The following is a 66,289-nucleotide window of genomic DNA, read 5'->3' as shown; positions in this document are numbered from 1 at the left end:
AGTGGAGGAGCGATAAACAAATAAGACTTTATGGCTTCAACTTCTCAAATTAACGCTCTTTCGAGAGCATGGACGCCCTCCATCTCAAGGGCGTTCGCGCTCTCACATAGGAATCAAACGGTGGCAGGGAGAGGGCGGAAGGATTGGCCGTCTGCATGGCTGGAGGGAGGCGATGAGCGAGGCCCGATCCGAAGGGAAGGAGGTTGGAGGGAGGCAATGAGCGAGGTGGGCGAGATCACCGAATACGTCCTCTCCGACGCCGATGATGAAAGATGTGTCTCTCTCTCTCTGTTGGCTTTTGCTTTTCTTTACACTGACGGGTCGGGCCGGACAAGTGGGAACCAGGTCAAGAGAGCACCGGAGAGCACGTCGAAGAGCGCATCATTTCTGTGCAGAAGACCCCATAGTGGCTGTGTGGTGCGATACAAGTCTGGCCTATTGTTGTCGGAATACCGTCCGACAGGAAACAATTTTTTTAAAAAAAAATTTGTGATGGATATTATCTATCGCTAAACTAGCAACTGATAATGTTTGTCGCATAACCAAATCAGTTTTTATTTAACGATGGATTAACGACGGACATGATCTGTCGCCAATCTATCGCTACTTAGCGATGAATTGATGACAGATAATTTTTACCGCAGTTTAGCGACTAGGGTTATGCGACAGATGTTATTCATCGTTAATCTGTCGCTAACGTATTTAGTGATGGATGAGCGACGGATATAATCTGTCGCTAATACACATTTTATTGTAGTGTCCGAGCTCGAACTCGCCTGGGTCCAAACCAGATCCTACTTATTAACACCCCTACTTTCTACTATATTCAGAGAAGAAGGCATCAAAATTCAAAATTTTATACGGAACATGCACCTCATACACATGATAGGACCCATCCTACATTCAATCCTAACCATCCAACCAATGGCGAGGATTAGTCCACGTTCTCATATGCATGTGGACTGATCGTAGCTGTCGAGGTGCATCCGTTGAACAGCTAGAATCAATGTTGGATCCTCTGCGTAGTTTGTCAGACCGCAAGATCCTGTTTGGTAAAACTCAGATATGCTTCTCTCTAAAAGCTGAAAGTACATAAGAATGCGATCTCACCATCTCCCAACGTTCATAATTCATAATTTTGGTAGTTCCGAGTTGGCACTTTTTTAGTAGCCAGTCAAGGAGCGGACGTGTGATATAGGGGGAAGGGCACGTGTCAGTGAACCCTAAGGTCACCGCCAATGTCATTGTTCGAGGGTCCAACAACCATAGTGATAAAAGTTAAAAACGGCAAAATCTCAGCAGTAAAAAACTCGGGAGATTTTGACATTTTCCCAAAATCTTGCATTTTTCGGCAAAATCTTGCCAATAAATTAAAAATTAAATAAAAAATTATAAGAAAATATAAATAAAATACATTTAAAAATAAAAACCTCAAGGGTTTTTAACATCTGTTCAAAATATAAATCTCGTATCGTTTTAGACTTTCAAGCAATTTCTCGTGGTATTATCTCAAGATTTTTATAAATCTCGTGATATTTGTTACAGAGCCGGCAACCAACAAATTTAGGACTGGTAAACGAGCCGAACAATGCTTATTCAGGTGCGAGACATCTCGGGTGTAAGGAGAGCAGATCAGGTGATCTGTTAAATCGCTTTAAGAAAGTGATTTGACATCTTCACCGTTCATTGATTCATTTCACAAGGACCCCATGGGTTTTGTGCATATTGTAGACTGTGAGGATGCCAAATCACTTTTCTTAAAGTGATTTGGCAGATCACCTGATCTGCTCTCCGGAAAAGTGATTTGGCAGATCACCTGATCTGCTCTCCGGTTTAGGCCCATCTGACTGGGGCAACCCAAGCAAAGCTTAAGCTCGTGTAAGCCTGAGCCTGAGCTGTGTTGCTAAAACAAAAAACCAAGACTTTATCAGCAGAATATCCAATTACTTGACCTATCATGCTATTTTCAATATAAACACCACATAAATAAGATATATGCTTATCCAAATAAGTCTGCACTCGCTTATGCTACACGAGCAGCTCGTGGCTAGGCTCGGCTCGCCAAGCTGATTTATGAGCTTGTAATGCAAGTTGAACCAAGCGAGTACCATGGGTAGCTCGTTCATTTATTTTTCTTTTTAAAGGCAAGCTGGGGTTAGGCAGACTCCTACCAGTTATTATTCAACGTACCACTGGGGTTTGAACCTGAAACATCCCACCACAAGGAGACATGCACTGACAGCTCCTACCAGCCACGCTCCATTGGTATATTTTGAATTTGTGACATCTCATCAACTTGGTGACATTCACAAGGTGCCCAGCCCTTGTGGGCAGCAAATACTACATTTTACACAATGTATTTTCATGGATCCCACCTCATAAATATTTTGTATCTAGTCAGATTAGCAGAACATGACTTTTGTATTATGAGATCATGATATGTGTAGGGCATTTTTTTATGATGAAAGAACCCTCACTAAGAACCAGGTCACTTAATGGGCCGGCCTCCCAGGGGATGTGTTAAGCATGGTCAATAACACTTGACCCTAATGATGTGATAGGCATTGTTTTCTTGCTAAGAATCATACTTAATTTGGATTGTGTTTTTTTTGGAAATAAGATCATGATTTTTTAAGTTGACAATTTTTGGCACATTGTGAGCCGTTGATTCTTTATCCCTTAAAAAATCCTTCTAATTACTCCAATGATATGATCCAAAATATGTTTTTTATTAAACAAACCATGCAGGTCACATCTGTAGGGTTTTTTTAGCCATATGGATCATTGGATTTAGGGGTGGCAAAAATGGGTGGGATGTGGCAAACACGAACACAACCCATTTATTAAACGGGTAACCCAACACGACATGGTTAACCTGTTTAATAAACAGGTCGGGTCGACATGACACGATTACACGACACGGTGACCCGTTTATTAAACGGGTCGACCCGATAACATAGACACGATAACCGACCCGAGTAACCCGAATAACTTGTCTAACCTGAATAACACAATTAGAAACACAAAAAAAAATTGGTTGACCCGCCCGCCTGTCAAACGGGTTGCGGGTTGACGGGTTCGTGTAAACGGGTTGACCCGCCCGCCTAACCCGTTTATTAAACGGGTCAAACGGGTTGGCGGATTGGCATACCCCTAACATGAACATGACCTGTTTAATAAACGGGTTAGGCGGGTCGACCCGTTTACGACACGAACCCATTTAAGCCAAACCCTAACCCGGCTAAGAAGCGGGTTGGCGGGTCGGGTCAGATTTTGCCACCCCTAATTAGATTGTGCAATTTAGGATTGGGGGCACACCATCCAATTCTCTCTCTCTCTCTCTCTCTCTATATATATATATATATATATATATATATATATATATATATATATATATATATATATATATATATATATATACAAAATTATTGGCTACACTTTACTCTTAGTGGGCACTCACAAATGCGAGATTCATATGATCGATCTAATTCCATAGATGCATTCAAGATGATTGTTTTTTAAAAATCATACTTTAGATAGAATGATTTTGGTGTGAAAATATGACTTTTGTTTTTAATATAAAGTTTTGGTTTATTGTAGACCTTTGCCTTTTAAAGCCCCGAAAATACCCATTTATAATTTGCAATCTGGCAGTCAAGTACACGTTCTTGATTAAGGAAACCACGTAAACCCTAGGTTTGCTAAAAAAAATGCAAAGGAAATATGGTGTATGGTGTTGCGGTCAGCTTCTAGTAGAAAGACCATTATGTATAGTAGTACAATTGCCGCTATTGAAATTAGTAAATCATAAGTGCGTCGTGTTGATTCAATCTTATCTTTTAGATGTGTTCAACATGATCTGTTTGCAAGAGATTACACCTTTGACCTTGTTTTTTTAATGTAAAAAAAAAGATCTTTATGAAATTCTGATACATTATAGGCCATACTAAACAAACCATATAATCTTTTTTTATGATGAGAAACCTCGCCCAAGCGAGAAAAACCCCGGGTGGGGCCCCACGACCACCCTGCCTTACGTAGTTACGTGGTCCACCTCTAAAATCTATGAACACAGCAGTGCACCAGCAGGGTTTAATCTGGTGCCTTCATCTGATCAGCACCGGCTCATTACCACCCTGCTCGCCATGAGGGCGACCCCCACGGTGGTAAAACCATATAATATCACATCTTTAGGGTCAGATAAAGCAACAAACTCAAAGGAAATGTGAAAAATATATTGGTTCAAAGTAGATTGTGTGTACCCACAGGGCATTAAAGGTGGGATTGACCTAATGCATTGAAGCACCATTTATGAGTATGGTCAAAAGTGAGAACCCTTTTGCTAAATTATTAAGGTTTTAATTCTCTATTAAAACTTATTTTGGGTCATAAATTCAAACCTTTCAGCAGGGTTATATACCATATTCATTGGTATATAACATGAAAATGCGCTGATGTAATTGAAGAAGAAAATCAAAGGCCATTCTCAACACACCGTGGAGAATCAGAGACGAAGCTATTCCTATGAAAAGCTCAAAGGAGGGAAACTTTAAATAATGGACCATGTAATCATCGAGGCTGGCTCATTTACAATCACATTGAACATTTTTTTTTTGTGCTGCTGCACCTGACCAACCTCCCTTTCCATGCAGCCTGCCAGGTCTGGGGCCCAACATCACATGGTGGATGCTTAAGTGCATCAGCACATTTGAAACGTGCAATGTGATTGCACCTAAATCATTTTCCATGAGCATCTAAATGTGGTAGAACAAGGGGAGTATATCACATTGAAAACGAGTTGAGATCAAATGTGCCGAGAAGTGCCATAGGCAATCACCTGACAACATTGTATGGGCCCTACAACTATAGGGTGCGGGCCCCACATGAAATTCTGTCTTGTGATTGGCTGTGTAGAATACTCATAGCACTTAGCCTCTCTCTCTCTCTCTCGATCCCTTCTCTATTGACAACAAGGGTTCCAGAATTCAAGCTGAAAGAGGCTGCAAGTTCGATTCCTGGGTGTATCTCTTGCCACATGACCAAAGCAGCAGGCTAGCTTTTTAGTGGGCAAATGAAGAGCAGGTCAGGTGATCTGTCAAATCACTTTGGGAAAGTGATCGGATTTCTCCAGCATTCGTTGTTTCAATCCTACGGTCTCCTGTGCAAGTTGCGGAGCCCATCAAAAGGTTTCTGATGACATCATCATTGACAGTCATAATTATGACCATTGATCACCACAATGGATGGTGAGGATGTCATATCACATTTCCCAAAGTAATTTGACAAATCACCTGATCTGCTCTCGGGCAAATGGCATAGCCTTAAGGTCCTTACACCGGGCATGACCGCAGGACTTTCCAGCAAGGCAGGTCTCCCAACCTGGCATCGGTTTCTCTGTATAATAAACAACAAAAAAAATCTTATTTAATTAACCTAATAATAGCTTTGTGTGCTTGGAAACATGCTTTCTTTTTTCTATGTTTGATTACCCAAATGATCCTCTCTTTTATTGGCTAAGCCCACGTGACTGCCGTTCACTAAACCTAGACACCATTGCTCAAGTTAAAAATTACAAAGCAAAACTTTCTCCTAGTGCTTCTAGTTAAGAGCAAGGACAAGTGTCAATCATCGCCAAACCATATTGCTGCACATAACAAGAACTAAGATGATGCCCTCTTATTTTATGCCAATTACAAACTTTTTGTGTTTTTTCATTGTTCGATCAACCTCGGGAAACCCTGGTCACCATCTTTGAGGTAATAAAAAAATAATACAGGAAGTAAATTTTGAGTAATTTATAAAAGGCTGACTAAGTTATCAGCTATTTTAAAAACAACCTACCATTTTTCTTATTAAGTGCAGCTACTTTTTACAAGTTGTGCTTCAAAGGCAATATTGGCTCTAAAAGCACTTAGTTGGACTTTGTTGGTCAAACAACATGACTAACATGGCTTCATTGTTGATTTTCTTAATAAATCACCACAAGATATATAAGATTAGTTGCTTAAAAAAAAAGCAAAATTGTCATTGTATGCCCTTAGGAGGTATTTAAAATGCATTCAGTAGCGGAGCTACCTTGAGACCAGGGTCTGCACGTGCCCACCATGACCCTAATTAAATGTTTTCCAATAGGGGTTCAGATCAGGGTGGGCACTGCCCACCCTGACCCATCTGGGTGGCTACCTAGTGCGCGCCCTAACTCTTTGTAAGGTCGGGTTAGGGTGGGCACAGCTATACCAGACCGACAGTCCTCCCATTCCCACATCCTTGACCATGTCTCTCTCTCTCTCTCTCTCTCTCCGCACCATCTGATTTTTCCTGATGTCGATCTTCCACTCCGGTGGCCCGTCCTTCATCCGACGGCACGAGCACCGGTGCAATAGGCTCTCTTTCTCTCTCTCTCTCTCTCTCTCTCCCTCTCTCTGCTTTGCCGGTTTGGGTTCAGGAGTCCGCCATCTGTTGGCCCTTCTGGTGCACGACCCTAGCCACACTGGCTGGGATGCTGAGTTTCTTCTACCTTTCCAAACTTTTTTTTCGTAAGACTTGATAGAGTTTTGATTTCAAGGTTTTTTTTTCAATTAGACTGTTTTATGATGTTTGTAAGAATAAGGATTTTTATTTTATTCTTTTAGAATGACATAAATGTTTTAGTTTGTGATTTTAGGTTTTTTTTATGTTTTTTTAATCACCATTAGTTATAAATCTATGAATATTGCTTAATTTGATTTTGGTTAGAATATCAAGGTTTTTTTATCAGTTAGCATAAATGCATAATTTATGAAGCTGGTAGAATTAGGGTTTTGATTTATTTTTAAAATTTGTGAATTAGTATTTATTTTATTTACTTTGCATTTGTGCCTACCCTAGGTTAAAATCCTGGTTCTGCCCCCCATTCAGGTAAAGTGGTTGAATGTAACAATGTGTTGGACAGCTTTGACGGGTGGCATCCTTTACAGCAAGGTTGAAGTTGGGTGTAAGTTTCAGTGGGGGGGACCTCAAGGGTTTTACCAACCAAAGGCCAGCTAATGTGCAGTCGGTGATGAGAAGGGTTTTTCTTTGAATTGTCCAATAAAAAAAGAGTGTTTGTGAGCTTTTTGTAAACAGTTGATAAGCAACGCTGTTTTCTATAAATTAATCTAGGCTTTTGTTTTTCTCATATAGCACCATTCTATAGTTATCCTTGTAACCTTTACACAAGATAAAGTATGGTAATACCGCGTGGTTGGTGGGGCTGTCAGTGCACATCTCCATGTGGTGGGACGTTGCAGGTTCAAAACCCAATGGTACGCTGAATTGTAATTGGTGGTGGTCTGCCTAACCCCAGCTTGCCTTTAAAAAAAAAATGTATGATAATGCTTTGTTGGTTTAGGCGAAAGCACCACTAGTTGTAGCCCCACAGCATGGGATAAGAAAGTTATCTCATTAGAGTCTTCATCTTCAAATGTTTTACTGTAAGAATGGATTGACATCTAAGGATTTTGTTCCATTCAAAAGGTAAAGTTTACTTCATCTTGAGGTTCTACTACTTATTCTTTCTCTTCCATTAGGATGACAGGGACCTACACCAGTTTTGACATGGTTCGGGTGCTCATTTCATTTTCGTAGCCTTTATCCATTCAAGATGAGACATCACTTCAGGATCGAAAGAGGGAGGTAGTTGGTTAGGTCATACTGTCAAAGTCGATGGGTCTCGGGTTCAAATCGCATTGGCGTATCTCTCAGTTATCCAAAAAAAGTGATCTGCCACAAGACAGTTTATGCACTTTGAACATCCAAGATAAAGATGAGTTAACTTGGCTTTTTGTTGCATTTTGGGCTCAGTTTCTCACCCCATGCTTTGAAAAGCCTTGTTTTTCATCTCTGTCTTCTTTCCTAAGTTTGTCTCGAGAGAAAGCCCATGGAATCAATTTCCCATTGTCTTCAAAATGTCACATGGAAAAGGGATTTCTACCAAATCAAAAGGCTTAGTTGATTAAAGTCAATTGTTTTCATAAACGGCTTTGTTAATCGATCGAATCTATGTGATTTATATAATAATTAATTCACTTTGTTTTTAGTTCTTCAAGACGGTGATTAACACGTAGATCTTAATGCGATTCAACTGTATGGCCTGGCTCCCATTTTTTTATGACTTTTGCAAATGACTGAACTCATTACATGTGAATGTGCATCATCAGACAAATTAATAAATTGGCTACATAACATTTTTATAATTAACTGAACAACATCATATTATCTCATTACTGATTAACCAAGCGATGATTGACACGCAGACACAATGACCAAAACTATGCCCTAAATATTGACCTACTGGGTGCGTTCTTGCCAGCTAGAATATCATGTACACCAGGTTCATGGCATCAATGTACGTCACTTTTCAGTTCAAGAAATAATCGACAAAAAAATGCATAAATGCAAAGTGATTTGGTTAAAAGAAGGTGACAATAACACAAGTTTTTTCATGTCGTGTGCCAAAGGAAGAAGAGCAGCTAACTCTTTCAGGATAATCTTACATAATAGCTGTAAAGTCTCTCACCTGAGGGTATTAAGAAGATCTGCAGTAGGGCTCCGCGTGGTTGGTAGGAGCTGACAGTGCATGTCTCCTTGTGGTTGGACGTTGCAAGTTCAAAACCCAGTGGTACGTTGAATAATTGGTGGGGGTGTGCCTAACCCCAGCTTGCCTTTAAAAAAAAAAGATCTGCACTTATTTCTTTAGGAAGCAAATTCAGTATTTGTGGCAGAACACTTATATATAAGGGCCTGTTTGGAATCTAGGAACTGGGAAACAAGTTAGTGCATTTGGCAAAAAGTTGGTCAAACTACCACCTGGTGGCTGTTTGAAAACTGGTAGCTGGGATGGGAAGTGGCATTGTATATATAGGAGGTGGTAGCTGCCGGCATCTATCACTTCCCATCCCAGCTACTAGTTTCCAAACAGGGCTTAAGTGTTCTGCCCAACTAGGTAAATATCACGTAGTGGCTGCCCCCTATAACAAAGGGAAGGGGCAGGGAGGGGGGGTTACTAAAGTAGAGTCTAAAATTAATAGACACCCAGTCCGAAGAGTGTCTAGCTTTATTTTATTACCATTTGTGGAATGCAGTTGATCATGAATGAATTAGCAAGAAAGTGAAAAATCTTTTGTGAAAGGTAAGACGGTTTATAAACTTAATTCAACCAAAATTGTGATGATTTCGAAAAAGGCAAATCCTACTTTTCTTTCTAACTTTAGACCTATAGCTCTTTGTAATTTTTATGTAAAATAATTGTTTAGACTGATTTCCTTCAATCACGGTTTATTTCTCAAAGGTGAAGACACAAGGGACACCATTTTGCTTGCTCACAAAGTTGTTGATTCCATCATGTGGTAAAAGGTTGTTTGCGTAAAGATGGACTTAGAAAAGACATATAACCAAGTTTTTTTTTCTCTTTAACTTTGTTGATGAAGTTTTTTGTAGAATTCTTTAAAGTTATCGGGGTTAAATGAAGTCTAGATTGATAAATTAATCATTTGTGTTACTTCAACCTCCTAATTTGTACTGATTAAAGCAATCTTGAGAAAGAAGTTTTACAGCTCGAGAGAGTAACATCAATAAGATCCGATGTCTCTTTACCTTTTCTTAATTTTAATGGAAAGACTTTAAAGGAGAATAACGATGACAGAAAGTAACGGAGATTTTGAAGCTTCCTAGAACGCTCTTTGTATCTTTCATATGTGTTTTGCAAAATAATATATTTTTTTGTAAGATTAAAATTCTTATATTTAAAGACTCATGCCCTTCAACATGTATAGGGATGAAGGTCAACAAGTCCAAATCTTTCTGTGTGCCCTTCAACATCCAAGCAATGAATCATCTGAGCCGGGAGCTTTAACCCGGTGAGAAGAAGTTACTGTTGGGATTTTGAGCTCTCAATTAACACAACGAAAAAAGGTACGATCAATAAAGAACAAGAGAAAAGGAGGTGTGAGGCTAGAGAATCAAGCACTCGACACCAATCACTCAAACTTATTGCACACACACTCTCGCTTAGTCACTCCGGAGAAATTACTTAATGCATGAAAGAAAATACATGAGGGGTATATATAGAGCTAAGGGCTGGGACGATATGCATGTTCCGTGCTAAAATTAGAACAACAAAAGAGTTAATGAAAACAAATTTCAAAGAGACATTTTTGGAAACCCAACAGCCCTAGTAGAGTCATCTATCACCACTATTAGAATAAGATAAAATATAGGAGCGAGACCTATACCTACCTAAGTTTGGCACATGAGATGTTGACTTGCATGACCTCATCTATTTGGATTATGGCCCCAAGTCAGGCCTAAATCTAATTACAAATTAATGTTTTAACAGTTACTGTCACGGGTCTATTTCCTTCAATGGGCCAGCACGACGCAACGATCCTTCCTCACCGCCGCAAGCCTACTAGTCAACTCGTTTGCCGATCGCGAAAGCTTGTAATCAGAGTGCAAGAGAGCAAGAGAGAATTGAGGGTGATAAATTGCAATCACAAGAAGCAATCACAACGAGGGTGAAAAAAAGAAAGCTCAACGCATTTACTTCATTCACAATTTTGCCTGCAGGCTATTACAGTTCAAGTATACGGGCTGTCCCTTCGGGGTATTGATTCACCTGAACCGGGCAACTTACATCAGACTCAACAAAAGCAAAACAGACTCTAAGCGCAACTGTACATTGTAAGTCGCAAGAAAACATGCTCTCCCCTTCAAATCATGCGCTGTCCTCGGCGCCATCTGTTTTGTAGTAAGCCCTGACTTCAGTCGGGTAGCGGCTGTTCATTCGGAATGCAGACTCCCATGTTGGTTCTGTTGTTTCCTCCCACTGCACCAAGTATTTCTTCGCTTGCCCCAAGTAGTTGACCTTGTGGCGAAGGATCTGACTGAGGTGTTTCTCGACCCGTTGTGCTGTCGGGGCCCTCTGCATGATGGGAGCGCGTTGTGGCACACTGTGTTCCGGGTCTCTATCATCTGGATGGAACTGTTTGAGGTTGCACACGTGGAACACCGAGTGCACCTTGAAGTCTGAGGGCAACTCCAGCTTGTATGCCAACTTACCCACCTTCTTTATGATGGTGAAGGGTCCCTCATACTTTCTAAGTAGTCCGCGGTGCCGCCTGCGAAAGATGCATGTGCGACCAGGATATAACTTCACCAACACATGGTCCCCAACTTGGAACCCTGCGAGCCGACAGTGTTTGTCCGCCCACTTCTTCATTCTCTTTGTCGCTTTGTGTAAGAATGCCTTCGCCAACTCATTCTACTCGTGCCAGTCACGAACAAACTGATAGGCGAAGGATGGCATTCCCTTTTCTTATGCGGCAAGAGTGTGCGGGGTCAATGGTTGCTGCCCCATGGCTATCTCAAACGGACTGTGGCCTAAAGACTCACTCTTCTGCAGATTATAACAAAATTGTGCCACATCAAGGAGATTCACCAAATTTTTCTGATTGACACTAACAAAATGCCTAAGATACTGCTCCAGTATCTCGTTGATGCGCTCTGACTGCGGATGGAAGCTTGTTGAAAACAGCAAATCAAAGCCAAGTAGCTGAAATACTTCACGCCAGAACTTGCCCGTGAAGCGAGCATCACGATCACTCATAATGCTTTTTGGTATGCCCTAGTGCTTCACGACATGCTTTACGAACAACTCTGCAGTCTTATCTGTAGGGCACTCCTTGGAAGCTGGGATAAAGGTAGCATACTTTGAGAAACGATCCACCACGACCAAAATAGAACTGAGGTCCTCTACCTTTGGCAGATTAACAATAAAGTCCATAGAGATGCTATTCTAAGGACGTTCTGGAATTAGTAGAGGCTCAAGGAGACCGACAACCTTTTGATTGTTCTCCTTATCTTGCTGGCAGATGAGGCATGTCCGCGCATACCCCTCAACGTCGTCTCTCATCTACGGCCAATAGTAGTCGCGCTCAAGGAGTGCTAAGTTCCGCTCCTGACCAGAATGGTCGGCCCATAATGTATCATGGCACTCCTTAAGTAGTTCTCGGCGAAGGCTTCCCCATCGCGGCACAAAGATGCGTTCTCCTTTTATTACGAGGAGGCTATCCTGTAGCCAAAATCGTCGAGTCGTTTGATTGTTCTCCTTATCTTGCTGGCAGATGAGGCATGTCCGCACATACCCCTCAACGTCGTCTCTCATCTACGGCCAATAGTAGTCGCGCTCAAGGAGTGCTAAGTTCTGCTCCTGACCAGGATGGTCGGCCCATAATGTATCATGGCACTCCTTAAGTAGTTCTCGGCGAAGGCTTCCCCATCGCGGCACAAAGATGCGTTCTCCTTTTATTATGAGGAGGCTATCCTGTAGCCAAAATCGTCGAGTCTTTCCTGTCTGCGCCAAAGACACAAGATGTTGTGTAGTCGGATCCTTTTGCGTACCTTCACGGATGCGGTTCAATAATGCGCCCTCCAAGTGCACTTCAGAAGGCTCCACGCGCACAACTGCCAGTTCAGCCCTATGGCTCAGAGCATCCGCCACAACATTGGTCTTTCCAACCTTGTACTATAAGGCAAAGTCGAACTCAGCCAAAAACATCTGCCATCGAGCTTATTTAGGCGTCAACTTCTTCTGTGTCTGAAAATAGCTCGTGGTAAAATTGTCCGTCTTGATGACGAACTCTGCACCCAAGAGGTAGTGCCGCCAGGTCTTGAGGCAATACACAATGGCGAACATCTCACATTTATGCACTGTATAACGCCTTTCTGCATCTTTTAGCTTTCGACTCTCATATGTGATTGGATGACCATCTTGCATAATAACTCCGCCAATGGCAAAGTCTAAGGCATCCGTGTGGACTTCAAAGGGTCTCAAATGATCAGGCAGTTGCAACACTGGCTCCCTCACCAAGGCTTTCTTCAAGCCATTAAAGGCATCTTGGTACGCTCCTGTCCAGAGCCATACCCGATTCTTCTTTAACAAATTTGTGAGGGACGCAACAATGAGGGAATAGCCTTTGATGAAACATCGATAATAGTTTGCCAAACCGAGGAATGACTGCAACTCTGACACTTTGCTTGGCGGAACCTATTCCTGGATGACCCTTATTTTCTGCTCATCCATACGCAGCACACCACGCCCCACAATGTTGCCAAGGAAACTAATCTCCTCCTGCCCGAAGAGACACTTCTCTCATTTGACATATAGGTCATTCTCCTTCAGCACCTGAAACAGTGTTCGCAAGTGCCCAACATGTTCCTCCATGTTGTTGCTGTAAACCACGATATCATCCAGGTAGACTACCACGAACTTGTCTAAGTAAGGGTAGAAAATCTGGTTCATTAAAATCGTGAACGTGGCTGAAGCATTTATCAGCATGAATGGCATTACTAAGAATTCGTAAGCACCATAGCGGGTGACGCAAGTTGTCTTCGGCTCATCACATTTAGCAATCCTCACCTGCCAGTAACCCGATCACAGATCTAGCTTGGAAAAGATACGGGCAATGCCTAGCTGATCGAACAAGTCTGCTATCAATGTCAATGGGTACTTGTTCTTCATCGTGACCTTGTTCAAAGCACGATAATCCACACATAATCGTCTGGAGCCATCATGCTTCATCTGAAAGAGGACTGGGGCACCAAATGGGGATTTTGATGGATGAACAATGCCTGCGTCCAACATCTCATCTAGCTGCCTGTGCAGCTCCTTCAGCTCAGCTGACCCCATATGATATAGAACCATTGCGGGAGGCTTTGCTACCGAGGTCAACTCAATCTTGTGGTCGACCTCACATCTTGGCGAAAGACGCTTTGGCAATTCTGAAGGCATCACCCCCCGAAACTCCTCCAATAGTGGGGCTAGGGTCGGCGGCACTGCTGTTTCTACCTTCCCTTCTTCTGCACGCATTACAACTAAGAATGTTTGCTCCCCATGCTTGACACCCTTCTTCAATTGCATTGCCGATAACACTAAAAACTTGCCTTTCTGCGTAAGGAACTGCACTGTGTGGGACAGGTCTGACCCCATGACCGTCAATGTGTTAAACTTTGGCAGCATCATAACATTCTGGCTTCGCAGAAACTCCATACCCAGAATCACCTTGAAATCGTCTAGGGGCATCACAGAAAAGTTGGCTTTGCCGGCCCAACTCTCCACTCGAGTAACTACATCTCTTGCTTCACCAAGGATAGGCTTGGCCTCAGAGTTTACTGTTTTGATGGTCCTCTGCTTTGACCCAGTTTTCAAGCTCAACCGCTCTGCCTCTTCTCGCGAGACAAAGTTGTGTGTGGCCCCGGAGTCTATCATTGTTAAAGTAGACTTTCCATTCATAATGACTTCTACGTACATAAGTTCCTTACTGACCTGCATGTTCTTAGCTGTACAACTTCTAGCTGCATTAATCGATCGCATGACTCACATTCTTGGTTGCATCGCTTCAGTGTCACTGCATTCAGTATCACTGCATTCTTCTTGTGCAGCATTGGCTTGTCAGTCATCCTTTACGAGACGCTTTGGGTACTGCCTAGCGATATGTCTATCACCGCAGAACCAGCATGTCACAACCGCACCCTTGTTGTTGTAGTTATGCTTTGTGAAGTTTTGTTTCTTTTCGGATTTGTGGCGTGTCGACGCCTCACCGTTATCATTGCGCTGCTCACCTTTCTTGCCTCCGTGGTCAGGCTTCTTCCCGACTTTGGTTGATGGGGTGAAAGGCTTACGCTGAGTGTCAACTAAGCGTTCGGCCGCCACATATGCATCTTCCAAAATACGGGGGTTGCTCCTTTTCACTTCAGACTGTGCCCATGGCTGAAGTCCCACAATGAACTAGTTAAGCATGTCGTCTTCTGGCATGTTGGGTAACTCCAGCATAAGCTTCTGGAACGTTCTGATATAGTCTTGCAATAAACCAGAGTGTTTGAGCTCACGAACCATCCGGTATGCCTGTCTCTGCGTATTTCTTGGCATAAAGTAGTTACACAACTCCATTTTGAAGTCATCAAAGGTGTCTATCACACATTGACCCCTCTCCATGTCATTGTGCTTCTACCTCCACCAAGCAATAACATCTCCATCAAGTAAGGCAGTTGCAGCCTTAATCCTCAGATCTTCAAGGGTCACATTCTGGATATCCAAGTAGTCTTCTACTTGGAACAAGAAGTTCTCAATGACCTTGCTGTCACGAGAACCATTGAATTTTGTGGGTCTTGGCACATCAATTCTTGATGACCTCTCTCCATTTCTGCCATTTAGGGTCACCGTCCACTGCAACGTACGGTTCTTCAACTGAAGATCACTTACTTCAATCTACAAATCGACCACTGTAGTCGTCAATGAAGTGACCTGCCCTATTAATAAGGTTACCTGCTCTTGCAGGCTCGCCACCACATCATTCAGTCCATTGAATGATTCACATGCGCGTGAAATCGCTTTCTCATACGAAGTCACCTCTTCCACCAGCTTGTTAACAGTTGCAGCCAACTCTTCTTGGCCCCGAGGTGAACCCATCTCCTCAGCTTCGACAACTGCCTTGCCTTTGGTGTTGCGCAAGTTTTGATAAGGCATCACAATGTCTTGCTCATAAATTGTAGCCTGTCAGCGTGTCTGTCGACACCGACTTCAGAGTCCCTTCTTCAGCACAAGAACAGGCTCTGGTACCACTTGTCACAGACCTATTTCCTTCAATGAGCCAGCGCGATGCAATGGTCCTTCCTCATCGTCGCAAGTCTACTAGTCAGCTTGCTTGCCGATCACGGAAGCTTGTAATTAGAGTGCAAGAGAGCAAGAGAGAATTGAGGGAGAGAAATTGCAATCCCAAGAAGCAATCACAATGAGGGTGAACAAAAGAAAGCTCAACGCATTTACTTCATTAACAATTTTGCTCGCAGGCTATTACAGTTCAAGTATACGAGATGCCCCTTCGGGGTATTGATTCACCTGAACCGGGCAACTTACATCAGACTCAACAAAAGCAAAATAGACTCTAAGCGCAACTGTACACTATAAGTCGCAAGGAAACAGTTACAGTGTCATTCAAATATCTAGGTCTGCCATTGTTTATGGTGAACTAGAAAACTCATTCTAAGGTGAGAGGCAAAATAGGTGTTTGGAATATGAGATTTCTATCCAGCGCTGATTGTTGCTTGTTTGTCTGATCTGTGCTGGCTGGCATGACTACTTTTTAGACCATGGCTTTCAAAATACTGAGCAAACCATTAATCTTTTAGAGGATATGCTCCCACACTTCTTGTGGGGACAAAGGTAACATGTGATTCATATACCTGGTCAGATGGAATATTCTATGTAGGGCAATGATGGAAGGTTGCATTGGCCTGACACTTACAAGAGAGTAATCTAGCAAAGTTGGCCATTCAACCTATTGAGCTCCCTTTCTATGTGGGCTGTTTTAATGAGCGAATAGAAGCCTATATATATATATATATATATATATATATATATATATATATATATATATATATATATATATATATATAGAGAGAGAGAGAGAGAGAGAGAGAGAGAGAGAGAGAGAGATGCATTCTTTAGGCATCCTTTTTCGTTAGTTCTCGTTAGGCTCCTTCAAAAATCAGTTTCAAGTATTTTTCTCACGTCTAACATCATAGATGTGATCTATAGGTTTTGTTTAGTGAAAACTGGCTTTTGATTACCCCTGTATACAAGTTTTTCTGGTGATCCAAAATCAATGGCTACGATGGTACTAGTTTTTTCCAATTCAGAAAAATATGTTTTTTCTTTAAAAAAAATATGATCCAAGAGTTGATTCCCACTAAATCGACATGTTGAACACATCTAATGATTCAGATCTGTCATAAAACACTTAAAACCTATGAGGTAGAATGAGAAATGGGGCCTAATATGTTCAGTTATCTATATATATATATAGTCCTGTGGAATGTCACTTAGTCGATCCTATATAGGCTCATAAAAGGATCTTGAGAGGATGGAAGAAGATCAACCAGAAGGTTCATTGAAAGATTGGTGAGGGTTGCAAGGCCAAGTTTTGGCCTATTCCATAAAGTAGCCCACCACATTTATCTTATATCAGAAAGTAGCTCAAATCAACACTAAGTTGATGTTGGGACTTTCAGTAGCTAGCAGAAGGAAAGTCCATGTATGGGAAGAGGCCACACATGCAACTGCTTGAACAAGTAAGCATCTAGTGACAGTTGTAAATGTCTCCAGCTAACTGCATTATTATTTTTGAAGGTGATGTTGAAGCGATAAAGGTAAGCAGGATACATATTTAGCAAAACATTCATAAATGCTCGACGGTAAAGATTTGGCTCACTGCTTTTTTATTAATTGGGAAAAACCACCTCACTCATGGGGATGCGAATGGTTCGAATCTAGAACAACTAACTACATGTGAATTCAGATCTAAATTTAATTTGGTACAACTACAAATTGCAAAACCTCTATCCTGAATCCGACCCATTTTCATCCCTACTCACTCACTCGCGAACTCACTAATGTAAATTAAAACCCCAGGTGTCCTTTGCTGTTACGGATTCGAACGGGTTCTAACATTTGCCCATCAGAGAGTAAAACCCTCTTTATCTAAATCACCATGAAGAAACACATTGTTGACGTCTAATTGATACAATCACCATTGATGTGTGGCTGCAAGTGAAAGTAAAAACGCATGGTGACCAATTTAGCGACCGGGGCAAAAGTGTTGTGATAATCCAACCCCTCCTTTTGGGTGTAACCTTGGGCAACCAAGTGTGCCTTATAACGTTTCACACTGCCATCAGAGCAGAATTTGATTTTATATACCCATTTCAAGCCAATTGTATGTTTCCGAGCATGAAGAGGGGAGAGCATCCATGTATTGTTATCCTTCAATGCTCGCAATTCAGCATCCATAGCATCAAGCCAACGTTTGTCACGTACGACAGTAAGATAATCCCTTGGTTCTTCATGAGCAGATATGGAAGCTAAAAAGGCTTGATAGTGTTGAGTGATACGAGAAAAATTAAGAGAATGAGTTAAGGGATGTGATGTAGAAACAGTAGAGTGAGGGATCAGGTGTCCATAAAGAGTGGCTTGATGGCACTCATAATCGGGCAGATAGGTGGGCTTGGATCTGGTTCGTCCAGATCTTCTTAATCCCATTTCAGCATTATTAGGATCATTTTCAACATTGTCAAGACCTTGACCATGTATAGAATTCAGATTAATTTCTAAAGAACTAACTTGTGAATCATCTCCAATTGGATTAGGCAAGACAGTTTTATTGGTTTGAGCATCAAATTGTTAAAAAAAAACAAATCTTTGAAGGAAAAAAATTCCTCATAAAAAACAACATCACGACTAACAAATATCTCTTTGGACTCAAGATCAAATACTTTGTAATCTTTTTTACCAAATGGATACCTGACAAAAACACATTTTCTTGCACGGGGATCAAAATTATTATGAGAAACACGCCGTGCAAAACAAAGGCATCCAAACACTTTCAAGTGCATGTATTGGACTTGGGTATGATACAAAATTTCATGAGGAACTTGACTTTCCTTCATGCCCAAATTAGGTGTGGGTGTGCGATTGATCAAGTACATCGCGGTAAGAATGCACGCGCCCCAAAACTGAATTGGCATATTGGCTTGAAACCAAAGTGCGCGGGCCACTTCTAAAAGATGATGGTGCTTTCTTTAACTATTCCATTCTGTTGGGGGGTCCCAACACATGAATGTTGATGAAGAATCTCATTGTTATGCAAGAAATTTTGAACATTGGAAAAAAATTCATACCCATTGTCGGATCTGATTTGATTAATATCATATCCAAATTGCCTTTTAATAAGTTTGACAAAAGATTTCAATATCTCTTGGGTTTGTGTCTTGTGGCGCATAAGGTATATCCAAGTGGCCTTACTGTAGTCATCAACAATAGTTAAAAAAAAAGAGCTCCAGTAAAAGAAGGTATGGCATATCCCCCCCAAATATCGAAATGAACCAAATCGAAAACATGGTTAGAAACTCTTTCACTTAAAGGAAAAGGTAAGCGAGTGAGTTTGGCAAGAGGACAAACATCACATTGACAATTTTCAAGCTTTCTTAAACTATAATTTTGCAATAAAAAAATTAATATGTGAATCTGATGCATGACCTAAGCGCCAATGCCAAATGTTTATTTTATGACCCAGATCAGCTGAAACGGTGGCTGCCACCCTATCATGAAAGATGTAAAGGCTGGAGCAAATTTCATCTGATCCAATCATCTCCTTCATCTTCAGGTCCTGAATGGAACATGATAAGGAATCAAAATTTTCTTTATAATGAAAAGACTGAGTTAATTTGCGAACAGAGATAAGGTTAAGATTGAATGAAGGAACGAACAACACGTTAAAAGTGATGGTGGCAGACAGGATGACTTGACCGATATAAGAAATAGCAGTGGTTGTGCCATTGGGTAACCTAATAGGTTTGGATTCAGTGTATTTTTTAACATTTTGCATTAAGGACATGGAGGAGCAAATATGATATGTGGCACTCGTGTCTAATATCCAAGTATGGGAAGCAAAAGAAGAGATGTTGGTAAAAATTTTACCTGCCATGTTGACCTTGGGATCCTCTTTCCTGACCCGAGAAGAGACAAAAGTTGATTATATTGCTCAATGGTTAACTGTGGTGCAACATTTGGCTTCTCACGTTCAGCATGGACATTTGCAGTTACGTTGGAATTGTCTCCTCTTGGAGGAAAACCATGCAATTCGTAGCATTTCTCCTTAATGTGACCTAATTTCCCACAGTGGTCACACTTTGGCCTTTCTCGAATTTTAAATCGTCCATCACATGCAGTTTTTGCATTGCGAGCAAACTTTTCAGCCGTTGTCGCCATATTATCTTCTATGTTGGAGGAGATACACAGGTCCCTTTGACGCTCTTCTTGCAACAAAAGCCTATATGCCTTGTTGACTAATTGCATGTGATCCATAATGAGGATCTGACTTCGGACGCCTGTGTATGACTCATTCAGTCTCATGAGAAACTGGATGAGCTTTTCTTGTTGCTGGTAATCGAAAAGCGTCTTTGATGCACCACAAGAGCAAGAAGGAGATGTGAGAGCTTAACTCATCCCATAAAAGTTTGATCTTAGTATAATAGGCTGCTATGGATAAATTATTCTATCAGAGAGTGACGATGGACCTTTGAATCTAAAATATTCGCGGGCCATTTGTTTGAGCGAACCGCTCCTGAAGATCAAACCAAATTTTTGGTGCCGTGCGTGCATATATAACGCACTCTGCAACTTATTTGGTGAGAGCACTATACATCCACGACATAACCATGTTATTGCATCTGGTCCATAAGGTGTGATTTGGAGATGATGCAGTGGGTTCAGGCAGCGATCCATCAACAAATGCCATTTTATTTTTGGCGGATAAGGTAACTCTTATTGCGCAGCTCCATGATGCATAGTTTTCTCCTATGAGGAAACTAGAAACGAATACTTGACCTGGATTATCAGAATGATGCAAAAATAAGGAGTTGTGGGTATTGATCTCAGATGAAGTGCTTTCAGACATTTGGGCTGTTGTTGTTCTACTCATGTTGAAAACAGAGGATGATCAATACTATAACGATCACGATGGGAATATTCAGCAGTAGGAAAAACTGCTACAACTTCTTGAATAGAAAGTTGATGACTTGAACAAGAGAAGATAACACTTAAAATTTGAACCTGCTCTGGTACCATGTAAAAAGGGAAGAGGACGCAAGATACATAGACAAGGATTATTCAATTTTCCTTAACCAAAACTCACAAGCATACATCGCATGATATACAACATCAAGATCAAAAAATAGTTACAACATAAAATATTTTACAGCAAATAAAGAGAAAAGGACTCCACTGATCATGTAAGAGATAGGCTTTATAATCAACATCACTTTCGATAATCTCTGAACTGCAAATACAATATTCAACATCAACCATTTCAAGGAGCCATTAGGAACTGATAATTGGTAGGTTATTGCAGTGAGTCAGCTTGAAATTTAGGGTGGCTATGAAAAAGAATGAAGACATACGCATGAATGATACATGAATGGGTGCCCGGACACTGAATCTGCTCTTAGAGATGCAAGTAGGTAGGATCCAAGATGGGAAGTTTGCAATTTTTGTTGCTTCAGATCCTATTCTGACCGGAGTTTCCATGTACTTAAAAGTTCCGGATCTGAACTACTTGCATTCCCAACTGCTCCTCAGAGGAAGTGGGTTGCTCTGTAGAAATCACAAAGTATAACAGGAATGGTATGATGTGAATGTGAAGCATAATGATGCATGAATTTGGTGGAAGGAATGTTAGCTAATGAGGTCTCTCTATGCAAATTGGCTTTCATGAGCAACATAACCGGTTTCATCTTGGGAGCAAGAAAAAATCTCAACAGGAAAGAAAATTTCGCCTATGAGAAGTTTGATATGATAACTTTTATAAATGAAAAAATTTCACTTGTTTGTACAACATGAGAAAAGTAAAGTAAAAGATATGAGAAAAATGTGAGCGGGGAGCAGCGGCCTGCAGGGTTTGAAGGTTGTCAAAGGGTTTTATAGTTACTTGGACAGGGAGATGGCACCGACCATGAGAACCTTGATCTTACTTGGAGAGAGAGACGTGAAAATGATGGGTGTCTTGGAGGAAGATGAAGATGTGAGAGAAACCCAAATGCAAAATTTTCTTTTGGTTGGAAACATTCTTTCACCCCCACAAGAAGAGGAATGTTTCTTATCAAAAGTTGTACTTTTTAGAAAAACTCTCTTAGAGAAAAATCCTATCTTGTTTAGAACGGTTAAAAAAAACATACATTTTTCCTTCCTACCTTCACTTTTCTTACATCTAATTCTCACTTTCAAACATGTACTTAATTTGTTTTTGTCAAAAAAGGAAAAAAACCCTTATATGGATATCTATTTATGTTTTGCATGAACTTCTTCCAACTCTTTTGAAATATTTGACATTTTAGACTATTATGTGATAACCCTTACTTTGTTTTTTTCATAAAAGGAAAGACCCCCTTAGATGGGGTATCTGTTTATTGTTTCTTCTTATTTAGTTGCATGAACTTCCAACTCTTTTGAAATGTTTGATATTTTGGCTCTCTCTCTCTTTATATATATATATATATATATATATATATATATATATATATATATATATATATATATATATATGTGTGTGTGTGTGTGTGTGTGTGTGTGTGTAAGTAATGCTACCGTGCTCTGGGAGCACCTACTAAAAATCATAGTTGTAGGTTGCATCTTTGCAATCGGACCTAATAGATGTACTTAACACAATTTATTTGATAGGAATCATGTTTTTTAGACATAAAAATAAGATTTTTAAGTCATGAAATTTTGATACATTGTGAGCTGTTGATTATTTTAAGATCATAAAAAACCTGCATTTATGTTATATTCACATTATCCAAAACTTATTTTCCACTAAATAATGATTGTAGATCATATTTGTAGACCTGAGATCTCTCATCTACAAAGACATTCTGCCAAAACTACAATTGCCATCAATTTATCTAGAAAAAGAGAAAAATTAAAGGAAAATGCACGAAACAAAAAAAACTGAAAATTAAGGGAAAGAAAATAACCGGTTTCAACCAACTCAGTTGTTCAATTATAAAGATCTCTCAACTATAAATATATGAGTTTTTTTCTAATTCTAAATCAAATAAATTACCTATCTGATAACCTTTTGAAAAGATAATACTTATCCTAAAGATATGAATCAAGCATAACATTCAATATTAAAATACAAAATGTTCAAATACATAGATCCAAAAAATATAAAATCTAAAATAGATCCAAATAGTTTCTTATAGACCTGATTCTTTTGTTTCACTCTTGCATACCAATGTAAAGCAATGCAATGGACAAGACTGTTGCTCTTGAACCTCAGCACCCTAGCGCAGCTAAGAAGCTAAATTATTTAAGATAATCTAAGAAAACAAGATATAATAGAGAAATAGGAGAAACTAGAAATAAAGTGAAATTAATCACTAATTAATCTAAATTGTCATGACTTTTTACCCTTCTCAACTTTTTGTAGATGAAAAATTACAATGGTAACAGATCAAATCTACCTAATTTGATAAACACTAACTATGATCTTATTTTGATCAATATTTTAAATAGATATAAACCCATTATAGATTTGATACCAAAATACAAATTATGACCCAAAACTAAAAAAAATATCCAAAGTATAAGATTTGATCTTTTTGGATCTGGTGGATCCCAATCCTATCTAGTTTCTGCTCTGCATCAGTAGACCGAGCAAACAAGCTGAGCAAACTGTACAAAGGCTGTTCAAGGTCGAGGTCAACTCATTCTTGTTGTGAGCCCACTTAATGGACCGAGCTCGAACTAGTTCATCAATGAAAGAAATAAAATAATAAAAATTAGACTCTAAACTTATTGAGTGAATCTCAAATTATGCACAAGAGGGAATTTTGCTTTAAAACTTGATTTTGGCATACCTAGGTAGTTTGCCAAAACTCAGGTTTTGATGGTGTTCAGATGACTCATTTTTTTTTTAGAAAAGGTGACGTGCACTAACTGCTCATGCCAGACAAGAGGAGGCCCCATTGGTGTTCAATGACTAAAAGTTGAAAACCAGGTTTCGAGTTTCTTACATACAAAAAAATAAAAAAAATAAGAAAAATAACATGTAGAAAAATAGTAAAGCCCATAGTGCTCATTAGGGATGCACAATGAACCGAGCTGGCTCGAGCTTGGTTAAGCTCAGCTCAAGCTTTAAATGAGTCGAGATTGAACATGGTTTTAAAGCTCAGATGAGAAAACAAGCCGAGCTTGATCAGCCTACCGAGTTCGATAAGGCTCGGATATAAGTATATATATAATGTATTTGCAATTTTATTCAACAAGTTATTGTTAGTGTAATGGGTAGGCTGTTTGGGTTTTATCAAAATGTGGCTTAGTGGCGGGTCACTTACGAAACTTGAGAGAGGTTTGGGTTTGAAACCCACCTTCAACAATGTTTTTAAAAAATATATTTTTTTGGAATGCCTTGAAGCTCGGCTTGGCTCGAGCTCGGAACCGAGCCGAGTTTGGACAAAGCCATTCAAGCTCGAGACGAGTTTGGACAGATATATTTTGCACCAAGCCGAGTTTGAACAACCTAGGCTCGGCTAGTGTGCATCCCTAGTGCTCATGCCAAATGATAATGGCCCAACCTTTCCAGCTCGTGGCTGGGTAGGAAACTGTCTGGAAAAGCCCCCAAAAAAAAGTAACAAAAAAGTGCGCCATTTTTTGGCCAGCCCTTAGCAGAAAAGTGGTCAGGCTAATGCTACTCGACAAGGGGAGCACCAACACTACCAATTTCCCACTGGTAAATGAAGATAAATTAGTAATTTTATCTCACATATTAATTCATGATATTAAGGCAATTTGATTAACCCAAATAAAAACTTTGGTGTGAATTTGCAAACTTTCAAACTTTTGGTGTGTGCATGAATTAGACTGAAAAGTTTGGGGGTGTTTGAAAATTTTTCCATAAAAAACAAAAATAGGAAAACATAAAAAAAAAAAAGGTTGGCCATTTTCCGACCGGTCACCAGCCAAAAAACGGTCAAGTTGGTGCCATCCTTGTCCGGTGGCACCAACTCAGCCATTTCTCCATCAATAACTAGCCAAAAAATGGTCAGAGAGCTCCAAAACAAAAGAAAAAAAAAAAACATTTTCCAGCCAGACTGGAGTTGGGAGAGATGTGGTGGTAGTGGGAGGGAAGGGTGGACGTTCTGAGGATTGGTTAGGGCGAGACTCCCTGATAAACCTAGTTATCAAGTGAAAAAACTTGGGTTTCCAGTTTTTTCAAAACCTGGTTTGCAACCAGGTATTCCACCAAACTGGTTTGATGTCATCCAAACGGACTAGCAAACCTGGTTACGGTCCATAACCTGGTTTTATGGGCTACACCAAGTTTTTAACCTAGTTTAGCCCAGCCATCCAAGTGCTCCCTTAGCTCATTTACAAAATAAATACATTGATTCAAAGCTATAAAGCAATAGGATTTGAACTTTGAAATTATTGCTCGCACACCAAACACTTCAACCATGCATACATACTTTTTTTTTAAAGAAAATCACGCATCCACACTTTATAATATAAAATATATGTAAAATATTGCAATGGTCCCATTGGATGTAGACCCAATATGATTTCTGCCCAATGCTCTTAATGTCAAAGTGAAATATGTTTATTACTAATTAACAAGCTTATATTTCTTGGAAAAAAATGTTAACAAACTTATTCAAGACAAGCCGATTTGAACAATTATTGTTCAGCTTGTCAAGCCTATTTCACATGTTTGAACAAGCTCTTCATGAGTTGAGCCATGAGCAAATAATCTCGTTTCCCATCCTTATCTACCAGTTTTGAAATTAAGATTCTATTTTTTGAATTTTAGATCCCGTGCATGGCTGATCTTAAAAGATAACGAGCAATTACGTAGATGGCTCTAGCTTTTATTGAAAATACCATAGCTAATCGCAAGTTAGAAAATATAACAAACATGGCCAATTTACTTTTTACTTGACATTTTCGCCTTTTGTTGCTTAAAAATTTAGGCATCTGCAACTTATATGGTGCCTAATTTTTCTCCATGCGACAACTTACATGGCACCTGATTTTTTCAGGGGACAATTACATGACCAAGGTGTCTAATTTGTTAGGCGATAAACACATCAAGAAAAAAATTAAGTGGCCATGTTTGACATATTTTGAGTAGTGAATTGGTCAATTTTAGATCGGATCTAAAACAGTTCGGGGTTTTAAATGAGTGATTTTTATTTGGGTCTAATCCAATTTGATTTGAGTTTGTGTTCTGTTCTGAATACGATTGAAATTGTAGACCCATGTGGGCTACCAATTTTTGGTGTAAATTAAACTGGGTCGAGTGTAAAAGGGTTAGGTCGCAAACAAACTTGCTTTTTTAATTGGGTTAGATATTGTCCCCTAACAAAATTGTATATTAACAAACACTTGTACATTGAAAAGCTTATACGACCTTTTTGGATGACACTGAAATTATATCAGAAACCTGATTTGGGTGTCAAAACCCAGTTTTTCACATGAAACCTGGTCTTGGTCATGTTTGGTTGATGCCCAAACCCCGAATTTCATGAAAACAGGGTTTTGGGCAAAAGGGTTTCAATCCAATTTTCAAAAGACCTGGTTAGTAAACTTTTTACCACCCCATGAGAATTGAAAGCAGTTATGGTCATAATGTATATAACTGATCGTCGTTGATATTCAATCCTCACCGTGAGATGAGCGGTGGAGATGAAATATAACCAGTAATTTGCAATATGTCGTATGATTGCAGCTGCTCTCTGCCAAGAACTTAACACCTCGACCCCAACAACGTCCTCCATCCCGGCTTCTCTCCCTCTGCCCTCGCGTTCCCTACCTCCTCCTCCTCCTCTGGCAGTGACCGACCGACACCATCGCCAGTAAGCTCTCTCTCTCTCATTTATTTGTGTTCTCATAATCAGGGCATGAATTGAACTTTTTCCTTTTTTGTTAGATTTTATTTTTTTGGTATTGAATTTGTTGATTTGGTGTGGTGGAGTTTTGATGTGCATGTGTGTGCAGAAGATTTAATGTGCTTTATATTTTATAGAGTGGTAAGCTGGGCGAACTCGACTGTTTTCTTGTGTCTTTCGATGCAGGTGACCTGAACTGAAACTGTGTTCAGTCATGAATTTAGATTCAAAAGTAGGAGATTATGTATTGTGGAAGGATAAACCACCTGACTGGGAATGTTAATATAGTGTTCAACCACAGTAAGTCATAGGTAAAGGTGGGGAGCCTTAATCTCCCATCTTGATAATAAAAAAAAAATGTTTGAAGCATTGTAGATGGCTAGTACATGCAAATCTTATACTCTTGACCTTTAACTGATACACTTGTCATGGCTGTCATTGAGTGCTTACCATCACAACCACAACATCCGTTTGTGAAGAAACAGATAAATTTCCAACTCAATCAAACAACATATGCCTAAAACTATTTCTTAGTGGCATTCAAATGTGTTTCGGGTCTCTAATTAGGGGGTTCAATCGAAATAGAATTTGACATGAGAAAACAGGGCAGTGGACCTTGGTTATTGCAATGAAGTTCCCATATGTGAAGCATAGGAATGTATGTTTATATGGTTTGTCATATATGTTGATATGGTCGCATGGAATTTATGATAAGTCAAATGGCAGATCATTAGTAAACACCATCCCAAGCTCAGTATCATGAAGTCGGTTTGGTGCAAGGGTCATCATCCTCGGGCTGCAATCACCTTGCGTCGCCGCCTCCTTACTCAGGATCGTCTTCAGCGGCTTGGCTTTTCTCTGGCTAATGTCTGTATTTTCTGTAAAATGCACGCAGAAACGCATTCCCATCTGTTCATTTCGTGTGTAGCTGCACAACAGGTATGGAAACTCATATGTAGCAGGTTCAATCGATGGTGCTTACCATCAAGATCTATCTCTCACTCCCTTCAACGATGGAGCCAACAACGTTTCAAGCAGAAGCAAGTTAATCAGGCCAGGTTAAGTGGCCTTTCATTGGAAGGCCTTCTCATTACACATCGGTGCAGCAAAGCAATCAGAGTACATCCTGCTAATCTGTAAAACCTCTTCCCATCCTATCGTCGGTCTATGGTGCTGCGATGGCATATGGCGTCCTCCCCCCAGTGAATGGCTTAAGATCAATATCTCCAGCTCCTTCTGAAATAGATGGCAGATTGGCTTTACTGTGCGTGATCACCATGGAATTTTCATTTCAGCAGGAAATCCACTTGGAGAGAACAAATCCATGAACTCAACCAGAGCATGGAGAACAGAGGAAGACAGAGAAAGCATCTTCAACAGGCCGCTGACCTCCTACTCAGTTTTCCTCGAACCACATTATCAATCCAAAAGAGACGAACACTTTGGCTCGTTCACTGGCCATTCTTGGTTCCGCTAATCGTGACTTTATCTGGCATGATATGAACCCTGATTGGGTTCCCTCTTTGTAAATATGTTCTTTTGCTTTTAATCTTTCAATAGACAGGTGGAGGTCTGCCTAACCCCAGCTTTCTCTATCGAAAAAAAAAATATTTCTGATGAAAATTTGCAAACCAGGTTTACTAACACCCAAACAGCAATTTTCAGGTAACCAAGTTACATACAGGTTGGCACCTATCCAAATATCAAAACCAGGTTTACCATCACTCAATCAGCAATTTTCAAATAATCTAGTTACATTCATGTTGACAATTATCCAAATAGAAAAAGTAGGTTTTCAGGCAGAAACCAAGTCATAAATCAGGTTTTCAACAAAACAGGTTTTTATTAAACCAAGTTTTCTCAGTCAGTCATCCAACTGGGGACATAAAAATCACTGTTTTAAGCATACCAAAATTTAGAGATGAAAAGAATATTGCTTGAAACAAGTTGGTGGGTTCAAATGGGGATTGGTTTGGGTGATGGGTCAATGGTGTTTGGAATGGTTTTGGTCAGGTCAAGTATGAAAGAGGTTTGGGTATTAACTTGTGTTTTGGTACAAATTGCATAGAACCATTTGGGTTGGGCATAAAAATTGGAGCTACAAATGGGTTAGATTCAGTAAGGAAAATTTGCAAAATTTGGCTATCTCAAATCCAAACTGATCGGTCTTCCCAATGTATTTTGGGATCCTAAAGTTTGCATCCCTAGTAAAAATGGAGCTAGTACAATTTGGTTCGGGTCAATATTTTTCTTATCTAAGATATGATCTACTTTTAAGATGGATTTAGATTTCAAACCTGAACCAAATGCACATGTCGCATCAAGATCAAGTCAGGTCTGGTCTCATTGATTCAGGTCAGGTGTACCTGACTCAGTTACACCCACACCTGTGTATCTAGGACCCTTCTTATATCTCGATCTAAGTTTTAGAGATCTTTTGTTTGCATAAAACACTTAATTGTCAAAGACGGACTTAGACGCAGCCCTACCGTTTAGGCTTTTGGTTTTGAGCAGTGTGACCCTTTTGTACCGCTTAATTAGCCTAGGTGTGGGCACGCCTAGGCTTAAGGACAATTTTTTTTTTACTTGGTTGACAAATAAAAGGTGCCTTGTTTCTGTCTCATTCTCTCTCTCTTTCTCGGTTTGTTGCATCGAAAAGAAGAGGAGGAGGAGGAACCTTCTCTCGTTTTTGCTTTCTCTCACGCTCTTTCTCGGTTTGCCCTTTAAATCCCTATTTAGGTTTTCTTCTTCTCTCTTTTCCTTTTTTTTCGTTTTTTCCTTCTTCTTCTCTTTTCTTTTTTCCTTTTTCATGTTTTTCCTTAACTATAGTTTGTGATATATCATTTAACTCACTTTTTTTATGGGTTATCCGCGGTGTGCCTATGCCAAAGATATTTTTACTCACGGCCTACGGATCTGTCCTTCTCCTTTTAATGTGCATACGCATTGAGGCCTGCCATCCATTTCCAGTCTCTGTATGATAATAAGACCAAGACGTGAGTCCTTATTTTTGTGGTGAATCTTAGCTTCTGATGGCAGATTTAGGATCATTGGGCTTATATTGGCATGTTATTTGAGTTTCGGTCGACACTAATTGTGTGTCTGGCATCAATTGTAGATTGACAAAACCTTCAAGGCACAATGGAGTGTGTGGTGCAAGGGATTATAGAGACTCAAGTAAGTTCTAGCAATTTTATTATGCAACTGGTTCTAACAATTTCAGGACCATATATCCAAGTACCATATCCATGTGACATAACTCAGAATATTGCTCTGTCAGTTGTATGTTTGTTCACTTTCTGTTCTGTTTCTAGCACCATAGTGCATACCCATTTTTGTTCTCTATTTAGCATATTGCAGTTCTATTCGATGTTGAATGTAATCAAGACTGTTTTTTTTCTGCATGTTCAAGAATAGTTGTTTATGTTTCGTGACCCTTCTTTTTTTGCTCGTTTTGCCAATATCTTTTTACCTCTGGAATCTGCTTGAAAGTAATATTTATACATGCTCTCTTTTTACCAATATTCATCGATCTACAAATCTTTTTCCTCTGCCATCTGCTTTAAGGTAATGTGTGTACACAAATGGCAGCATATTAGGAAAAATAAATGGACAGGATACTGCTGGTTATAGTGCTTCCTTCACTTGACAATGTTTCATGTTATGCATTTTGTTGTTTCTATTATGTACTTGTACATTTGATGGCTGGACATCTCTTTGATTCTTTCACAGCATGTAGAGGCCCTAGAAATTCTTCTGCAAGGTCTTTGCGGTGTTCTAAAACAGAGATTCAAGATCCATGAGCTTTGCCTGAAAAGTGGACCGAATATTGGTCAGTAAAATAGTGCTTCAAGAGATCACCTACTTCTAATACCCAGATGTTCTAATGCTTGCATATTCCTTTTCCTGTATCAGGAGCAGTAGCATCAGAGGTGCGTCTTCTCTGTGATCTGGAACAGACTGAACCCTCTTGGTAATATGTAGTTTCTTGCTCTATCTTTAACATAAATTTGAACTTTTAGTTTTGGTGAGATTCAAAGATTTGATGGTAAGCTCTTCAATCCGAGGGTTTTAGTGGGCCTCAGGCTCTCAGTTGTAACATATCTTATTGTGAACATTTTGACTCAACTGGAGAGACATCTTATTGATCAGAGTAGACACTGAACAATGTTATTTTGTACAAAATTGTTTAGTAGTGCAGTGGTTTCTTTACCTTTATGCCACCAAGGAATCACAGGATTTGATTCGGCTTCTTTAGAGAAAAAAGTATCCAGCACAAAGATTATGTTAAAAGGTACACAAAAACAATATTCCTTTCCAAGAAGGTGTGTGTATATTTGAACCAGCAACACTTGAATGGATGGGTTGTATGTTAAAAGTGACACAAAAGCAGTATTCTTTTCCAAGAAGGTGTTTGTATATCCAAACCTGCCACTCTTGCTTGAATGGTTGGGTAGTATGTTAGAAGGTACAGAAAAGCAGTATTCTTTTTCAAGAAGTTGTTTGTATATACCAACCTGCCACCCTTACTCAAATAGATGGGTGGCCTGACAGTTCCTCAGATTGTCTAATACCAAACATGTTACAAGCTACTTACTGAACATGTTGCTTATTTGCCACTTAATCCATACTACTAGAATGAGGCCCTCTGTCTTAACTATAGCATCTTTTGTGATTTAGGTGCTTTTGAGAAATGAGATAGTGAAATATGATCTTATAATTTGGCTATATTGAGGTGTTTGCTTTGAAAAGATTATTTGGCTATTTTTGAACAATGATGTTAAGTCATTGGTCATTCAAATTAAGGTGTTTTGTGTTCCTCATTAAGTTCTCTTCAATGAACATCAATTCTTTTGGATGTGGTCTATTTGGTCGTTGATAATGTTCATTATCCTTATGTCGTGATTTTGTTTTCTGAAGCTTCTCTGATTGGATTGTGAAGAATGAGTGCACCTGTTCCTGTTTATGGATATGTGGTATACATTATATTGGATAGGAGTGATGCCTTTAATGATGAATTGATACTTGAAATTCGTCTGTTTGCCATATAGATTTAAGGAGTAGAATTTCATAATTCTTTTTTTCTTTTTAATGCTATTCAGAGAACTTGTGCTTGCATCTGTGTGTGTATGTGTGCATGTGTGCGAAATGAAAATTTTGATATTTGTGCCTATTTGCATCAAATACATCCAAAAATGTGTAGGACAGTGAAACATATTGGGGGTGCAATGAGAGGTGCTGGTGCTGACCAACTTTCAGTTCTAGTACGCACCATGGTCGAAAGCAAAGTAAGCAAGAATGCGTTGCGCTTGTTTTATGGACTTGGCTACAAATTAGACCATGAACTTCTGAGGGTAGGCTTTGCATTCAACTTTGAAAGAGGTGTTCGGATCACTGTTGCTGTGACTTCTGTAAATAAGATGCCAAAGCTGCATGCTACTGATGAAGCGGTGCCCGTGACACCAGGCATTCAATTAGTTGAAGTAACAGCCCCTGCATCTGCTGACAATTACAATGATGTAGTGGCAGCTGTTTCATCTTTTTGTGAACATCTTGCACCGTATGTTGCAATTGATTTCCTTTTGTAATATTAGGTTAGCTTTTTGACAAATATTTTCCCTCAGGAAATTTGGTTTATCTTTTCAGGCTGCTGCATCTCTCAAAACCTGGTGTTTCAACAGGAGTGGTTCCTACTGCTGCTGCTGCTGCTGCATCACTCATGTCAAATGGGGGTGGTACAACATTGAAATACTAACTCTACAAACTAGTTACTTGAAAGGAGTTGTATCTGCCAAAGGAGCAAAGATTTCTTTGCAATAAACCCTTTTTGCAGTTTAGTCCTTTGCCAACAGTTATCATCACCATGATCATTGTCATCTTGATTTCTGTTCCTATTTGGCATGGTTAAAATGAAGCAAAAACCTGTGCATGCTCACAAAATGCATACACGCACCTCGAGTTTTCCGTATAAAGCATCCTTAAGAATGACCTTACCTTCTGTCTCTTAACCTTGAATTTTTTTATTTTCCATAAATTTAGCTAAAAGAATGGGAATGCTTATGGTATGTCTCATATGTTGTCTCATCTGGAAAGAGAAACTGTTTGCATCAGTTTAAAAATGTTTGCTAGTTTTGTCACCTCTGCACACTTTGAGAAGCACTGCTAATGTAATTTCAAGCCCGACTCACACATATTGTGTATGTGGTGTCAAAGATCACAACAAATCCAACGAGGCTCTGTTTGGGACCCAGGCATCGGAGGAGAAATATGGAATCTCCCATTCCCAATGACAGGATCTGTTTGGGAGCCTGTATTTGCTGAAAGATGGGAATTGGGAAGGGCTTTGTCAATGCCAAAAACCTCCCAATTCCTAGATTCAGTTATATGAAGCATTGCTGTATGGTGGGCATGCGGCAAACCTGTCTGACAGCCATCCATCTTGGCATTTCTTGAGATGGGTGTGGTCATCTTGAAAAATGTTGAGATGGATGGTCAGCAGTAGTGGAGCTGCATAAAAATTGGCCTCTTTTTATTAAACCCTGATTCCGGTGCTTCTTCCCGGCACCTGCAGCAATATATTTAACCTCAATGCTACTAGCCTAAACATTCAGCCTCTGAAAGAAAGAGGGGGCGGGGTTGGTTGTGGGGGAGAGGTGGGGGTGTGCTGTGGGGGACAGGTGGGGGGTTTGGTGGTGTTTTAACATTCATAGTGCTTCTTGATCTTAAATTCCTATTCCCTACCAATCTTTAGATCATCATGATTCCCATGACAACAGCTGTATTTGGCAGCTCCTTGGCGTTTCCTTGTGAAAGCCCAGCTCCCAAACACAGCCTGAATCCAGTTGACAAAACATCTTAGTCATGACATATATGAAAATTCAAGATTATACATAGGCAAGGATGAATTCCTTGCACAGAACTTGCATTGTAACTTCTGTTAAACGTTTAGGCAGGGCTGTTGTTTTTGTTGTAGGAATGACCTTTTGGTTGGGGCCTCTGATTGTTAGTCGAATTGAAGCTCTGGACCATCTATTTGGGGAAGTCATTTTAAACGTTCTGGAAATAGTGAAAATACCCCCTCTCCGTATCATGGGTAAATGTTTGATACTAATGAAGGTAGTGAACTATTGAGATGGAAATCACAAGTGCAAAGTTCTATCAACTATCTGATCATACAGATGTTCAACACGGGTTGTTCATTAAGTATCAGACTTTGGATCGTGTTTTTCTGAGATAAGAACATGATTTTTGAGACAAAAAAAAAACAGCTAGGTCAAGGGAAATTCCCCTCCCCTCAAACCAAATCACTGACTGCACTTGACAGACCTCTGATTAGTAAAAGCCTTGAGGTCTTCTACCTACCCACCGGGGAATACACCCAGTGCAAGGATGCCTCTCATGGGTTTCGAACTCATGACATCCTGTCAACTTGGTGACATTCACAAGTTGCCCCTACCTGAGCTCAGTCCCAGCTAGACGAGCCATCAAATTTTAGTACATTGTGGAGCAGTTGATTTTTGAAGGTCTTGGAAAACCTGGCTTAATGTCACAATCACATGATTGAAAAACCAGTTCCTACTAAACAAACCATATATTTCACAATCATACGTTCTGATTTACAGAAAATCAAAAAATTATGAATATAATGGTGATTTCTACTAGATAGTTACATACCTTCATTAGTACAAATATTTACCCGCGTATCATAAAGATCACGTGGATCGCAAGATTATGTCAGACACTGTCTGAAGGCAAAACATGTTTGATGAAAAGAATTTTTCAAAGCCAAGCTACGAAAGCTGAACCTGTCGGCCATATCATAAAGATCCAGGTGAAGTGTGGGCAGATCTTGACTTTTGTAAATGAAGGCATTGTTCCTTTCATCCCACAGTGAACCAGATTCCTTAGATTATGTAATTACGTCATAGAGTGAGCCAATAGCCTTAAAACCATGGTTGTCTGACTCACTGGTCCAAACTGGTCGACTCACCCACTCGGTCCGATTTAGCCCCCCACCGGAGCTAGACAGATGGAAAGCTAGCTCGAATGAGATAGGACCAATAAGCTGCTATATTGGATTTACCCGCAACCTTGATATTTCCGGTGCTCGAATGAAACTATTTGATTGGGGACCATTCTTGAGACCGAACGGCATCACTTTGTAGCGATCTGGATTGTGCTCGGTTTGAGCCAGAACCTGGCTACCACTCGGCTGGAAACTAGTCAACTCTAGAGTTGACCGGTTCTGTCCAATTCATGATCAAATTTTCAAAACAGGGATTTTAGAAGTTATCTTCAGAAGGGAACGTGCAGCATGCGTGGAATGAGATTCTCATAAGATAACCCTTCATTGGTTTTCAAAAAAAAATCCAACCTCTTGCCTTCTTTGAAACAATCTCATCTTCTCTCTGCTCTCTGGTCTCCTACTTGCACCTTTTGAGATGAAGAAGCCAGGAACAACTATCAAGAAGTAATGAAGCACCTGGTTGAGTAGGCTTTGTTGTTTTGTTGCTAGCTGTCTGTAGTTTCTTTTTCTTTAGCTTTGTTTTTTCTATATTTTAGTTTTGTTTCTACTTTGTTCGGTTCATGGGTTCAACATTTTGTTGATCTCATTGATCTTCTTTGGGCTCTCTCTCTCTCTCTCCAATAAAAGATGTAGATTGAGTCAACCAAAAAACTCAGCCAGTTGTTTGCAGCAGCAAATATATTTAAGCTGATTCATGGACCATGAATAGATCCACACTTTCATCACGTTAACTACATTTCTTTTACATTTTCTTGTATTTTTATTTATTTTAAATTTTTAAATATTATTTTTTATTTTTAATGAATTTTGTTTTTGAAATATAAAAAAATCTGAGTCATCCGAGTTGACTCGACGAATCACGAATTAGACCCCAAATGATTTTTACCCAAGTCACTGAGCAAGCCGTCAACCATGCTTAAAACTGCTCCATTCAACACGTTCAAAAATTGATTAAATGTGCCAAACTGTAAATAATGTGTTTCTGAAAAAGCTGTGGATTATTCATATTCTTTGAAGAACATGGCTTCATTGAACAATATCTGTCAAGAAAAACACTAATAGTTGTAATTTGAACCAAGTTCACCAGACTAAGAAGCGGAAATGAAAAAAGATACACAGGAAGCAAAAGCTAGAAGCAATGCATTTTAAAATGATTAGAAAGCGGTAAGCGAGGAATAAAAATATATATATAAGAATTGAATGTGAATCAAAATGAAACACAAATAAAAACTAAAATAAAAGTAATTATTTTTAAATTTAATGAGTTTTTAGTATAATAATTAAAATTTTAATAAAATTTAAAAAATGATGACCACCAATTTAGAGAAAGCATATGAGAGTAAGTAAGAAGTGCGAGAAAATACATAAAAAAAACATGAAAAGTAGAGGGAAAGAACATATGAAAAGAACAGAAGAAGTGTGTGAAAAGCGTAGGAGAAACATGTCAGAATCGAGATTTTCATCAAGTTTCAGAAGCAAAAAATATTGCGCTTACAAAGCAAGTTTTCGAAGAGCTCGTATGTAATTAAGGAATATGTAGCTCCCATGGAAGAAGCTCAGGGAAAGTGGCTTTACCTTTTTTTGTTTTTTTTGTATAATCCAAGGGAAAGGTCTGGAAAGACCCCCATCACCGATTGCACATTAGCTAGCCTCGGGTCGCTAAAACCTTGAGGTACCCTACCCTGTCCACCAGGGTGCTTTCCCACTATGCAATTTAAGTGCGCATACAAAAATGAATGTTGAATTGGGCTGCTTCGGAAATTAACAACGTCATCCTCTGCAATTAATTAGTTTATCTAAAGCCAATAAACAACTTTCAAGTGAGCTAAATCCCAAAATCCTCCTTTCACCCAAAAATGATCATCTCTAAGAGGGCGTTTGCATGTCACAGAAATTGAGGATTTTCCGCGAAAATGCATTGATGGTGTGCATATTTGCAGGGCCCACCATGACCAAACAAACTGAGCGCTCTTTTTTCTCACAGAAAAGAGCCCAAAATCCACGAGAACCCCCCACTTTCAACGGAAAGGGTTCCTGTGAAGGGGTGACCCGATTCCGTTTTTGCGGAAAGGGCGGAACACCCCCTAAAGATCCACTTGTTCACCTTCCTAAATAGATAGAGGTAGAAGCATTCTTCGCTTCCTTTTCCTCGCTTGCTTCACTTCATTATATTGAGGGATACAAATAGATGAGTTGTGATGCATATTAAGCAAAACACATACATCTAAAATATAAAGAAACTGCCCATAACACTAGAAATGCAAGAATAAAGAGTTCCCACTATGCACTACAAAAAAGTAGGCCGACAGGAGAACATATAAAATGAAATGTCATTAAAGGAATCATCTTATCCCAAAACGAGCAGGTCACCACAGTTTGAATGAATTTAACTTTAGAGACGTATCATCAATATATAAGCTAAACCAGAGTTACCAGAAGCTTCTTAGGTAGGTGGGAAGCTCGCTTCCCGAAAACTCAGTTCAGAGGCATGATACTCCTCATTTTTGAAACATGGGAATTTCAATTCTCCCAGGCTTCTTCTATGCTTCTCAATACACATGGCCTATGCTTTCTATATGCTTTTTTCACGGTTTTTTTTTCATGTTTTTCATATTTCTCCTCTCCCTCTTTCACTCACTTCCTATGTACTTTTTTTAAATTGGTAACCATCATCGGTAGATTTAAACAAAAATGTAACTCTTTTATTAAAAAATCATGAAATATAAGAATGATTAATTTTATTTTAGTTTTTATTTGTTTCTTGCTCAAAGTTCTATTCACTTACCATATTACTTTATTTTTTATTCACATTTTGCTTTTAAATTGATACTTTGCTTCCCGCTTCTTATAAATTTTAAAATACCTTGCTTCTCATTTCTCTCTAAACAAATATGATTGCACATAATTGCTGCAAAGGAATCAATATTTCTCAAATGCAAAATTTCGCTTCTCCTAGTTAGCTTACCCACATGAATCTCCCAAAGCAATGCATCTTTGGTGAAGGATACCCCACTGCAGTTAGAGATGGAGTGAGATAACCAAGAGTATAGAAAAACAGAACATCTTTTGTTCTGGTCTAGTTGACATATGAGTATGTTCCCACTGAAATTAAAGAAACTTTAATGCCTGAGAATACTTCACATCTTCTCTAAACATGCCAGTCAAATTCTTCAACAGTCACACAAAGAATAGAAATTGAATCACACCTAAAACCATGTCCCTTGGTGCATGTAGATAAAGTATCGAGCTGATACATACTTTATCCTTACAATCCCAACTTATCTCTTGCTTTAGATGGACACTCTTTCCTTCCGCTACCTTATGCAAAAAAAGAGAGGACATTGAGATTTTTGAGAAGAGGAAGCAGTATATGTCTTCTTTTTGGCAAGTTTCACAGAATCAGACTAATTTGCTCACAAATTTCTATCAATATGAGATCTGTGAAAGGTGAAATCATGGGATTGTTCCACAAATCCCATGTGAAAAATATTTTCAGTGAAGAGTTCTGTGGACTTCATTATTGTAACTTCTTGATTTGAAGGGTCCAAGATGTCTAATGGCCTTGTCACACACACACACACACACACACACACACACACACACACACACATATATATATATATATATATATCACTAGAATACGAAAACTGGAAATATGAGAACTAATTGTGAACATCTATTTTTATGGATTTTTTGTCCTTTTCTCTTGAATCTAACTATACAGATGTGATCTACATGCTTGGATTTATAAGAATCTGCTCTTGAATAATCTGATTTTGATGCATAAACATGATTTTTATTAAGGTTTTAAAATCAATGGCTCATAATCCAGTACAAGAAAAACGTTAATTAGCGACAAAAAATTATGACGAAAATAATCCATCACCAATTTGCAATGGATTAGCTAGAGAAAACTAGTCGTCCTTAAAATTGAAAATAGTTACAGAATTAGCGACAAAAAATGTCTCAAAATTTGTCGCTAATTAGCGACATAAACATTCTGTCGCAACTTCACGATGGATGAGCGATATAATTTTTTCGTCGCTAATTTATGATGGAGTTTGAGACGAAATATTTTCGTCGCTAATGTCTCCTATAAAACCCTAATGTGATCTCCTTTCTTTCCCTTTCTGTTTCAGCACTCGCACACAGTCGTCGCCCGCTGCCCGAGTTCTCTCCTTCACCTCCTCATTCTCCCTCACTCTATCTCTCTTGTCGTCGTGTGCCGCCGCCGAGAGGCCCATCTGTGGCACCACCTCCTCCCTCTTCGCTTTTGCCAATCGACCAGAGTGTTCCCCTTCCTTCCCCGTTTGCCAATCGATTGGAGCCACGACGTCGCCGTGACCACCACCACCATGACCATGCCGAAGATCTCCTCCCTCTCTTTCTCCTGACGTCGGTGCTCTCCCTCTCGCTGACCCCTTTTTAGGTAACCTCTCACCCCCTCTCTCTTTCTCCTGTGTCTTCTTCTTCTTCTTCTACTTCTCTTTCTTTTTTGTCTTGTGGCTAACCTTCTCATCCACAAAGAGCCATTGTTTCGGTCTTGTAGCAAATAGGGATGGTAGTGGACTAGGACGGATGGAGGAGACAAGGTCTCCACCTTTTTTCGTCTCAAAATTCTGCTCTTCATACCTGCTTCATCTTGGTACGGGTTTTGATTTTAACCTCCATCACCGTTTCTATTCTCATTCCATGTCCTCCATCCTCGATCCAAATAGAATAAGATAGGGTGAGACCCTGTTTTCTCCCAATCCATTGCCATTCTTAAAGAAAGAAGACATTGTCCCTTCGGCCTCCCTTTTCTCTCTCTCCCCCCTGTTTGGCAGGGTTGGGCTCAGCCAGGTTATCGAGCCCACCCCAGCTCTGGGCCCCCTTGCTTGCTCTAGGTCAGGGTCAAGCAAGCCCACCCCCCTCGTTTTCTCCCTCTTCTCATTTGACAGGAGAGGGGCTTAACCCCTCCCTATTTTCCCTCTCCTTTGGCATTGGCCCTCCAGCCTCCATTTTCTCACCCCCCCCCCCTTTGGCAGTGTCGGGCTCAACCATGTTGCCGAGCCCACCCCAACTCTGGCCCCCCTTGCTTGCTCTGGGTTGAGCTCAGGCAAGCCCACCTCCCTCGCTTTCTCCCTCTTCTCGTTTGACAGAGGAGGGGCTCGACCCACTCCCTATTTTTCCTCTCTTTTGGCACCGCTTCCCTTTTCTCTCTCTCTCCCCCCCCCCCTCCGTTTGGCAGGGTCAAGCTCGGGTTGGGCTCGGTCAGGTTGTCGAGCCCACTCCAGGCTCGAGTTGAATCACTATAAATTTTTTTGACAACCTTAGAACACATATATGCATGATTGAATTACTATGAAAGTTTTTGACAACCTTAGAACACATATAAGCATGATTTCATTACTATAAAATTATTTTGACAACCTTAGAACACATATATGCATGATTGAATCACTATAATTTTTTTTGACAAAATTAGAGCATATATATGCATGATTGAATCACTATGATTTTTTTTTGACAACCTTACAACACATATGTGCATGATCGAATCATTATGAACTTTTATTGACAACCTTAAAACACATATATGCATGCTTGAATTACTATAAAAAAATTTTGACAACCTTAAAACACATATATGCATAATTGAATCACTATAAATTTTTTTCGACAACCTTAGAACACATATATGCATGATTGAATCACTATGAATTTTTTTTGACAACCTTAGAACACATATAAGCATGATTTCATCACTATAAAATTTTTTTGACAACCTTTGAATTCTGTTAATGTCCTTCACTTTATTACTAGTCTATGTGTCATTTAGCCATGTTACTTTCATTGTCTTAGATTAGGTGTATTGCATATAATTTATTTCATTATATTTTGTTTATCAATACTAATATTTTGGTTATCTTATAAGATGCTGGAGATGATCAACGTAGAGGAGCTGATGGAGGCATGGATGAATGGGCAGATCGAGACAATGAAGAGGATGATGCTCTGAATCTTGGCGAGGATTAGCTTCATGTGTTAAATTTGTTTCACGTACTTGTTGTTTCAAACGAAACTCTTTGTATATGTTCACTAGTAACTAATTAAAATTTGTCGAGAATTATACTGGGTTGTTAAATTTGTTTCGCTTATATCTTGTGTTAAATTTGTTTCACCTGCTTTGTATATATATTTTTTATGTGTACTTTGTTTTTTATACACAGGTTATATAAATTGTATAACGAGAAATTTTTTCTCGATATTTACATTTCAAACAATTTTTTTTTATTTTTTTAAAAATTTTATGACGATTTTGCGACGGATAATATCTGTCGCCAATTTAGCGACGGATTAGGGACGAATATTTATTTGTCTCAAAAACTGAATCAGTTGATGTTTTGGGTTGAAATGTATTTCATCGTTAATTCATCGCTAAATTGGCGACGAATATTAAAGACGGATACATATTCATCGTTAAATTATAGCAGCGGATATGTATCTATCGCAAAACCAAATCAATGCTTATTTAGTGACGAATTAATGACAGATTGTGAAATTCGCTAATCTGTGATGAATTAGCGACATATCAATTATGTCGCTAATTAGTGATCATAAAATTATAACGGACGCTATTCATCGCTAAGTCGTCACCGATCCGTCACTAAACAATTCAGTGATAGATTTGTGACGAATTAGCGTCGGATAGCGTCTGTCGCTAATTCACAGAATTCTTGTAGTGATCTTCATAAATATTCAAGCATTCAAAAACATTATTTTCATCAAAAATACATGATTCAATGGTTGATTCCTAGCAAATTCACCATGCCAAGCACACCCACATGGTTGGATTTGAAAAAAAGTGATGAAAATGCCCATATTTTTAGTTCTCACATATTCTAGTTACTATATATATATGGCACGAAAAAGGCTGGTTTTCGTTATTTAAATATCGTAACTGCTGGCCTTTGGATCTTAATAAAATCCAATGGCCAGTGCAATTGTGTTTTGATTGAGCTGCTAGGTATATATATCTATATCTATATCTATATATATATATATCTATATCTATATATATATATATATATATATATATATATATATATATATATATATATATATATATATATATATATATATATATTTGGGCCATCAACAACTTATGCAAAAAAATGGCATGTATTTACAGTTGGCAAAGTTTTTCTTGGACATGTTAGGCTTGTTCTTGGCTTACAAGTTATCTTTACCTAATCCGACTAGATACATTTGGATCTAGATCCAAAGTCCAACTGAAATTTTGCATTTTTGTTATTTAGATTTAGATCTAAAATCCAAATCCATTACATGGGCCCCAACCTACAGCCATGCTTCACTTGAATTTTAGGTCACGTATTACAACTTCGTAATGTTAAACAAGCAAAACTTAAAGTATTTTCTATGGATTTTGTATCTTTATAATTATTTATATTTGGATCTAAATCCAAATTCAAATTCATTACATGGGCTCTTGAACTGTTTAAGCTTCTTTTGTGGTACGAGTCATTGTTTGGAATTGGATATATCTGAATCCAATCCCAAGGGTTTATTTCTGCAATCAAACACAGGATAAATTCTTCCACATTTTTTATCCAATTTCATCAAACACATAATAAGTTATTTCTCTCACAAAAACTTTAGAAAGTTTCTTTTTGCGACAGAAAAAGCTGGGGTTAGACAGACCCCTGTCACTTATACAACAATAACATTTGGGGTTCGAACTTTGCAACGTCCCAACACAAGGTGACGTGCACTCACTGCTCCTACCAGACAAGTGGAGCCCCCTTGGTAACTTTAGGATGTTTCACTCATAATGGAAAATGGAAAAAAAAAGAAAACAGGTGCAAGCTCAATAATTTCTCATGGAAAATTGCATGAAATATATGAGGCCTACGTTATTTAAGGCTTTGGAGAACTAGTAAGATAGGGTGAAAGTTCCTGCATTTGGTAAAAACTTAGGGCATGTTTGGAAGCAAGAAAAATGTATGAAAAGTGATGCAAACTGAAAAATCTGTACTAATTTTCTGATCCTTTCAAGCGAGAGAGACATTTTCTTTGAAAGAGTTTTTTTTTTTAAAGTACACTTTTTTTATAGGAAACATTCCTGGAGAGGGACTTGAAGAATGTTTCCTACCCAGAGAATTTATTTTTACACTCACCATCACAACCACGGCCACCACCACCCTCCTCCTTCTCTCTCATTTTTCCATATTTTTTCACTCTTTTTTTCTCATGCTATACAAATAAGCGAAAAACTTTTTTTTTGAAAAACTTTTCATATCAAAAACTCTCATCGGCAAAACTTTCTTTTCCTATGAGAGTTTTTCTCTCTTCCAAATGTGAAAAAATAGAATGAAAATTGTGAAAAAATGAGAGAGGAGGAGGGTGGTGGTGGGTGATGGTGAGATGGTGGGTGGTGGTGAGATAGGTAATGGAAAGTGTAAAAAATAAAAAATTTTGTCCCCATAAAAGAATATTTTCCTATCAAAAAGTGTACTTTAAAAAAAAAAAACTCTCCCAACAAAAAGTCTCTCTCTCTCATTTGAAAAAATTCAAACGAAATTTCCATTTCTCATCACTTTTCCTACATCTTTCTCTCTTTCAAATGTGCCCTTAGTCAAACTACTTTAAAAGTGGCTTAGAAAAACAGGGGTTGAGGATATAGTTTATGCATTTGCCAAAATTGGTGAAAAGCGAGATTTGGTAACTACCAGCCAAATGTAGGAATTGTCGGCCACGATTTTTCTGAAAGTATAAACTACCGTCCACAGACAGTTTTGTAATAGAGCCTAGAGTGAGAAATTAGAATCAAGGAGACGAGTACTTGACCTACCATAGTATACCCAAACCCACCCATATAACAAATTTCCGGGTTCTGATTTTGCCGGATCACGAAAATGGAATTTAAAACACAGACTTGCATAATTTCAGACATTCATTTTTACTAACAATACATATAAAATACTAGGGTCGGGTCGGGTACTAGGCAAAAAAAACCGGGGGTTGGGTCAGGTATCCGGCAAAAATCACAACCCAAACCTAGGCTGCATATTGCTCGGGTCGGATTCAGGTCGATCGGAATATTATTCAGGTCAGCACTTTTCATGACCGGGAATTCATGTTCAAACCAAATCCGGTGCCTAGTTCAAACCCGACCCATTGACAACCTTATTGCCAATGTATTGTAATTCCGTTTTACTTTGTGGCTTTGCTTGCGTTACGTCCGTCAATTCGGCTCGCTGCCCCCCGATACGATCCGGCACGTGTGACCGTTGATGGGGGAGATGAGTTCGCACGTGCTAAGCAGAAGTACAGATGAGAGAGAGAGAGAGAGACAAATTCACGAGGGATTCGTAAAGGGGATTCCTTTCTTTCTCTCTCTCTCTCTCTCTCTCTCTCTCTCTCTCTCCGCCTTTTTTGTTCGCTATGTTTGGTGTTCGCTGACGTTTTTTTCTCTTCGTTCGATTTCGTGCTACGTTAAACTCCTCTCTCTCTGGTCTTTGATCTATTCCGAATTCCAGGAGTTCGTTTTCCTCGCTTCCGTTCGGGAAGCCCTTGAATTCCGATTCCTAGGGCTGATGGCGAGCCGTCCAGAGTCTTCCACTACCATCTGCGGCCACTGGTGAGCGAATTCCCTCCCCCTTCAACATCAATCTTGTTCTTTCCGCTGTCTTTATACACGGATTAGGCGTTTTCTCGTTTTTTTTTGTAATTTCCCTTTTTCCTTTGCGGTTTCTATTCCGAGATCCCTTGTTTTTTTTGCAACTATTTCCTGAAGAAGCTGGTTCGTGGTATATTGCGAATTTAATGTGAATGTTGTCCTTCTTTTAATTGTGCTCTTCTATCGGGCAATTCTTCGGCAATTCGATTGGCTGAGTTGTGATTGCTATTGATTATGTTGATTTGTTGAATTGATTTTTGACTCGGGTTATTAATTTTGTGTAGCTTACATCTGTCGATCAATTGATCTCTACAATTGCATTACTTGGTTAGCAGAAAGTTTAGGATCGTGGGTGTATTTTGTTTTCCTTTTTCGGAGGCATAAAACTGAAGGCAGGGGATTGTTGTTAGTTGATGGGATGTAAGGTTTTAATTTGTGAGGGTACATCAACAACCTAATGGTCCTACTTTGTGTTTTCAGATGTCATACCAAAACACGCATCGTCATGAGCAGAAAGTGACTGCAATGGTCTCTTTATCTTTGCCTTGTGTATATGTAAGGCATTATAATTCAATCGTGTGAGGTCAGGAAAAGCTAGCTTTTACCAGTTTTGGCTTGTAGTCCCGGGTAATTTTAGCTATAAGGGGAAGACCCATTCATTGGGATGTGTATTGGGGTACTCATTATTTCTCATTCTGCAATATTTTGGGAGCATTCAGCCATTCCTTTCCATTAGTTTTGTTTTGGCATGTTAGGCATTGTTGGTCAAGCAAAAGTGGGAATGACACGTTTGGTAGCTCCTCTTCTTTTTCTGTTGTGTTTTCTTGTGTACTTCCCTTTTATTTTTTGAATATTTCTTTTGTGCATTGGGCATATGCAGGTCCATGCACATGTGCATGCACACATGTGTGTGTGTGGCACTAACATAGGAGATAACATGTGTGGAGAAGCTTTTGTTTCTCCCGTCGCATTGGCATGCATAATGCATGTTAGCCAATCAATGTCATTTTTATTGGTTTTGCATCGGTGGTGCAGAAACTGGAGTGGACATACTTGAGTATGGGCAGTGCCCGTGTTTTGCATGTATTTGGTAGCAACATTGGAAATGAAGTAACAAGAGAAGTGACAACTGTAGTAAAATTGGATGGAAAGATGGAATTGTGGGGAATCAATTCACCCAACAAAGTGACCGGTATGATGCGCTTTATGCCCCTCTCTTTGATCTCTACTGAAGCATGGCAACGACAAAGGATCTATGAGAAACATTAGAAAAGAAATACAAAACCGACTACGACAACATGAAATTTTTAGTGAGTTCATATTTAGATTTTAAGATCAATGACAATAAGTCATTTCTAGGCAAGTGCATGAACTTCAACTTATTGAACATAAGATCAAATCTAAAGGCATGCAATTAGATGATTTACTTCAAGTTTCTATTATCATTTGGTAAATTACCTAAATCTTGAAAGGATTATAGAAACACTCAAACATCATAGAAAACCCATATCCTTAGTGGAATTTCTCCAACACATTAGAATTAAAGAAGCAACGAGATTCCATAAAAAAAAGATGTAGTAGAGCAAACTTCTAATGTTCATGTGGTAAGTGTTGCCGAGAGAAAAAGCCTAAGCATGCCAATTTTAAGTATCTTAATAAGCGTAAGAAGAATTTGAAGTTTAACAAAGACAAATCAAATGAAGGATCATGTTATGTTTGTGGCAAGAAAGGATTTATTGCTAAAAATTGCTTTTATCGCAAAAAAATGGGAATCAATCCATGCCACAAGAAGAAAAGTTTGTTGCTATGATCTCTGAAGTTAATATGGTAGGAGAGGAAAATGAGTGGTGGATTCACTAAGCATATATCTAACAATAGAAAAGTGTGCAAAACAGGGTTACCGAAAGCGCCGATGGGCTTGGGGAAATGCGCTTTGGAAGAGTAAAACGAGGCGCTTTCGAAATGTGTGGGGAATCACCCATTTAGATTGGGAAGCACGCTTCCCACTTGCTTCCTTGATCACTTCCCAGTCTCTTCCCGATCGCTTCCTAATCGCTTCTCGATAGCTTCCCAATCGCTTCTCACTCGCTTCCCAATATTATGATAATTTTTTTTTTTGGTGGGGTTTGGAGCCTTTAACAATTTTTCCCCCAATATTAGGAAAAATTGATTCCTATTCGCTTTCCACTCGAATCCTAGGTCACTTCTTTCTTCGCTTCTGGTTTGCTTTTTAGTTCGCTTCCTATCTCGCTTCCGAGACGATTCCGTGTTCGCTTCTAAGTCTTTCCGCTTCCTAAAATTTTAGAAGTGCCTCGCTTCTCGCTCCCGCTTCCTCCACTGGCACCTCTGGTGCAAAACATATGAATTGGTGAAAGATGGCCATAATTTGTTTATGAAAAATTCACCTTCTATGAAAGTAGTTGAAAAAGGGAGTGTGGGTTTGTGTTTCACCTTCGAGATTGTCTTCACTTTGAGAGATGTATATCATACACCCGATGTCCAAAGAACTTGGTTTTGGGATATCTATTGAACAAGAGTGGCTCTAAACTTGTATTTGATTCTGATCGATTTGTACGTACTAAAAATGAGAAATTTGTAGGCAAAGGATATGCCACCAATGTGATGTTTAAGCTTAATGTTATGAATGAGAATAATCATTTAACTTATATGATATGTAAAAATTTATCTTTATGTCATGATAGATTAGGACATATAAATTATGGTTCCATTCGTAAATTAGTGAATGGTGGTTTGTAGCTTGGTAATGTGAGTAATTTTGATCATGAAAAGTGCCAAATTTGTCTTCAATCTAAATTTTCTAAGCACGATTTCCTTATTGTTCATAGTGATATATATGATCTTAAGTGTAGACCATCACGTGGAGGTAATAATTATTTTATTACCTTTATAGATGACTATTCAAGATACACACGTGTACTTAAGCACTTAATAAATTCATAATTTTTAAGAATGGAGTTACAAAAATTTAAATAAAAAGATTGTTCATATTAGGAGCGACGGAGGAGGAGAGTATACATCTAATGAGTTCATAAATTCTTGTAATAATCATGATATAGCCCGTCAAACCATTGTGCCTCATATACATCAACAAAATAGAGTTTTTGAATGTAAAAATAAAACCACAGCTAGAAATGGTTATTGAATTGATTCTTAATTCTGATGCTCCTTTTGACTTATTGGGGGAAGCTCTTTTTACTGCATGTTATATATTGAATATAATTTCAAATTCTAGAACTAAAACTTCACCATATGAGTTGTGGAAAAATACAACAACAACTACGCCTTCATCCCAAAACAATTGGGGTCGGCGATATGAACCAACAAAGAAAATCATTTTGGGTCTTCCACATGAATCCTTCTCCTCCAATCATTTCTATCCAATGCCATGTCCTCGGTGAGGTTCAAACTTCAAATCATTCATATCCTTTCCTATCATTTCCCTCCAAGTCTTCCTAGGCCTACCCCGACCTCTTTTAACTAATATATTTTCTCATTTCTCCATCCTTCTAACTGGAGCATCATTAGGCCTTCGCCGAATATGTCCAAACCACCGTAAACGATTATCTCTCATCTTATTTTCAATGAGTGCAACGCCTACCTTCTTACGTATCTCCTTGTTTCGAATTTTATCTTTTATTGTATTTTCACACATCCATCTAAGCATACGCATCTCAGCTACACTCATTTTTTGAATATGATGTCTCTTGGCAGCCCAACATTCCGTACCATATAGTAAAGCGGGCCTAATAGTCATCCTATAAAAATTTCCCTTCAACCGCAATGGCATTCTACGATCGCACAACACTCCAGTTGCACTTTTCCATTTCATCCACCCAACCTTTATCCTATGATTTACATCTCCATCAATTTCTCCATACTTTTGAATGATAGATCCCAAATATTTGAAACAATCATCCACCGGTATTTCTTGCTCACCAAGCTTCACTACACTCCCATCACTACTTTGTTGCTTACTAAACCGACATTCCATATATTCTGTCTTACTCTTACTCAACTTAAAACCTCTTGCTTCCAATGTCTGTCTCCATAATTCTAACTTAACATTAACCCAAGCTCTAGACTCATCAATCAAAACAATATCATCAGCAAACAACATACACCACGACACATTTTCTTTAATTGATCTCGTAAGCTCATCCATCACTATAGCAAAGGGCTTAAAGTAGATCCTTGATGTAACCCAACCGTTATAGGAAAATTGGTTGTCACCCCTCCACAAGTGCGGACATTCGTTACTACTCCTTCATACATATCCTTAATTATACTAATGTACTTGAGAGAAACACCTTTCTTCATCATTGTCCACCAGAGAACGTCCCTAGGTACTCTATCGTATGTCTTCTCCAAATCAATAAAAACCATATGCAAATCTTTGTTCCTCTCTATTTCTCTCAGTAAGTTGTCTAAGAAGATGTATAGCTTCCATAGTTGATCTTCCAGGCATAAAACCAAATTGATTCTCCGATATCATGACAACCTTCCTCAACCTAGACTCAATCACCCTCTCCCAAAGTTTCATAGTATGACTCATGAGTTTTATACCACGATAGTTTGTGCAATCTTGTATATCACCCTTATTCTTATATAGAGGCACCAAAGTACTCTTCCTTCACTCATTAAACATCTTATTTGTCCGCCAAATCTTGTTAAAAAGATTTGTCAACCATTCTAAACCTTTCTCTCCCAAGCATTTCCAAGCCTCGATAGGTATACCATCTGGGCCAACTGCCCTTCTTGATTTCATTTTCTTCAAAGCCTTTGCAATTTCTTTCTTTTGAATCTTGCGCATGAAGTCACGATTCATCTCATGAAAAGGAATGGACAAGTCTCCAAGATCCTGAGCATGACTTCCATTAAATAGCTTATCAAAATAATCTTTTCATCTCTCCTTAATCTCCTCATTTCTGACTAAAACCCTTTCTGTTTCATCTTTGATACATCTAACCATACCCAGATCCCTCGATTTTCTATCTCTTATCTTTGCAAGCCTATAAATATCCTTCTCGCCCTCTTTGGTATCCAACTTATCATAAACCTCCTTAAATACCTTATCCATCGCGTTTTGAACTACTTTTTTAGCTTCCTTCTTTGCTATCATATACTTTTCCAAATTCTCATTATCACGACTCTTACTTAGATTTCTATAACACTCTCTTTTAACCTTAATAGCTAATTTGACATCCTCGTTCCGCCATGATATATCCTTACCTAGCGGTGCACCGCCTTTAGACTCACCCAATACCTCCTTAGTCACCTTTCTCATGCCACCCGCTATCTTATTCCACATTGCTTCTGAATCCTCCTCGAGACACCAATTAGCTTCCTTAACTACTTGCTCTACAAACATTCCTTGTTTAGCTCTTTTCAGTGCCCACCACTTAATTCTAGGATCTATCCTATGTCTATCCCTTTTGCGGCATTGTCTAATTCTAAGATCTAAAATTAAGACTATGTTGTGTAGCTACACTTTCTCCCGGTATAACCTTATAATCGATGCAACAACCCCTATTTCTCTTTCTAAGTAGGAAAAAATCTATCTAACTCGTATTAACCCCATTTTTAAATGTTAGTAGGTGAGACTCCCTCTTCCTAAACCAAGTGTTTGCTAAGATCATATCATAGGACAAACCAAAATCTAAAATCCTTTCTCCACTTTCGTTTCTTTCTCCTATACCATAGCCTCCATGGATACTCTCAAATCCATCTCTACTAATGCCTACATGTCCATTAAGGTCACCGCCGATAAAAAGCTTTTCTCTATAAGATATCCCTTGTACTACTCCATCTAAATCTTCCCAAAATTGACGCTTAATGGAATCATCTAAACCTACTTGAGGTGCATACACACTAATGATATTAATAATATCCGTACCTAATACTAATTTAATAAGTAAAATCTTATCACCCTTCCTACGGACCTCAACTACATTATCTATAAACTCACGACTCATAATAATCCCTACTCCATTCCTATTTCTATTTATTCCTGTATACCAAATCTTATATCCCCAAGGTTCTATCACTTTTGCCTTCTCACCTACCCATTTGGTCTCTTGTAGACATAAAATATCAATCTTTCTCCTACACATAACATCTACTAACTCTACCAACTTACCTGTTAAAGACCCTATGTTCCAAGTGGCTAACCTAATTTTATGGTCTTGGACTAACTTCTTTACCCCCACCCGTCCAACAAAGTGAGAGAACCCTTGCCTATTTGACACCACACCCAGGCGCCGGTGTGACGCGTCGCTTCCGGGTGACGACCTAGCAACCCTTGCCCATTTATCACTGCCTCCGGGCCTATAGAGTACAGCGCGTCGCTCAGTAGGGAACGCCCCAACGAAATTCTCATATTGGTTCATATTCATAAGGTATGACTAAGTTTTTATGTTGGCTGTCACTGGCCTACCGCAACCCTCCTCCTTTATCCGGGCTTTGGACCGACAGTGTATAACTAAACAGTTATACAAAGGCGGAGTTATGAGTTGTGGAAAAATAAAAAGCCTAATTTTAGTTATTTTAGAGTATGGGGTTGTTTTACTAAAGCAAAGATAATTGATAAATTAAGACCTAAGTTAGGACCTAAATCTGTTATTTGTGTGTTTAGAGGATATTCTCATAATATTAAAGCTTGTAGACTTTTAAATCTTGAAAAAATACAATTTTTAAATTTATTCATGTTGAATTTTTTGAAAATGTTATGCCATTTAAAACTAGAGTGAATAATGTACCTACTTTACATGATGGTGCTTCTGTTTCACATGACACAAATGCCACCAAAGAAAAAAAATGTGCAACTTGGAAGAAGTAAAAGACCAAGGAATGAGAAAAATTTTGGGCCAAATTTTCTAACCTACTTGATTGAAGATGATCCTAAAACTTATCAAGGAGTTATGTCTTTGCATGATGCAACTTTTTGGAAAAAAGCTATTAATGATGGTATAGAGTCAATAATGCATAATAATACATGGAAATTAGTGGACTAAGATCATGGGTTGTAAATGGATTTTTAAGAAGAAAAGGAGATCAAATGGAACCATAGAAAGATTTAAACAAAAGATTGGTTGCAAAAGGGTTTAATAAAAAAAGGAATAGACGTTTTTGATACATGCATCAGTAACTCACATTGCTACAATTAGATTGTTAATTGCTTTTGTTGTTGTTTATCATGTAGAAATTCATCAAATAGATGTCAAGACCACTTTTCTAAATGGTGAATTTGATGAAGATATTTACATTAAACAACTTAAATGATTTATTCTTAAAGGACAAGAACACACAGTGTGTAAATTATCTAAGTCTTTATATAGGTTTAAGCAAGCCTCTAAGCAATGACATGATAAGTTTGATAAGGTTTTGGTTGCTAATGGTTTTGTTATTAGAGATGCAGGTAAATGTGTTTATATTAAGATACATAACGGTGTTGGTGTTATCATTTGTCTTTATATAGATGATATGCTAATTTTGGATTCTAGTATACAATATATTCAAAATACAAAGAAATTTTTATCCTCTAATTTCGACATGAAGGACATGGGTGTTGCAGACATGATTTTAGAAATTAGACTTATTGAAACTAATAATGGGTTTGCATTATCTCAATCACATTATATTGAGAAAATTCTTTGAAAATATAATCATTATGACTGTAAATTTGTGATTATACCTTATGCCATTAATGTCAAATTAGAACCTAATAAAGGTAGATTTGTTTTCCAATTGGAGCATGGTAACATTATTGGTAAATTGATGTATGCTATGAGTTGTACTAGACTTGATATTGTCTTTATTGTATGTAAGTTATATAGATTTACCCATAGTCTTGGAATAGTCCATTAGAATGTGATATATAGAGTTCTTAATATCTTAAAAGAACAATAGATTATGTAATTCACCTTAGTAAATACCTATAATTTTAGAAGGATTTACTAATGCAAATTGGGTCACAGATTCTGATGAATCTGAAGCCTCTAGTGGTTATATCTTCACTATTGGTGGTGGTGTTGCATGGGGATCGAAAAAGCGAACATGTATCTCCCATTCCACCATGAAAAAAGAATTCATTGCTTTATCAACAACGTATAAAGAAGTCAAATGACTTAGGATTTTATTAATGGATATTCCATTAATTGAAAAGTGTTTACTTGTTATATACATGCATTGTGATCTATGTCACATGGGTGAGGGTGCGGGTGTCGAGGTGCGGCACTTTAAAAAACCTTGGGTGCGGGGGTGCGGCAGGGCAAAAAAATAAAAAATTATATATATATATATATATATATATATATATATATATAAGTTTGAAGTTTTAACGGTTAAACATTGTTATAATTCAACAGTTAACATTGTCATAATATCATTCATCATGCATGAAATATATCAACCTAAATATCAATCAAATAAGTAAAGCAATTACTTAAATCAACCTAAATATCAATCAAATAAGTAAAGCAAAAAAGAACTAAATTACATATCAAAAGAGGTGTCGCAGCATGACCATGAATAATTACATAAATGACGATGAATTAATGGATCTTAATAATTTTCTTCTTCATCATCAAATGCATCATTAGAAGGAATACTGGGCTTAGTGAAATCCATGTTTGTCATGTTGAAATCATGCTCTCTCTCGAAGTCACACTCTTTTAGGTTTACATCCCAAAATTTGGATATTTCTTGTCTGCGTTACAAACCTAATTTGAAAATGTTAAATACAATACAAGTATATTTAAATGAAAAACTAAGAAATAATCAAATAACTAAGAGAGCAAATTAGTACCTCTATTCAATATTGGTTCGTGAAAGTAGTCGAAGATTTGAATGAACATATACTAAATCCTCTGCAGGCTTGCTGGTGAGTTTGTTTCTCTTTATGTTGTGTATTTGAGAATATGTGCTCCAATTTCTTTCACAACAAGATGAACTAGCAGGCTGCGATAGCAATCTTAATGCAAGACGTTGGAGAAGAGGTGTTTCTGATCCAAATGTTGACCATCATGTGATAAAATCTATATTATCCTTCTCTCGCGAATAATGTCGGTTCATATAATTTCGAAGATGAAAATTTTTCAAACTCTTATGTGACTTGATTTAGAAGATATGCTTTTGTAAAAAGTCTTATCATACACATATTTCTATGTCTTGATAGCTTTGGGTCTAAATTTGGAGGGACACGACCAATACCACTTGCCCGCCACTTATTTGCATAATATTTTAGATTATGAGAATGTGTCATGCAATGCAAATGTGTGTTGCTCTTATCCCATCTTCTGACTAAAATTGAATGAATATGGTTAAACAATTCGGAATCATCTAATGCAAGATTTTTTTCTTCATGCTTGAAAACTACAACTTGTATTTTTTCAATCATATTATCTCACATTTCATAAACTCTGTAAAGCATAGGCTCATCCTTATCAACTTCTCTTAACATTCTTAAATAGGTTGCGTAAATTGAAGCTTGTATACCACTATGTCCCAAAACTCATCATCAACAATGAATTTCTTAATTTCTTGAGCCATGATATCATCATCAGCACGATAGAATGTCCAATTTTCATCCGTCATCATGTTAACCAAAGAATTCTTCACTTTTTTAATCCTCTTCACCATTACAATGATGGACACAAAACATGTTTCATCGACCTTCAACAATTTCAGGTCAGAATGCCTATTAAATATAGCATTAGCACGATGGTGGTTAAAACAAAATTCCTAATGCTTTTGACATTTCTTTCTAAATCTTCAATCCATGAACATAAAGCATATGTTTGTGAATTTTCTTCTTCTTTGGGGTTGCAGGTGCTCTTTAGGGCCAGATTTAAGTTGTGTGTTACACAAAGAATCCAAAAAATATGAGGGTACTCACTCTCCAAACTCAACACTGTACTTTTACAAACTGGAGCGTTGTCTGTAATGATTTGTATCACTTTCTGATCACCCACTTCTTTTATGACTTCTATAAACAACCCCTTCAAATACTTTGCATTTTTATATTTCCCAGATGCATCAATTGCTTTCAAGAATATTGGGTCACTAAGCGAACAAGCAATGAAAATGATCAGTGGACGCCTTTGAATATCTGTTCATCCATCAGAAACAATAGAAACTACATTTTGCTTCCATAAATATTTTTTAATCTCCAGCAACCTCTCCACATTTGCCCTCTCTTCTGCAAGAAGTGTAGTTCGTAGTTTTTCTGAGCTTGGAGGCACATAGCCACTCAAATTACAATTTGCCAAAGATGTTACTAAATCCTTCTAATAAGGATTTCTAGCCGCATTAAATGAGAGTGAACTAGAATAAAAATACCTCCCTACTTTTCTATCCATATCCTTCCTTCCATATGTATTGAATGTTGCATGTATCGTTCCTCTACCTCCTACATTGATTTTTCTTTTTTTTTCAGCATATTCTTGGTGGCTTTCAAATGACACACTAATTGCACAAGAATCACTCATTGTCTTTCTCTTCTCATATTCTTCTTGTATTTTCTTGTATTGTCTTCGCATTACTTCATCAACTTTTCTATATCTTGAAATGCCATGTCTTGGTATCTTCAACAAATGAACCTTCACTCTTGTGTAAGACCCAACAAAATCCCTTTCAGAGAGCTTGCATCTAAATCTCTTGTTTCCACCGCCTCCTTCTCCAGATTTTGCAAGTTTATCTACATGTACCCATAGTGGCCCCACATCATCACTCTCACTATAACTATCGGCAAAACTAGCAGCAGAACTCATATATGGGGATGAGGATGACACAAGTCCTTTCTCTTTATCCATCATTTTTATCCTGAAAACACAAAAAAAATATATATTAAAATCAATTATGCAGACAATTAAGATTTATAATATCGACTCCAGCTCTCGGCTCCCCTGCCGAAAACAGGGAGGGGCTCGACCCCTCCCCTGAAATCGGAGGGAGAAGGGAGGGGGGCTCGGCCCCTCTCTTGTCGAAAATAGGGAGGGGCTCGCCCCCTCCCCTGAAATCAGAAGGAGCAGGGAAGGGGGCTCGGCCCCTCCCCTGCCAACCCAACAAGAGAGCGAGAGGGAGCATGGGGGCTCAATCACTCCCTTGCCGACCCAACAAGAGAGCGAGAGGGAGCAGGGGGGCTCGGCCCCTCCCCTGCCGACCCAACAAGAGAGCGAGAGAGAGTGAGAGGGTACATGTGACGAGAGAGAGGAGGAGGTGGTGCCGGGCTCCCCTGCGAGACGTCGGGAGGGGAGCGAGAGAGCGGAGCTGCGCGGGAGAGAAGAGGAGAGGATTAGGGCAAAAAAATTTTGCCCTAATCCTCTTTCGCAGCCCCTTTTGATCGGGCAACAAATTTTTTTTTACGTTCAAAAATTGGACAAAAATGACCTTGGGTGCGTTGACCGCACCCAAGGTCGTGTTGACCACACCGGGTGCCGCACATGCATCGCGTCGACGCTGGTGCGGCACCTACTTTGCCGAGTCCCTGTGACTTAGTTGGTCCTTAATACTTGATCATTTCAAGGCGATCAAGTGTTTTGTGGTATATTTACTAATGCTTTGAACAGTGGTACAAGTCAACTAGAAGCACAACAAAGAGGCTGACTCATTGTATCTCTAAGGTAGATGCCATAGCCTCTTGCACCTAAGTGGGAAACAAATACTACCTTAAAGAAAGCGATTGACATAACATGCCTCTTACCAGTCTCTTTGTCGGGTGAATTGGCTCCACACAATTCCATCTTTCCATCCAATTTTACTACATCAACTGTATATGCATTTGTAATAGACATGATGCTAAGCTTGAAGTCTATACTCTTGGAATACTCCTCTATGTTGGATTTTGCTTTCAAAATTATCTATTGTATCAAATAAAGTTGGTGGCCTTCCAAATATGAACATTTTCTTCTTCAATTAGCTTGAGAGAGACTGGCCTTGCTATGATAGACTGTTTGGTTTATCAAAAAAGGGATTGGGTTGTTTAAGTAAACTACAGAAACCATGCACATGGAGCCATTATGCTATTAAGAGAAAGGATCAATTCATCTATTCAAATGAATAACTATGTATTTACTCTCTCTCTCTCTCTCTCTCTCTCTATATATATATATATATATATATATATATATATATATATGTGTGTGTGTGTGTGTGTGTGTGTGTGTGTGTGTGTGTGTGTGCTCTTTGATATTCATTGCTGCTTTGAATTGCATATAGATTCCTGGTGTTTGAAAATTTATCATTACTCTTTGTATACTGAATTCTCTATTGCTGCTGACTCACTGATGATTTGTTCAAAAGAACTTTTGAATAATTTAAGTCTCAATCTTGTGTTCAGTGACAGAGCGATCCCAACTCCCAATTTTGAATTGCATTATGTGCACTGCTTGAGAAATCTAGAAAAATGTAAAAATTGTGGAGATATTGTACCAAAAAGACATGCTGAGGAACATTATGCAAGTACACATGCTCCGGTACGCCCGTACGCTCACTGTATTTTGTGACCTCCCTATGAAAATGAGTTTTTTTAATAGACATGCAGATTCTTTTATCTTGGGAAGAATTTTGTCTGGATCTTTTCTTCACTTTTTAGTTATTTTGTGAGAAAATATTGATCTTCTCTTGTTCTGTTGTGATACATACATTTGCACGCCCATGCACATACATGCATAATGGAAAGGCTGCTTCGCTGCTTTGACCTCTATACAGGAATCTGGTCATTTATATAATTCAAGGTTTTGTCTTGATATTCTTTTTATGATTACAAGATGACGGCCTCAGATGTTGCTCTTCATTCTCTTCATATTGGAAACTCATAAATTAATGCATTGTCATATGGCTTTCACTGATGTTTTATAAAGTAAAGAGGAGTTTCCATTTAGATATCTCTTTTTGTGAAGAGCTCCCAAAAGTTACCTACTTAGGAAAACAACTTTTTTTTTTGGTATTATCAAGCTGGGGTTAGGCAGACTCTTACCTGTTACATGCATCTGTTGCAGTTCATGTCAAAATCTGAAGGAAATCAATCCGGTGGTTTATCTTTCCAAACTCAATCACACTCCAGGACTCCTAGATTGGTTAAGCTCTTTGGAACATTATTACACTCCTTAGGAATCCAAAAACATTGACAGTGATGCCAATTCGTGAAAAATTGAATAATATATCTTTCTATTCTTGCATTAGGATCCCAGCCTTCCATATTTAGAAAAACTTAAAGGAAAAAAAAGAACTTTTCAAATTTGGTCAAAAAATCACCTGAGGTCACACCCTGTTGTGGGAACTGCTGAGGGGACACAAAAGGACTGATTTGGCCTTAAATTCTATATAATGTGGGTACTTCCAGAAAAGTGTCATGCCCACGTCGAGCTGTGTCAACACTGGTACTTAAGGGGTGCAGGTCAGGCTACTTTCAGATCTGAAATGATTCAAACTTGACTCATTACCTATTATGTTGGATCATTTCATGCATTTGTCATTGTTGTTTTCTTCCATTCTTGTATTATATTTAATACACACGCATAAGTACGTACATACATACATAGACAAATATTTGCATACATAGGTACATGCATATGTACATGCAAATATGCATATTTACATTCTTTTTTCTTAAAAAATAATACATACATATAAATGATATCCATACCATGTACCTATACTTGAGATATTTAAGTGCCATACTCTACATACTCGCACCCAAATCTCTGTGACACAGGCCCTAATTAGGGATAGCAGTGGACCGGGGGGAAACAGGGCCCTGCCCCACCTCGCTCTATTTGGACAGGGGATGGACGACATGAAATGGGGATGGAGGTTAAAATCAAAACCCTTGCGGGGATGAACTTACGCTTTCCCCCGCCTTTCCCGTCCCCGATCCCCGTTAGTAAACCTTCATCTAGGGATGGCAGCGGACCGAAGGAAAATGAGGCACTGCCCTGTCTCACCCCATTTGGACCAGGGATGGAGGATATGAAACGGGGATGGAGGTTAAAATCAAAACCTGTGCGGGGATGGAGGCTAGGATGGATGGCAGAATTTTGAGACGGGGCGGGGGTGGAGACCTTGTCCCCCGCCCCGGTCAACTGCCATCCCTAGCCCTAATATTCTGAAAAGACATTTTGGTCTTTTGTCTGCCTTTCTTCTACTATTTTGTTTCCCTATTTCTCCCTTCCCTTTCCTTCACATTTTCTTTTTCCTCTCTTGCCTTGGCCAAGATTGTCAGCCTCTGTCCTTCACTTTTACCCCCTTCTCTATATCCTAAACTGAACTTGGAGCATAAAGCTGAAAGTGGTTTTTGCTGAAACACCTTGGTTTTCACTACCTGCTACGTGCTTTTGCTACACAAGTTGGAGTTTGGAGGATAAAATACATATACTTCATCTTCTTTTAGTCAATACAAACTCTAGAAAGCTGCATGAATGACATTCTATGAACTAATACTTTTACATGTCGTGTCATAACGTCTCCTGCAAGGAAAAGTTCAGATTTTCCCAGGATACATGCCTAATCAGTACACAACCCTGGTTCCTTTTTTTCCATGATGGAGACAAATGCCTTCTACTTGCTACAGCTGTTCTGTTGGTTTTTCATTGCATTTTTCAGTAATAGGATTTCTATGGAAACAGGTGGCTTGTTCATTATGCAGAGAGACAATAGACCGTGAAGTATTAGCTCTTCATAAAGATGAAAAATGCCCGCAAAGGATAGTTATATGTGAATACTGTGAGTTCCCATTGCCTGCCGTTGATCTTTCTAAGCATCAGGTATTATTGACCTGTCACATTTTTTGATGTAATATTTCCTGTTGTCGAATGCATCTTTTTTTCTGCATGAATTTATTATAAGGTCTCTCTCTAATTCTAGGAGTTATGCGGGAATAGAACTGAGCATTGTGAACATTGTAGAAAATATGTTAGACTGCGAGAGCGATTAAGTCATGAAGCTCAGTGTTCTAGCACCAGAAATGGTTTAGATGCTGTTGCAGCAGAATCTTCCAGGTATTTCAATTATTTGCATATCATTCATTGCCTAATTTTATTTTCAAACTGCTTATTTACTGCATCTTTTGCTCTGTATCTGTTCCCTATATTTGTGCTCAAAGTGATCAACCTGAATTTTGTTTCATTCATTACATTGGCATCATGGTTGTCCTTATATTTTTAATGCTTCTATTTCTTGTTTTTTCTCCTTTTCATTCTTCTGCCCTTCTTGGTTATTGCTTTACTGCTTATTTTTCCTCCGTCCCCATCTCTCTTTCAGACTTCGTAAAGATTGAAGTTTCCTCCCTCTCCCCATCTTCTCTCTTTCAGACTTCGTAAAGGTTGAAGCTACCTTGTTGATTATAAAATACACTTGGTACCTGGAATGAGGTTACAATGCCTAATCACATGGACCAATAGTGTTGCATGCATATTTCTTGCTTCCAAAATGTACAATGGACAAGGAAAGTCTGGGACTGCATGCATCAATAATCCAATATAGTGCACATATATCGTCCTGTCAAGTAATGAATGCCATCAAACACACCTCTTTCACGAATCTACTTAGCTCTGATAAGGGATTTTCCCTTCTGTCCTTTGCAACATGCAAAGTAAATAATAAGAACAGGTACCATAGAATATAGACATATCTAAAATGTGTTGTATGGATGTTATGCAATATATAGAGGATTCCATCAAGGAATGGGTTTTATTGAGCCTTATAAAATTGTTCCTTAAAGCTTTTGACTGTGAATCAACTGAGATTCTCAACAGTCAAGATGAAAGGTGCACTGGTTTCTTGAATTTAGGCTAGGGAAAACATTGGATGCTATTCTCTCTCTGATTGTTAATGTCATTGTTGCCAAAGATGCTGATCAATCAATGTAAGATTAGCATACCTTCAATTTCACTAAATCAACACTTGAAACAAGGTTCTCGAACATGAACTTCATTGTTTTAGTCATTGTGTCTGTGGCAACCACATTTTTGTAGATATTGGATAATGCTTTGACATTATTACTGTTGATCCCATCTTTAAAAAGCGATAACCATTTGTTTTGTTTCTCTGTTCTTTTTTTGCATCTGAAGGGATGGGAGAGTACCAGCGAGAGAACAAGGTGGTCGTAGGGGGCAGGGGCATGATGCATCAAAGAGAAGGCTTATGGTTACGATCGCGATAACCGGTATTGCTGTCATGATTGGGTCCTTTATTCTCCAAAGAAGGAACCAAAACCAGCAACCACAATAACACCGGAATTGCTGTTAATTATTGATCGCAATGTTTGTTCCCGTTTTCATGCATCGTGACACAAAACTGATTTCTGTAAGGCCTTGAATAGTTTGATATGAAAATATGTTGAGGTCCCATATTACTCAGGATCACTGCACTTCCACTTTACACCTATTGTTTATAATGGATCCTCTTGCCGTGTTCTTATCTTGGATTCTCAATACTTCTGTCACTCCATCCTCATAGGTAGTGATTTAAATGGACCGGATCTAGTATGGACATTTTATGATTTTTGGCTGTTTCAACCCAATCCAGATTCGACTTTAGTATGCATTTAGCTGATCCAGTTCCGATCCTTTTGCTTTCCTCTCCGTATGGACAAAAAAACTGTTGCTCTCTCGACTATGTTACCATAGGCTCTTCTCTTACGAATGTGCTATCATAGGCTCTTCTCTTAAGACGAATACCTGAGGGAGTCTTGTGCGTGCTAGGACATTGGGATCCTTCTGATGATGTTCATCCATATGATGAACGGCATCTTAGACGGGTTCCAAAACTTTTCCAGAGTCCTTGATACTCTGGATGAACAAGATCTAGAGCACATGAAACAGATGATTCAAAACAACACAAAACCATGGCTTTTTGGACGTTCATCACATGGATGAATGACATCTAAGGGACCCTTGACGGTAATTGTGGGGTGCCTCTGACCTGATCCACACTCTTGAACTACGGTGCATTGGCATGCCATCTTTGCGTATTTAAGCCTACGTTAGTGGACTTTGCTGCTGCTTTTTTTAAAGGCAAGCTGTTCTTCAAAGGCCTTTTTGTAGTCCAAAAGAACCTTCTTTCTCTTTTTTCCTTAAGAGTTTTTTCCTTGGTTACTCTTCTTCCCCACAAATGGATTTAGTGAGAATAGGTTGAGGTTCCAGCAAGGAACCATTAATATATTCCCACAAATCCTTGCCAATCAAGATTCTTTTAATAGCAGTAGCCATTATAGTTATTTTCATCAAATTTGATTGGAACAACCGTAACCACTTCCTTTTCAGCCATAGTACCAAGAGAGAATGAAAAGAGATAGATAAAAGAGGAGGTAGAAAGAAGTGTAACCCCCACCAGTTATTATCCAAAGTACCATTAGGTTTTGAACCTGCAACTTCCCACCACAATGAGATGTGCAGTAACAGTTCCTACCAACCACGGGGAGACCCTGTTGGGTAGTGGTCTTTGCTTTTGAAATTGACGTTTTCAAGAGTTTTTGTGTTTTTGAAGAAATAGATAAATGGAGATGGTTAGGTGAAGGTTACCCATAATAAATTTACTACCTAAACGGCTAAACATACCCCCTTTCTTGTATGTAGCAAAAACAGTCCTCCAAAACATTGCGTACCGTACGCTTCTTAACCATGATTTCTAAAAGTAAGATGATAGGGATTAAAAGGGGTCGGGTTTCGGATCCCAAAATACAAATACGGTAGAGAGTCGGGTGGGTTTGGATTTCGGACAGCCAAATTTCGCAAATTCCTCTTCCTGGATCCGACTCATTTGCAACCCTATAAAAAACAACCAACGTAACAAGTCCTATTATTGGGAAAATCTTGCGATGTTTGGAAAATTTTGGGCTTTTCTGATAACAATAAAAATAATGGAATTTTATTTTAATGTTAATATAATGATAAAAAATATCAACCTGATATTTTCAAAATCGACGTTGAAAATATTACATTTTTGGGGTACCACAATCAAACTTTTTTTTTGCTCCGATAATCTATCACGGTCATCGGACTTTGTTCTGGATACTTTATAGAGACGGTTAATCGAGAGTTACAAAAGGTCAAGTGAGACCTTGCGAGAGTTGTTAAAGTTGGTTCACTAGGTTAATCAGTTTCTTAGAAAAACGTAAGAATTAATTTTTTTTTATGATGAGAAACCCTTGCCGAAGGGAAGAAAAACCCCGGGTGGGGCCACACGACCACCCTGCCTTGGGTGGCCCATCTCTAAAAGCTACGGATACACTTATGCGCCAGAAGGGTTTGATCCGGGTAATCAACAACCTTTTACCATCAGATGACACGTCATTGAAACTAAAAAATATTTAATTTGTACACGTCTTAGACAATGATTTCTCATATTAAGATGAATTTTAAATCATCATTTCTGCGAACGGTGGCATTTTTTTTAAATATAAGGTCGGCAATGGGCCTTATTTGGCATGAGAAACAAATAACCCATATCACAAATCCAGGGATGGCAGTGGAACGGGGGAAAGCGGGGCCCCACCCCACCTCGCCCCGTTTGGACAGGGGATGAAGGGCATCAAATGCTGATGAAGGTTAAAATCCATTCCGGTGCGAGGATGGAGGCCTGGATGGACTTATGCTTTCCCCCGCCCCACCCCATCCCATCCCCATAACAATCCCTGCCTTGCCCCGCCCCGCCCCATCCCCAATCCTTCTAAAGGATGACAATAGATCGAGGGAGAAACAGGGCGCCTCATCCCCGTTTGGACCGGGGATGGAGGACGTGAAATGGGGATGGAGGTTAAAATCCATCCCCATGCACGGATGGAGGTGGGGGTGGAGGTTCGAATTTTGAGACAGGGTGGGGGTGGAGACCTTGTCCCCGTCCCTGCCGCGGTCCATTGTCATCCCTACACAAATCTCGTTCTTGGGAAAATTTTGGAAGAAAAATCTTGCGATGTTTTGAAAATTCTGGTTTATCTTGAAAAAAAAATAATATATATAAAAATACAAAATATTTAAAATTTATCATCATTTGTTAATATAGCTATAAAAACATGATACTTTTGAAATCGACGTTGAAAATATTACATTTTTTGTGTATAATTTAGGACTTTGATCGTTATTACGAAATGGTGACATTGTGACATGGGACTTAACCAAGGGCGGAGCCACTTTGTGAGAAGGTTGGACACGTGCCCACCCTAACCCACAAAAACCCCACAAGGGGTAATGCTGACCTGTAACGTAGGTGGGCAGTACCCACCTTGACCTGGACTGTAGGTGGACAGTACCCCAGGTCAGGGTGACCTCGAGCCAAGTGACGATCTCTCTTTCTCTTTCTTTCTCTCTCTCTCTCTCTCTCTCTCTATATATATATATATATATATATATATATATATATATATATATATATATATATATATATAGGAAAATGGGAAGCTACGTGATGCTATCCATGCTCGACCTGTACCAGATGGACTTTTTTTTTTTCAAAATTCTAACCTTAGAGATGTGCTTACATGCTGCTTTTCATAGGAATTGGGTCTTTGATCATTTGATTCAGATGTGTGGACAGGTTTTTATAAGGTTTTAAAATTAACCCTCTGCAATTTTTTAAAACTTTAGAGACTCAAAAAACTATTTTTTTCATCCAAAATGCATGATCCAAAAGTCTATTTCTAGTGAATTGATCATGCAGAACACATCCGTAAGGTTGGATTTTCCGAAAAAAAACCTATCGGGTATGGGGTCAGGCAAGGATAGGTCGGGTAGCTTCTCACTACTTTGTAATGGGTAGGTGCTAAATGAAATATGCTAAATAATACGTGCTAAATGGGTTTTTATGCTCACAGTTCTGACCCTCATAAATGTGTTGAGCATGGTCCACTTGCGAGGAATCCACACCTGGATCATGTGTTTTCAATGAAAAAAATGATATTTGGAGCCTTGAAAATTTACAAAGTTGAACCTTCTAAAAAGTTAGCCATGTTTGGGAATCGAACTCTTAAAGAGCTGATCTCTATAAAATCAAGTACATAGATCACATCTATGGTCAGAATTTAAAAATAAAATGAAAAAAAACAGAAAAGCCCATTTAGCACCTACCCATTATATATATAATAACTAAAATATGTTTACCAACCAAATATGCTTACTGCTATAAATCAAGATTTTCATAAGTTTTTTTATTTTATTTTCAAAAATTTCACCATATGATCTAGATTCTTGGTTTTATAGAAACAAACTTTTGGATTATCCAATTACTATGCATAAGATATATCTTTTAAGGGTTGAAAATTATTGGCTTAGAATTTTTATAAATATTCAAGCATAAAAAGACATATTTTTATCTTATTGCGATGCTCCAATAGTCAATTCCTAGCAAATGGACCATACTGCATCTACAAGGTTAGATTTGCAAAAAAACTTATGAAAATCTCAATTCATACCAGCAAACATATTTGGTTGGCAAAAAATATTTCAGTTTCTCTCTCTCTCTCTTATATATATATAAAGGTAACTAAAATATGTTTACCAACCAAATATGTTTACTAGTATGAATAACGATTTTTATAGTGTTTTTTTTTTACTTTTTTCAAAAAATTTGCCATACGAATGTGATCTCAATGCTTGGTTTTATAGAAACAAGACTCATGTATCATCTAATTATGATGTATAAGAAGGATCTTAAGTGTTGAAAATCACCGGCTTAAAATTTTAAAAAATTACATTTCTTAATTTGATTACAATGATTTAACATTCGATTCATATCAAATGAACCATGTTGAATGCATCTACAGGGTTAGATTTACAAAAAAACCTATGAAAATCATGATTCATACCAGCAAACATATATATTTGGTTGGTAAACATATTTCAATTTTCTTATATATATATATATATATATATATATATATATATATATAGCAAAATGAAAACCTTTTCAATGGAAAACCCTTTCAAACCTCTTTAATGGACGTTTTCTTAGAAATTTGGTGTTTTTTTTTAAATTCCAACCATACAGATGTGATTTATATACTTGTTTTTATAGGAATCAATTCTTAAAGCATTTGCAGATGCGTGGATAGGTTTTTATAAGTTTCAAAATCAACGACGTACAATTTTCATAAAATTTTGAGGCTCCAAATACCATTTTTTCTATCCAAATTTTATGATCCAAGTATCAATTTATTGTAAATCAATCATGTTGAACACATCTGCACAGTCAAAACAAAAAAATTTCATTGAAGAGGTTTGAGAGGGTTTCCATTTCCTTAAATATATTGGTAGTTGCTCACACGTTAGGTGTCAAATGATACGTGCTAAATGGATTTTTCTGTCATTTCGGTATTTTTTTTCATACTTTCAAAAAATTTTAAAATGATATTTGGAGCCTAAAAATTTTACAAAGGTTTTGGACCATTGAATTTTTGAACCTTATAAAAACCCACCCATGTGTTTGAATAGAACACTTCAAGAGGTGATCCCTATGAAATCAAGTACATGGATCACATATGTATGGTCAAAATTTAAAAAAAAAATGAAAAAAGGCTGAAAACCCCATTTAGCACATTCATTTCTCACCTAACGCGTTGCTCACACGTTAGGTGTGAAATGCTACTTGTTGAATGGATTTTTCAGCCTTTTTGTTGTTGTTTTTTGCAGCCCCATAAATGTGTTAAGCATGGTCGACTTATGAGGAATTCATACTTAGATCATGTGTTTTTGATGAAAAAAATGACATTTAGAGCCTCGAAAAATTTACAAAGATTTTGGACCGTTGATTTTTTTAACCTTATAAAAACCCACCCATGTGTTGGAATAGAACACTGCAAGAGCTGATCCCTATAAAATTCAAGTACATAGATCACATCTATACAATCAGAATTTAAAAATAAAATGAAAAAAGGCTAAAAACCCCATTTAGCACATTCATTTCATACCTACGGTGTGAGCCGCTACCAATCTCTCTCTCTCTCTCTCTCTCTCTCTCTCTCTTTATATATATATATATATATATATATTCCATTGATTTTCTTAACCCTATATCTCTGTCTATTCCTTTTACTCCACGACCCTCTCTCTCTCCTT

At 38.5% G+C, this 66,289-nt stretch overlaps 2 protein-coding genes across 3 annotated transcripts; both read left to right on the top strand.

Moving 5' to 3' along the window:
- The first annotated feature begins 29,155 nt into the window (after window positions 1–29,155).
- Window positions 29,156–32,438, top strand: LOC149838870 (mediator of RNA polymerase II transcription subunit). 2 transcript variants are annotated; one of them, XM_090007823.1, is made up of 8 exons: window positions 29,156–29,256; window positions 29,409–29,513; window positions 29,636–29,694; window positions 30,250–30,349; window positions 30,433–30,490; window positions 30,711–30,811; window positions 31,726–32,077; window positions 32,164–32,438. In XM_090007823.1, exons 3-8 carry the CDS (start codon window positions 29,659–29,661, stop codon window positions 32,270–32,272), a joined length of 756 nt encoding a protein of 251 aa, XP_089863949.1. In that variant the 5' UTR covers window positions 29,156–29,256; window positions 29,409–29,513; window positions 29,636–29,658; the 3' UTR covers window positions 32,273–32,438. The 2 variants fall into 2 exon arrangements, with proteins under 2 accessions (XP_089863949.1, XP_089863950.1); XM_090007824.1 differs by lacking the exon at window positions 30,711–30,811 and having other exon boundaries at window positions 31,721–32,077.
- Window positions 32,439–43,807: 11,369 nt separating this feature from the next.
- LOC149838869 (uncharacterized) lies at window positions 43,808–60,591 on the top strand. The gene is made up of 5 exons (XM_090007822.1): window positions 43,808–44,186; window positions 56,581–56,716; window positions 58,868–59,005; window positions 59,106–59,239; window positions 60,311–60,591. The coding sequence occupies exons 1-5, from the start codon at window positions 43,840–43,842 to the stop codon at window positions 60,468–60,470; spliced, it is 915 nt and encodes a 304-aa protein (XP_089863948.1). The 5' UTR covers window positions 43,808–43,839; the 3' UTR covers window positions 60,471–60,591.
- Window positions 60,592–66,289: the final 5,698 nt, after the last annotated feature.

The sequence above is a fragment of the Nuphar pumila genome, chromosome 5 (assembly GCF_984573655.1).
Source record: "Nuphar pumila chromosome 5, dmNupPumi1.hap1.1, whole genome shotgun sequence".
NCBI lineage: Eukaryota > Viridiplantae > Streptophyta > Magnoliopsida > Nymphaeales > Nymphaeaceae > Nuphar > Nuphar pumila.
Note: the sequence above shows the minus strand (reverse complement) of the source record. Positions and strands in the feature narration are given on the sequence as shown.

Coding starts and splice junctions, on each gene's coding strand:
- LOC149838869 (XM_090007822.1), top strand. CDS start 43,840: ATGGGGGAGATGAGTTCGCACGTGCTAAGCAGAAGTACAGATGAGAGA. Junction 44,187..56,580: donor ACTACCATCTGCGGCCACTG/GTGAGCGAATTC, acceptor TCTTGTGTTCAG/TGACAGAGCGATCCCAACTC. Junction 56,717..58,867: donor ATGCAAGTACACATGCTCCG/GTACGCCCGTAC, acceptor CTATGGAAACAG/GTGGCTTGTTCATTATGCAG.
- LOC149838870 (XM_090007823.1), top strand. CDS start 29,659: ATGGAGTGTGTGGTGCAAGGGATTATAGAGACTCAA. Junction 30,491..30,710: donor GAACAGACTGAACCCTCTTG/GTAATATGTAGT, acceptor AAAATTGTTTAG/TAGTGCAGTGGTTTCTTTAC. Junction 32,078..32,163: donor TTTTGTGAACATCTTGCACC/GTATGTTGCAAT, acceptor TTATCTTTTCAG/GCTGCTGCATCTCTCAAAAC.